Below are 72,089 nucleotides of genomic sequence, written 5' to 3' on the forward strand. Positions count from 1 at the left end.
ATCCACTAGAGGCTTAGCATCTAATTTATCAAGCAAAGAAATATGTTTATTTTTAAGATCCCCATAAAGATCGGATAAAGAACTATGGGATTCTTGAAGTTCTTCATATTTCACATATAAAGCTTTAAGTTCCTTAATTTTCTCAATGAGGAATTCCTCTTGCCTCTCAAGACTTTCTTCTAAGCCTTCCATGGTGGTCATGAGCTTAATCATTTTACACATATTCTTTTTGTTCAAATGATCAAACTCAAGTCCATCAATGGTACTATCACTATTATCATCACTTACCGGTTTCCTTTTACCTTTAGCCATAAGGCTCATGTGGGTGTGCAATGAGAAGATGAACATGTTGGAGAGGTGGATGCTTCTCCACCTAGGCTTTGTCTCTCATAGACTTCTATTTCCTTCAAAAAGTTAGTCTCACAAGTACTAGTAGAAATAGATACATCACTATGAGAACAAAGACCCATATCATTATGATAAATAGAAATTTTTGTACAAGATGATGCAAGAGTTAACAACACAAGATAATATTAAATTTTCACTAGTAGTGTTGTTAAAGTCCAAAGGATGGATTAAACACTTACTAATCATACTCACCCTATCATTACCTTGCTCGGATTTCTCAATTGGTGAGGTGGATGACAAAGTGACATCCTCTTAGACAACGGAGGAAGTCATTTGATGCTCTTCATGATGTGAAGATGAAGTAAAGCAATCCTCAAATGATGTCTCCAGAAGAAGTTCTTCTTCATCACATTTGGGCTTGTCATATCTTTTTTAAGAGTTGCCCAAATGAGATGAGCGTTTTTAAACGGCATGATGGATTCTACTACATCTATACTCATAGCGTCAAATAAGATATTAGTAGCTTGAGCATTGAGATGCATGCATTTCTCTTCCTCTTCGGGTGATAGCAAAATATCACTCGGAGAAGAAATACTTGCATCTACAACTCGCACTATATGAGGACTCATGGTCCTAAAAATATCAAGCATGCGAGTACTCTAATCAAAATAATTAGAACCATCTAATAGGAGTGGCTCTATGTGTACTAATCCACTAGTCGACATCTTTACTCTTTAGATGGTAAAGCCCTAAAAAGAGAGACTTGGCTCTAATACCAATTGAAAAGACAGTGATGTCGCCTAGAGGGGGGTGAATAGGTATTTTTACAAAAATTCATCCCCTTTTACCATTGGCCAAAACTTACAATAAAAAATAAACTAACGGATTTTTCACAAGTAAAAATCCTAAATATGCTACGCTCAACTAGTGCACAATCATCCTAAATAAGTGTAAAAGTTACAATCCTAGGGTGACAGAGATTATTCAAATCAAAAGATATGCAAGAAAACTGTAGTTGAAAATCCTGAAAACAGTGTTCACCGAAGGTTCCGGGTTAACCCGAATACTCCGGGTTCAAATCTGATTATACAGAATCTGGAATATTCGAGTTAAATCTGGAACTTACGAGTTAAGTATAGAATGAACTCGAAATTGAAATTAAACAGCACCTAAAGGGTTCTAGCTAAAACCAAGTGAAGTCGTGTGTTTCAAGTGATGATTTCAAGTAGATCAACGAAGAACCTACAATCAATTTCACACGAGCAAGCAGATTAAGCAATATGCATAAATATTGAGCAAGAACATAAGAACATGAAAACAAGAGAGGAGACACAAAATTTGTTTACCGACGTTTGGACACCTCCTCTAGAGGTTCTTACGTCTCCGTTGTGGGGCTCGGTCACAATTGAGCCGGGTCTCTCTCAATCCTTTTCCTCGTCAAGTTCGATAACACTTGAGCTTGTGTTTTCACTCTTGACTTCTTCCCTTCCGGAGGCGAAATCGAAGTCTTTACAAACTTCCCGCAGCACACCACAACCTTGGATGCTGGCTGGCAACGCCTAGCCACCTAGGAGCTCAAAGCTCCAAGAGTAACAAACGCAACGATGAACTTCTTGTCGATGAACTCAAGTGCTCAAGATGGGAGATACGCTCACTTGCACTCAAACTTGCAATCTCTCAACCCTACTTACTTTTCTTCTCAAATCACACACTAGATTAAAGTGGGAGGGAGTTCTTCTGGCTCTAGAAGGATTTTCTTTCGTGCCCAAGCAGCAGCAAACAACAGTGGGGGTGAGAGGTTATTTATACACTTCCCCCAAAAACTAGCTATTACACAGCTTTTTATACTAACCCAGAGTATCAGGGTTGGCACTAAAACGCATAACAGAGAGCCCTGGCCGGAGTACAACTCGGAGGGTCCGGACAACTACCAGAACCCAGAGTCTCCAGATCAACCCAGAGTACCCGGGTGAAACACTTAGGGCCTAACAGACCACTTGGCTCAAAGCTAAACCCAGAGTCTCCAGCCAACTCGGAGTATCCGAGTTTAACATAGCTGACCCTCTGAAAACGATGATAACTTTTGATCTCAAAGTGCAATTTCGACTATTTTAAACTCTGCGGAAAGCTTATTGAAAGGGATACACATCCCAACTGAATTCATGATCACAAACACATTTGGTCAAACTAGGAACACTTCAAAACCCAATTCGGACACTTCCATACTTTCTGCACCGGATTCCTAAATCACTTTGGGTTGGTTAGAAAACTTTTGCGCACTAAGATATGACAAATAGCTCTACGTTGCATCCCTCTTAATAGTGCGGTATACCTATACTAAATTTCAAAGATAAAACACGTTTGAATCACATTGAGCTTTTGAATACCTTCAAGTACCGCTTCTTTCCTTCAAACTTAGAGGGTTTCCAACTTTTATATCATCACTCTATCTCTTCTTGATTCTTCATGTGATTGATGTGAATCACCGATAGCTTCACATGATCTTACACGATATAGGCGCAAAGCCTTCACTCGCTCTTCACCATCGTCTTAGTCCTTCAGCGCCAAGCCATTTGCTTACCCTTCACTACCGGATGGTCCATCGCAGTCAAGTCTTGCTTGCCCTTCTCCGTTTTGCCATAGAAAAATCACTTTGTATTTGACATCTTCAAAGAATTCACTTTATCATATATAGAGTTCACTCTTGTTCTTCACTCTTGGTATATATGATTTCAATTAAATTTATGCCTTCTTATGGATCCTAACCCTAACTCACTCTCAAGCACAAAGCACATAGATTAGTCTATAAACTTAATTGACAACTTTATACCTTAAGTTAATTGATCTCCACAAGTAACTTATTAGCCTTCACGCATATTGTCAATCTTCATATGGAACATAATCTCACTCATTCTTAAGCACATAGCACACAAGTTAGTCTATAAAACTCTTGATAATATCATACCTTTAGTTACTCGATTTCCACAAGTAACTTACTATTCAGACTTATTGCCAATCTTCTTGAGCTCCTCCTTCATCTCATGAGAATCACTAAGTGTTTAATGACTTTAATGCAATTCTTTGAACTCATGGCAATTCTCAACGAATCCATGCTTCATTATTTATACATCTCATATGAAATATCGTAATAACAATTTTTAAAATAATTGTTAATTCATAGGTATTATCATTAACTTACACGAGCATCACTTAGAGCACATTCATCTTGATGCATATCTCTCTTCCATTGTTAGCTCATAGATATTATTATTAATTAACAAAACCACACTTAGAAGCTAAATACACTTTTAATTTACCATTAGCAATCACTTGGAAATAACATGTATTTGCTGTATCATTGACTTTAGCATGCTGGTGCCAACAATCATTATTTAGATTCATGTATCTCTAAGTTTTTTAAATGCCAATCTTTTGTTGAGCAACATTTGTAAGCAGCCTAATATATGCTATAACAAAAGCTTAACAATGTGTAAAATTTAGAAACCATTGCAACGCATAAGTATTGTACTAGTCTTTGTATATTGAAGAACGTAACCAACATCTGTAACTGCACGTGACAATAGCACACAGGATCCTATACATTTTTTGTACACATTGTACAAAGTTAGGCGCACTGCCCGTGGAGAGTGGGACACCATAAGGCCGCAAGCTTACAACACGAAAAGATCACACGCCAGACTCTGCAATATTTTTACATGCACTAACAACGAGAGTGAGATAAAAAATTATCTAATCACATCAACAATCACAATTAAATACGTTGCTCCCAAAACAGACATTCTTGGGCGTGATCTTCCTGACGCTATCCTGAAGAAACTGGAACGTGCCTGGAGAAATGTGAGCCCTGTCCATTGTATTTACCTTTGGCGCCTCGAGTATCGTCCTCGGAGGGGACAAGGCCCATTGCATTGCCCAGATTGCAAGGGGGCGCATATATATCAGTGATCTATAGTGGCCATCAATTGTCCATGCTTCTGGAGTTTGGAACCAGTACCTGAATTTGTTTTGAGCAAATTGTTTATCAGTGGAATATATCTAATAATGTGGTTTCTTTTCTATTACATCGAAATATGTCTAATAATGTGGTTCATTTTCTATTACATACGAATATGTCTAATAATGTTGCTCCTTTTCCATTACACAACAAACCGGTGACTGCATAAAAGCTATGAAAATGTGGTACCCAAAACAACTATATCCGTTACCAAGAACAATGAATAAAACATTACAATAAATAAGCTCTCCATTATCAGTTTCAGTAGGAACTAGAGGACAGCTACGATTTTGAGCTTTAAGCAGCCATTGAAGAATTAAGAATAAATGCACAGTAGTGTCAAGAGGTAAGTTTTATCTCTAACTAACAGATAGCTACACCGCGTACCTTATAGTCTAAGTTGGCTATCCAAACTACCTAATCTTTCTGTTGTAGCTGAGAGCTCTGTTCTCATGTTCCCGTCAGGCTATTGCCTGCTATATATGCATGATCAGCCAGGCCGGTATGACTATCGTGGCTTTGATCCAATCGACCTCTCTCCACATTTGTTTTTAAGTAGTAATATCTAAACCCTTTAGGACTAAATCCTACGTTACATAACAATTGTCATCTGAAATAAACTAATATATGAGAACTGAATCACATTGAAATGCATGGCATGGTCTGGGAAAAGGATACTAGGACCAAAATTTTAGTATAGTGAAACAAAACAATAGGCATACCCATAGCCCTCTTCAGACCATCCTGCAATATAAATGCCTTCTGCAGTAGTGAAGGCCTGATGCTCCATTCCGTGGAGCAGCATCGTTGCTGCTAAACTGTATGTTACTCCTGTCCAGATTTCCCTTGACTGCATACAAGTTTCATCTACCTTCCCATTTGGATGCATACCATTCACTGCTCCCATACGTCCTCCTTTCACCCTCATCACATTATAGTCAAATATCTTCTGAAGCGTGCATTTTATCCTATCCTCATCAAATAGAGGAGGCAACCCTGATGATGCAGTGTACCATTGTCCAGCAAGCTGGTCTGCCTGGATCGAGCGACTATTATAACTTGTTCCACTGTCATAATTGAAGTACGAGCCATTCCATAACCTGGCTTCAAAAACGGATTTAGCCTTTGCAAATCTTGTCATGTACCTCTCAGCATAGTCATCATGTCCAAGGCTGCGGGCCAGTGCCGCTGCAGCTTTAAGGGCAGCAAGCCACAGGCAACCACAATACGCACTTACTCCTTGAACTGTCCAAGCATCGTAGGTTTGATCGGGAAATCCATCATTCTCAATCATACCATCACCATCATGATCAAACCGTTCCATATATTCCATAGCAGTACAAACTGCAGGCCAGACATCCTTGCCAAATGACATATCACCTGTCGCAGCAAAATCCCTGTAAATCTGGAGCACAAACTTGGGATTAAGATCTTTCCATCTACTTGTGTCATGTATATTGTAAGCATTCAATTCATGCCAAGGATCATGTGCTCCAAGGTCATGGGCGACAGCACCGATTACTTTACGAATCCCCCAGGCACCATCAGCAAGAAATCTGACTCGACTTTTATCTTCCCGTAAAATGGCTCTAGCAAAATCACGTTGAATGCTCAGTTCAATCTTAGGAAACAGATCCAAAAGAGCAAAAGAGGCATAGAAGTGTACATCGTAAGTGCACCACATGAAGTACTCTATTCCTTCCAGGTACAAAAACTTCCCAACATTTTCTTTGTCATCAATCTCATGTGGGTTTAAACCAATAAGTGGAACTGTAGAATTGCATGTGCTATCATTAAGTGGCAAATCACTGTCCTCAGAGAGACTTGAATTCAACTTGTTATCAGCATCAACCACCAAAGATTCACTATCTGCAAGTAACAATACAAATACCAAAACTGTAAAACGATCATGAGATTAGTAATTACACAAATACGTGTGTAAAAGATTGAAATATAATTTTTGGTAGTCACCTTCTACAAGAGTAGATATAATCAGACAAAAAATTTGACAGTCCAAAAGATCAGAATAATGGGATTTGTATGCTCGAGGAACAAACTTAGCATGCTCTTGATCCACTATTATAATGATATTTACTTAGTTCCGTATTCCGTAGCAACTTTATCACCAAAAGAAGACTCTTTCCATATCAAACAATAAACACAAGTTCAACACCAGTTTGCAAGGAATACTTTCTTTGTTACAAAACAACTTCATATTGAGATAAAACTATTTATATATGGATGAAGCAGTGCTTCATAAAGAAATTTGTGTGAATAAGGATCGATGAAGGAGAAAACATAATGTGTATGTTGACTATTTATTTTTATACTGTTGTCCAAAAGGGGCCACTCGAACAGAAGGTAAACAGAGGGTGAGATCAATTTGTTGCTGATACTCCAAGCACGGATCTGGACAAGGGTATTTCATGATAAGACAACTGAAGTCATCACATTGCTTACCATCTCTAAAAAATGTAAAATTTACTATTGTCCAATTCCAGTAATGTGTACATTCAATATACTTCAAGTTCCATGTGTTACTTGCAGAACTAATATGATTGAGAGAAGAGAATTGTAATAAGACAGTAGCAAGCATATGCAGAGATTAGTACCAATCCAAACAGTTCCTCCAGCTACTAGGAAGTACAACTCATTAAAGAGAGTAATCTTGTACCTGCAAGAATTAAAGATGATAAAGCACACATGTTTACTTATCATGCGCATTGAAAGCTAAGAATAACGAACTAAATCCTAAGGTCTCTACAGAAAATTTATGATGTATAAGTATGAACTTCCACCTAATTAATAAGCAGGGAGTAAAACTATCTCAGAAGCAATCAAACCAGTGTAAGTCATGCACAGCACAGGTATGTACCATTCTGGAAGCCTCTCATCACGAAGAATCGGGGTCTGCCACTTATCAATCTCCTCTTCCCAATGCTTATACTCTGAAAGTCAGATTAATAGACAAATATTCTCAAGTAAGAAAGTAACCAGAGAGAAATACATCGCAAATGAAAGGCAGCAGTAAGATTAATGAATGAATCAAACCAGAATATTCAAACATGATACGAAAGCTAACAACTATAGCCATCATATGTTAAAATTATGCCACGACTTGGGAAGAAAGATATATGTTGTGCAATGGATGTTTACAGGAAGCATACTCATCAAAGCATCTTGTACCAAGTTTATAGCTGATCTTGGCGAAGTTCCATAGAACTTTGTATATCTCCTGTCAACAGAGCATGAAATAAAATCTTATTGAATCAGCAGAAAGCTAGCAATCCTGGAGTTTTGTTATCAACAATACAAGTCACATCACTATGGACAGCTTAAATGAAAGACAGAAGTATTATCAATGGTAAGCTTTTGTCAGAAGACAATCTGAGATTAAATATACTTCTCTTCAGTCAAAAAGGTCAGTACTATATGTTAGAATAATCCTTGTGTACTGTAAAAGGTCAGTACTATATGTTAGAATAATCCTAGTGTACTGTAGCAAACAATGAATCACTGTAGTATATGTCACTGTTAGTGATAAGCCTTGATGTGTGCGCATGTGTACAGGTGCTTGCTAGTGTCCAGGTTCACAATCATTAGTGTGCAGATTTCCAGCTAGTAGATTAGGGAAAATACTAGCCAATTGAAGTAGTAATGACGGTAGTTATTAGCTGATTGATCCAGGAATTTTCAGCTAGAGGATTAGGGAGAATAATAGCCAATTAAAGAAGTAATTACTGTAGTTATTAGCTGATTGACCCAAGCTATATTGTAGTGGTCAGCAGTGTATAAATAGAGAAGAAAACAGAAAAGGCAGCAAGCCATTGCAACACAAAAAAATATCACTATTAGTGAACGTGTGTCTCGGGTGAGTTCCTGAGCTACCTGTGAGGCTGTAGACCTTTCAATTGGTATCAGTAGGTTGTTATGGCGGGTGAAGATGACCCTTCTGCAGCTCCTGTGCCTGTGATGCAGTGCGTGGTGAGAGATGTCGGAGGCGCGTATCCGCTGCTCACCAAGCACAACTACACCGAGTGGTCGGTGATAATGGAGGTGATGCTTGAAGCCCACGGCCTCTGGGAGGCCGTGGACAAGGGTGGCGTGGACAGGGTCGACGACAGGTTGGCAATGGAGGCCATCTTTCACGTAGCCCCGCTGGAGATGGTCACCTCCCTTGCGAAGAAGACGGCAAAGGAGGCCTGGAACGCGATCAAGACAATGCGTGTCAGCTCCAAGCGCTCTCACAAGGCGACTACCCAGAAGGTGAGGAAGGACTACGAGGCGATCTCCTTCCGCGACGGCGAGTCAATCGACGACTTCGCCATGCGCCTCACCGGGATCGTCCACCAGCTGGAGGTACTCAGTGATCCGGTCGACGACGCCAAGGTCGTGGCCAAGTACCTACGGGTTGTCCCTCCCAAATTCGCGCACATCGCGCTCTCCATCAAGACGCTCCTCGACAACTCAACGTTGACGATCGAGGAGGTCACGGGATGGCTCAAGGCAGCGGAGGACCGCCTCGATCCGAACCAGGTGCTGCCATCGAATGCCATCGACATTCGATGGCAAGCTGCTGCTCACGAAGGAGCAATGGCTTGCGCGCCAGAAGGGAAGGCGAGCTAGCGAGGGGGGTCGCGGTCTGCCAAAGGCGACAACAAGAATCGCTGCTCCTGTGGCTCGCGCAAGAACGGCGCAACTGATGGCAAGAACGCTGCCCGCAACGACGATCGCGATGCCTGCCGCAATTGCGAGCGTACCAGTCACTGGGCTCGTGATTGCCGCCAGCCCAAATGAGCTCAGGTGCACCTCGTGCAGGAGGACGACTACGAGCCAGCGCTACTAATGGCGCAGGTCTGCGCGCTAAACGACGACACCGCGCCGACGTCGACAACAGTCCACCTCGATGAACCGCGAGCGTAGGCATTCCTCGGCAAGGCGGACACCAGTGAACTCCAGGAGGGCTGGTACCTCGACACCGGCGCCACCAGGCACATGACGGGCCGCAGCGACGTCTTCGCCAAGCTTGATCGCGCGGTACAGGGAACCGTACGGTTCGGCGATGGATCGCTCGTTGAGATCCACGGCTGCAGCATGGTGTTGTTCGCCGAGAAGAACAGCGAGCACAAGGCTCTCTCCGACGTCTACTTCATCCCACGCTTGAAGAATAGCATCATCAGCGTCGGCCAACTCAATGAGTGTGGCTCGAATGTGCTGATCGAGGATGGCGTGCTACGCATCTGGGATCGCCAACGCCATCTCATCACCAAGGTGAACCGCGAGCGAAACCGGCTCTACATCCTGCGCCTCAACGTCGCGCGCCCCATCTATCTCGCGGTGCAGCACAATAACGACTTGTGGCGCTGGCACGCCTGCTACGACCACATCAGCTTCGACGCGCTGCACCAGCTTGGCCGCCAGGACATGGTGCATGGTCTTTCGCGGCTAGAACACGTGGAGCAGCTCTACGACACCTGCGTCATGACGAAGCATCACCGAGCCCCGTTCCTAGCCAAGGTGAAGTACCGTGCAGAGAGCGTCCTAGACCTCGTCCACGGCGACCTCTGCGGCCCCATCACGCCGGCGACGCCAAGCGGGTGCCGCTGTTTTTTGCTGTTGGTAGATGACACCAGCCACTACATGTGGCTAACGCTTCTCACAGCAAAAAGTGATGCTGCAGCGGTCATCACGAAGTTCCATGCTGCTGTGGAGGTGGAGAGCGGGCACAAGCTCCGCGTTCTACGCATGGATAATGGTGGCGAGTTCACCTCCGTTAAATTTGTGCGCCACTGCGAGGACCACGGCGTGCAGCAACACTCCTCCGCGCCGTACACGCCGCAGCAAAATGGCGTGGTGGAGAGGAGGAACCAGACCATCCTCGCCCTCCTTTAACAGCGGAAGATGCCCGCTGAATTTTGGGGGGAGGCTGTAACCACGACTGTCTACCTCCTCGACTGGGCGTAGACGAAAAGTCTTGACGGCGAGACGCCATTTGAGGCGTGGCACGGGCGCAAGCCGACTGTAAGCTACTTGCGTATATTCGAATATCTTGGTTATGTAAAGGATACACAACCAGGCCTACAGAAGCTCGACGACCGCAGCACCCCGATGGTCTTCATCGGCTATGAGGATGGCTTCAAGGCGTACTGCATGCTTGAGCCTCAGTCCCGGCGCGTCCACATCTCCCGCGACGTCGTTTTTGACGAGGATGCCATTTTTGACGAGGATGCCGGCTGAGACTGGGAGGCGGTGCTGCAAGACGGTGGAACAGCCACACCTAACTTCCATGTGGAGGCAGTGGTCAACTACATCCACCCAGGCGCATTGGCTCCATCCGCAGGCAGCGCAGAAGGCGCTTATCCTGCTGCGCCGGCGCCCACAGGGGCGATCTCGTCGCCCACGCCCGTAGGGGCGTCCTCCGCGGCAGACCCACCCGTGGGCTGCACATCGACAGTGCCCGCAGGGGCGTTGGATCCCCTTGCAGGAGGCGCATCCGCGCCCTTCTCGTCCGCAAGGGCAGGGGCCACGCCCACAGGGGCTTCTCCTGCGACAGCCTCGCTCCTAGAGTTCGTCTCTCCTCCGTCAAATGACTCCGCCAGGCTGGATGCGTACCACGACTCCTCCCTTCTCCGTTGCCGTCGCATCGACGACGTGCTTGGAGGGGGAGAGGCACCAGGCCTTGCCAATCGCGTCGTCGATGACGAGGGGTGCTGTTGGTCAGCGAGGAGGGAGAGCCGCGCTCCTTCGCTGAAGCAGAGCACGATCCAGCATGGCAAGCTACCATGCGTGAGGAGATGGACTCCATCGAGCAGAACAGGACATGGTCGCTGGTGGAGCTTCCTCATGGGCATCGACCTATTGGGCTGAAGTGAGTCTTCAAGCTCAAGAAGAACGAGGCAGGAGCAGTGATCAAGCACAAGGCTCACCTCGTCGCCAAGGGCTATGTGCAGCAACCTGGCATTGATATCGGTGAGGTATTCGCACCCGTTGCTTGTCTTGTCTGTTCGGTTGCTGCTAGCTGTTGCTGCGCAAGATGGCTGGCCGATGCATCACATGGATGTGAAGTCGGCTTTCCTCAACAGCGATTTGGGGGAGGTGTACGTCGCGCAGCCGCCGAGCTTCGTCGTTGCCGGAGCAGAACAGAAGGTGTTGCGCCTGCGAAAGGCGCTCTATGGTCTGCGGCAAGCGCCGCAGGCTTGGAACGAGAAGCTGCACACGATATTGCGAGCTCTCGGGTTCGAGAAGAGCCCGCATGAGGCGGCGATGTACAGGCATGGCCATGGCGACTCGCTGTTGCTCCTTGGGGTCTATGTGGATGACTTGATCATCACTGAATCAGCCAAGGCGGAGATCAACCGCTTCAAGGAGGAGATGAAGGCGAAGTTCAGGATGAGCGACCTTGGGTTGCTCTCCTTCTACCTGTCATCAAGGTGCAGCAGAGTAGAAGCGGGATCACACTGTGCCAGGCGCATTACGCCAAGCGCATCCTAGAGATGGCCGGGATGCGGGACTGCAACCCTGCGCACACCCCTATGGAGGAGAGGCTCAAGCTGAGCTGTGAAAGCACGGCGGCGGAGGTGGACGTCACTCAGTACCAGAGGATCATTGGAAACCTCCGTTATCCTGTCCAAACGCGGCCGAACCTCGCTTTCAGCGTGGGGTACGTGAGTCGCTTCATGGAGCAGCCTACGGAGGAACACATGGCGGCAGTGAAGAGGATCCTACGCTATGTGGCTGTGAAGTTAAGTCTCGGTTGCCGCTATGGGAGGACAGCGGAGGCACGACTTGTCGGGTACACCGACAGCGACCTCACCGGCGATTTTTACACAAGGAGGAGTACATCCAGTGATTTGTTCTTCTACGGCAGCAGCTTGGTGAGTTGATACGCTCTCAAGCAAAAGGTGGTGACACTCTCGTCCTGTGAGGTGGAGTATGTTGCTGCCACTACCGCAGCCACACAGGCGGTGTGGTTGGCTCGGCTGCTTGGCGACTTCAAGGGGAGGGACGCCGACACCGTCGAGCTGAAGGTTAACAAGTCAGCCTTAGCGCTGATACAAAACCCTGTCTTCCATGAACGTAGCAAACACATCGATGTGTGCTACCACTTCATCAGGGAGTGCCGAGAAGATGGGAGAATTAGTGTTGATTTCGTCGATACTAAGGACCAGTTCGCTGACATTTAAACGAAGGCACTTGGGCGAGACAGATTCCATGAGCTTCATGTTAGGATTGGAATGTTCAACATCAATTCCAAGTCCACACACAAGGATTAGGGGGAGATTGTTAGCAATAAACCTTGATGTGTGCGCATGTGTACAGGTGCTTGCTAGTGTCCATGTTCAGTCCAGGTGCATACTAGTGTCTAGGTTCACAATCATTAGTGTGCAAATTTTCAGCTAGCAGATTATGGAGAATAATAGCCAATTAAAGCAGTAATGGCTATAGTTATTAGCTGATTGACCTAGGGATTTTCAGCTAGTAGATTAGGAAGAATAATAGCCAATTAAAGCAGTAATGACTGTAGTTATTAGCTGATTGACCTAGGTCATATTGTAGTGGTTAACAATGTATAAATAAAGAAAAAAACAGAAAAGGCAACAAGCCATTGCAGCAAAAAAAATACCACTGCTAGTGTACGTGTCTTGGGTAAGTTCCTAGACTACCTGTGAAGCTGTAGGCCTTTCAGTCACTACTACCAACTCCCTTGCTCCGGTACATCGGTTCCTGTAGCAAACCGACATACTGTAGCACCAATGGCCGACAGCACCCCCTACTCAAGGTGTGCAAGAGTGAGTTGGAGTGTGAAGTAGTGTTGGAGTGTGAAGCTATAAACGAGCTGTAGCGTGAAGCTATAAGTGAATTGTAGCGTGAAGCTATGTGTAAGTAGCGTAAAGCTATATGTAGTAGCGTAAAGTTATGTAAGCAAGTAGTGACTAAGTAGTGTGAATATAATATAAGAAAAAGTTCTTAATTACTACTTGTGTTCTTTCGTGTGCTTGTGTGATTCAAGATATAGAGAGGCAAATAGAGAAATCGAGTGAATCGGTTCCAACAAAGAGGGGGATTGAGTGATTTAATCCCAACACTATATAGTAAAAGCTGAAGTGCGGATGGAGGAAAAGCTTAACATGTGTGCAGAATATGCATGTTCCCACATGCATTGTACAACAACAGCTTCAAGGTTCGCACTAAAGGAATCAAGAAAAAATTCTAACAACTCTCCGAGTTGTGTCAATCCCAATTTGGATCTATCATAATTGTACCCAAATAAAAGTTAGGTATAAAGAATTTACCTGTAGTATGTACTTCCCTTTTTAAATTTAACCTTAGGAGAAGACCAAGCCAACGCAAATACGACAGTACATCTTCCATGTGGTTCAACCCAGGTGGAAGCAGAAACTGCTGCACAAACTGTATCACCCAGTGAAGAAGGCATGCTGGCACCAGCACTGTAATTATCTCGATCAAAGCAACCGTCCTTTAAACAATTAAACAATCAGATGACATGATATGCAGCCTCAGACAATGAAATGGCAATCATTTGTTTATTTCAGGGAAAAACAATATCTCAGACAGAAGATTTCCCTTCTTTGCACTAGCATACAATAATCTCTTGTCTAGAAAAGGGAGTTACAGGCAGGGGCAAATGACTGAAGGAGAAAAGGAAAAATCACCTGGACCATTGTGCCCCACATTTCCCTGGCTGTAACAGAACTTTCTCCAGAAAGCCCAAAAGCAGGCAATACTGTGATATTTACATTTTGGTTTTCGCATGCCGCAATTGCAAATGTTACAGGAGGATTATTATTGGCTGTCCTGCAATGTCATTTAATAGCTATTAGCTAATCGATGGTAGTCTATAAGTAACAAAAAAGTTATTACGATTAGAAAACATATGCCTAAAACATCACGAATTGAGGCATAATTTCTTCCTTCTTTAGGCAGAGAATATGAATAATTCAAGATCAGCTACAAGCTCTTAGTTTCAAGACTGGACTTATCAGAAATGCCTCAGGAAATTGGCCAAAAACAATAGCAAAAGGAGTGATCAGTATATGACTTGCTTGTGATGTAGAAGAACGCCAGATATTCCATTTTCTCCTCTGCGTGTCAAACAGAATACAAATCATTTCACTATATTGATTACAAGCAATAGAGTACATATTAAGCTTTAACTGATATCATACTAACATGAATGGCTCATTTACATGACCTCCAGAATGATGTGAAAGTCCTCCTGTAGAGTTCTGGTATATCATCAAGAAACGTGATTAGACATAATATATCATAAAATCCAAATTAGGTGCAAACATGGGATGAAGTGTAGTAGCTAGTACCGCCCAAGTCATTAATAGGCTAACTTTTGCCCTTTCCTTTCCCGTATTCACTAGCTGAAAAATATCCATATAAATATAAGAATATGAATACCACAAAAGTTACCACATTGTAAACAAAACCATAAGCAACTGCATGTCAAACATATAGTAAATAGCTGCAAGTAATGCAATAACAAGAGAAGCTTATGAATCTTTAAAGCAAGTTTAAGGTTAACAGATATACGAAACATCAAGTCAACATTGTATTTGCATAAACTTCTCTCCAAAAAAGCAATGAAGACTTACAGTATATACAAAAACAGAGGTAGGAAGACTGCTCTCCTGATAGTTGTGGGGAATAAATGGAGATATTTGGCGGCAAGATACTTTCAGTTCAGCATCTGGTTCACCTTTAAACCAAAAGGATAATAACATGTGAGTCTCATTTGGGTATTTGCAATATTTTGGATGATGTGCTAGTTATCCACACAAACAGTTAGCAATTATGCACCATGTAAGAAAACTCAAATGTCATACATAGGCCTTTATCCATGGGAAACTAATAGCACCTTGGACTGTAACTTACAGAGCAATGTTGTTAATTACCAAACTCATCTTGTTGCTTTAAGTGATATTCTGTAAAAAATAAAGAGAAATCTTCTTTTGCAATTGGTTTCAATTCTAATATTTTTTCTAGAATAACAAAATGTCCCTTGTCTCTTTTTCCACTACTCCATCTATGCCCCTTTCCTTTTTGCCGCTTCCTTAGGTCAAACTGTTTGACATTTGAGAAAAAATGAGAACATAGGAAAATCAAGAAAATACTGTAAAAGAGCATAAAAAATGGTATCAACCTAATGGGAATGGCAAAAAGGAAATGAATATGGATAGAGCAGTGGCTAAAGAGATAGTGGGCATTTTGTGATGGTATAAAGAAGAGAGCTCGAATTAATAGCAAAAGAAAACTTTTCTCAAAAAGTGATTAGTAAAATTACCATCATAAACAGTCCATGCTCGAGGGAACAAAGCATGGTAGGTCGAACGATCACCCTTCAATTTCCAATCCCAGGACGATATACCATCATCGCTAGATCTCCTGTACGAAGAAACAGAAAATTCAATAGTGAATAATTTCAGGTTGAGTTGGTACCAGGAAATAAGAACAAAGAAAAAGAAAGCTTCTTCAAGTTTAGGTAAGCATATAGATAATTAAATTGAATATAGATCCTCTTAAAGTTGGGCAATAGTTTGATATCCTTACTACAGATGGTTCATACAACAATCCCCTCACATTCACAGAAATATATCCACACCACAGCTAAAGCTGGAGAAAACCATTCTCCACAAACTCCTGGACAAACCATATCTTCCCACAACAAACTCTACTTATCTGAACCATCTCCATGAAGGAACCTCTAAAAAAAAACACCACTAAACAAAGCTACAGCAGATTCCTAGCAGCCTATTCATCTTCATCTCATTTAAATCTTTTCCAAGGCTTCACAACATCCTCCTCATCCTCTTAGTCTACCAGTCAGCAGTGAACACCACCAAACAAAGCTACAGCAGACTCCAGCATGATCAGGCTTCGTCACTGTTGAGTGAGACCACATCACCCTACCTTGAGTCGGCCCAATTTGGCCATAAGAGGCGTATATGAGAACAGCAAAATAGGCCTGGGGTGCCATACAGGCAAGGCATGGCAGGGCGTAATGGGAGCCAATGGGCATGGATGCATGGTCTAGACCAATTATGTTGTCGGAGGCGCTATGCGGATCAAGGCACAGCTTAGGCAGGTGGCAATGTAAAGCAGATATTGTGGTGCAAGTCGAGCTTGCCGATGGCTGCTTGACATGCTGGGTAATATGATTTTTTTTTAATCCATAAAAAAGAACAAGTATTAAAATACTTCAAGAAAAATAAAAGACAATAGCAGCACATTAGAACAATACCAGAGCCTTTTTAATGATAAAAAACCACAAATATGATAAATAGTCATAGTACTTTGTGTTAATAGATTATGTCACTTGTTCATATACACTTACATGTGAAGACTGAAGAGAACGCTCAAGAGTTATGTCTATTTGGAAAGAACACAAAGCATAAGACATAATAAGCACAGAAACATAGGGATATGGTGCCTGTATTGAGGAAAGAATAAATAAGGCAATCATACTTCAAACCATCAAGTTGACCAGGGGCCAAAACTGAAGCGTATTTCTTTTTTCCTCCTTCTCGAGAGACAAAGATCTGCAATAATTATTAAACATAGTGAATAAGCATTGTAGATGTACTCGTCAGTCAAGATTTATTCTTAGCAAAAACATGCACTGCTTGATTTAATACACAAGCTGGAACTTAAGCGTCTAGATAATGTAGTACATCAGGAAGCTTAGTCAAGACTCCAGGCAATAAATTGAAACTGTTTAGACTAGTTTGGCATTATCAGAAGATCTCAATAAACCATAATTGTGCCATCATTTTTCAACATAATCAATTAATCTGTTAGTATATTTTACTTTACCTAGAAGTGCTATGCCTGCCTACCAAGTGAGCAACACAACAAAAGGGTTGATGGAAATGATGAGTTGTTTGACGAAATATCGAAAGTTTCAAATCAGCTATCTGATTGGATCAAATCGGGAAAATAACTAAACTAACTATTAACAAATGACCTCATTTAAAAGCATTTCCTTTTTTTCTGTTTCCGAATACATCAATAGAACCGGGAGCTATCTTGTGAAAACTAGTTTAGTGTTGAAAACCTAGTCTGAAAGTTAAAAAACAAAAAACTAGAAAATAAATTACCTGATGTAGGTGGGTCCATGTTCTATACCTAGGAAAAGTGCAAGGTCAAACTCTAACTCTATTTAAAAATATGAAAAAGGCAAGTTATGCATGAAAAGTGATCTCACCAAGTATTTGTCTTTATCATATATTGCCTATTAGATATATATATTGCTATGTGTAATATCCCCAGTCTATAAAGAATTTCTTGCATATTATCACATGTACATGTATATATATATACTGGCATAGGGCCTCCGGTGAATACAATTTGCTATTCCTAACATGGTATACATAGCCAAAATTTAGGGTTAGGGTTTCTCTTATCCTCGCGTGTTGCAACTTCGCATGACTGTCCCTTCCAGCTGCTGTTCATCTACAGTAATCATCGGATTCATCTTCCCCCACCATCCCTACCCCTTCCCCGACAAATCTCGTTACCCTCGTTGGGCGGAAGGAGGCGCTCGAGCGGGACTTTGTTTCCTCGCGTCAGGTCATCGCTTCTTGTCGTCTCTTTGCTGAGATCCGGTGCGGGATTCGACCAGTGGTATCCGCGCTCCCGCTATCCGTCGGCGCGCCTCCGTCGGTGGCGCCTGTCAAATACGAATCCAACGCCCGACCGTCGGCCCGTGCGCGCCCTCGACTATCTGCCGGCAAGCCTCCTTAGCCGCCAACTTCCTCCCACCGGCTACCTCTTGGTTGTGTTTGGGCGGCTATGAAACAGAGTCGTCCTTTGTAACATAGGTCGAGCGGAAAAAAAAAGAGTACAAAAATATTTGCAGCAACTTGCCGCTTTCTTTGCGCTCTTGTTGTCGCTTGCCGCCTTTCTTTGCGCTCTCGCCGTCGTTCGTTGCTACTTGTTGTTGCTCACCGTTACCTTTGCGCTCTCGTCTCGACCGTCACTTCTCCTTTGCACTCTCGCCGTCACTTGTCACCTCTTCAGGATGTTGTTGAGCATCGTTTCAGTTCCTCGGTGCTCGATGCTTGGTGCTCTTTGATGGTGCCAACTACCGGGACTTCACGCAGCATATGCACGTCCTCATATGCGGGCTTCGTCTTTGAGGTGTTCTCTGTAGTGACGTTCCTTATCCGCCTTCCCTTGAACTTCCGACAGAACCCGTGCAGTCGACTATAGGCACAGGAGACAAAGCAGCTTTTGATGTCACCATCGCTGCTTATGAGAAGGTTGTCTCCGCCTATCAGGAAGCTTTTGAGCTGTACCGTGATCGGTTGTATAACTGTGTTCAGTGGATGGATGATGATGCTCGTGCATCTTCTATTCTGATTGCTAGTGTGGAGCATAGGTTTTCTTCTGAAATTATTGGGTTCTCTACTGCCTTTCAAATGTAGACTCATCTTCATCAGACCCATGAGCCGTCTGGGGATGCTCTCTATCTGTCTCTTATTCGTCAGGAGCAGTCTCTTCAGCAGGATGATGCTACAGTTGATGCACTCTATGCTCAGATGTCGGATATGTGGCATCAGTTGGACTCTCTTTCTGTTACTAGTTGCCACTCTTGTCAGTGCTGCTTAGATCTGTGTGTTGAGCGTGACTTTCACCGCCTCTACGAGTTCCTGACTCGCCTTCGGCCAGAGTTTGAGCAGCATCGAGCTCAGCTGCTTGCTCGACATCCTCGTGTCACGCTTGTGGAGGCTCTTACGGAGCTACTCTCAGAGAAGACTCGTCTTCGAGAGATTCTGGACTCCTGCCACTTCCTTTAGTGTTGGCTACTCGTCCACCTGTTGCGCCTACGTACTCGACTACACCGCCATCTGCTTCTCGTGCGCCTCCGCCACCTGCGCCCTCACCGCGCCTACTGCAGGAAGAAGGGCCATGTCGAGACGAACTACTCCGGAAGAAGAAGCATCTTCGACGTTCCTCTGGTGCTTCTACCTCGGCTACTTCCTTGACTACCTCTTCGGCTAACACTTAGCGGGAGATTGTGATGTTGCATCGTCGCCTGGTTGCTACCTCTGGCTCTGCACCGATATGTTCTACTGGTTCTGCTACTCTCTTCGGTTACTGAGAGACTACCTTCTACGCAGTCAAGTATTTATCCTTGGATTCTTGACTCTGAAGCATCTTTTCATATGACTTTTGATTCTTCTAGCCTATCTTCACTTCATCCTCTTGTTTCTCATATTCATGTCGTTACCGCTAATGGTACTTCTCTTTTCATTGCTAGTCGGGGCACTCTTAGTACTTCTTCATTTAGCGTTCCTGTTGTTGCTCATGTTCCCCAACTCATCATGCAGCTCATGTCAGCTGGTCAGCTCACTGACCATAATTATCGTGTTATTCTAGATTCTGACTCTTGCTGTGTTCAGGATCGTCACACGGTTGCTCTGGTTGGTACTAACCCCCGGCGCCATGATTCTTAGCGTCTATGGGAGCTTGGCTGGCTTCATCTTCCTTCCAGTGCCGTCGTCGGTCTCTTTGCTTCCTCGACTAATGGCTCCTTCCAGCAGTAGCATCATCGTCTTGATTATGTTTGTGGGTCGCGTCTGTCTTCATTAGTTCTTCGTGGTTTTTTAGGGTCTGTTTCTGAAGATGTGTCCTTAGATTGTCAAGGTTGTAAGCTTGGTAAACAGATTCAACTTCCTTATACTCATAGTGATTCAATGTCTCAACGTTCTTTTGACATCTTTGTTCCTTTCTTACTGAACAGGGTACATTGTCTCAGTTCTCCTACACTGGAGTTCATGCTTAGAATGGTGCTGCTGAGCACAAGCATCATCATATCCTTGAGGATGCTCATGCGCTTATGCTTGCCTCTTCTGTTTCACCTCATTTTTGGGCTGAGACGGTCTTCATTTCCACATACTTGGTCAATATTCAGCCCTCATCTGCTCTCAAGGGTGGGATTCCCTTTGAGCATCTATGTGGACACCTTCCTAACTACTACTCTCTTTGGGGTTCTTTTTTGTGTTTGTTATGTTCTTCTCGACCCTTATGAACATACCAAACTGATTGCTCAATCTGTTGAGTGTTTTTCTTGGCTACAGTGCTAAGCACAAAGGTTATAGGTGTTGGGACACTGTTGCTCGCCAGATGCGTATTTCTCAAGATGTTACTTGTGATGAGTCTCGTCCCTTCTATCCTCGTACCACAACTCCCACAATGGGACCCTGTTGCTCGCCAGATGCGTATTTCTCAAGATGTTACTTCTGATAAGTCTCGTCCCTTCTATCCTCGTACCACAACTCCCACTTCTTCAACATCCTTGATCGAACCTCTGTCATTTCTCACTTTTTCTATAACACCTATTTCTTCTTCACTTCCCCGGGCACCGTTGCCATCCTCTCCTATTGTGCGTGCTTTGGTGCCTTTCAAGCCTTTAGTCACCTCGTCTCATGTTTCTACTACTTCTGGTCTAGTTGAGCCTTTTCGTTTCCACTACACTCATCGTTTTTGTGATGTCTCACATCCCGCTGAGCAGCTTTCTGATAAGCCATCTTTTTCTGGTGATTCAGTTCCTTCCTCTCCTTACTATTCTCTTTGTGATCGCCATTCGATTCGACCTCCTGATCGTTTTGGCTCTGCTGGTACCGTTCCTGCTGAGCCGTCTTCTTACCATGAGGCTGTTATTCATCAGGAATGGCAACATGCGATGGCTGAGGAGCTTGCTGCTCTGGAGCGCACGGGTATGTGGGATCTTGTTCCTCTTCCCCCACATATTCGTTCTATCATGTGCAAGTGGTTCTATAAAGTGAAGACCCGCTCTGATGGTTCTCTTGAGCACTATAAGACTCGTCTTGTTGCCCATGGTTTCTAGCAAGAGCATGGTCACGACTATGATAAGACTTCTACTCCGGTAGGACACATGACTACAATGTGCACTCTTCTTATCGTTGCTTCTGTGCGTCAATGATCTATCTTCCAGCTTGATGTCAAGAATACCTTTCTTAATGCGTGCACCCGTTGTCAGGGTATTATTTTCATGAGGGCATGGTTTTTCGTCTCCGTCGCTCTCTCTATGGCCTTAAGCAAGCCCATCGAGCTTGGTTTGAGCACTTTTCTTCTGTGACCATTGCCGCTAGTTTTTCTACTAGTGCTTATGATCTTGCGCTCTTTATTCACAGTTCCTCTCGTAGTCAGACTCTTCTCTTATATGTTGATAATATGATCATTACAGGAGATGATTCTGAGTATATTGTCTTTGTGAAGGCTCGTCTCAGTGACCAGTTTTTTGTATCCGATATTGGTCTTGTTCGCTGCTTTCTTAAGATTGAGATTTCTTCTACCTCTGGGAGCTTCTTTCTATCCCAAGAGAAGTAGATTCAAGATCCTCTTCATCGTACTTCTCTCACTGATGAGCGCACTATTGAGACTCCTATCGAGCTTAATCTCAAGCTTCGATCACTGATTGTGAGTCTCTTGCGGAGCCTACTCGCTATCGTCATTTAATGGGAGTCTTGTTTACCTTGATGTCACTCGTCCTGACATTTCTCTTAGTGCACATCCTCAGTCAATTTATTTCCGCTCCTACTCAGCTTCACTATAGTCATCTCCTGCGTATTTTGCGCTATCTTCTTGGGAAAATCTCTCGTCGTCTCTTCTTTCCACACTCTAGCTCTTTACAGCTTCGTGCTTATTCTGATGCTACTTGAGCTAGCGATCATTCTAATCGTCGACCTATTTCTGTCTATTGTGTTTTTCTTGGTGGTTCTCAAATTGTATGAAAGACTAAAAAGCAAACCGCAATTTCTCGTTCTAGTGCAGAGGCTGAGTTACGAGAATGGCACTGTTGACAGCGGAGCTAAGTTGGTTACGGCGGTTACTTGAGGATTTTGGTGTTTCTTCTCCTGCACCTACTCCTCTTTACTCAAACAGTACAAGTGCTATTGGTATTGCTCAGGATCTAGTGAAGCATGAGCTCACTAAGCATATTGGTGTTAATGCTTCTTACACACAGACACAGGTACATGATGAGGTGGTTGCTCTTCAGTATGTTCCTTCCGAGTTTCAGTTGGCTGATTTCTTTACAAATGCACAGAATACAGCTCAGCACAGATTTTATCTCTCCAAACTCAGTGTGGTTGATCCCCATGAGTTTGAGGGGGGTATTAGATATATATATTGCTCTGTATAACATCCTCAGCCTATAAGGGGTTTCTTGCATATTGTCACTTGTATATGTGTGTATATACTAGCACAGGACCTCCAGTGAATACAAGTTGCTATTCCTAACATTGCCAACGTGGTTGAGTTTAACTTGAAACTCTGCGTAACTCTAAGAACATGCCCACCGCGACATCTAGTATTTTTCTGAGATTTTTTTGAAACTTGCATATCTGATTTTCACGAGTTTTCATATTAGTGTAGAATCTCTAATTTGACCAAGCTTCTACTATGAACCTCTAGTTCGCAGAATCTCAAGATGCAGCAGCAGAGTGAAAAGGTCCTGTAGTTACCGAAAATTGATTTGCCATCACAGGTGACATTTCACAAGAACCTGGAGTTATCTGCCAATGCTTGAATTCCCCCCTAAAGCCTCTTGAAATGCTACCACTCCTGAAAAGGAAGGGATTGAATGGTACACAGTAAATGTTTCTGGAAACAGAAAGATGGAAATGCCGGCTGCAAACCAATAGTAACACACACCCCATCCCACCAAGAGGTACTCCTTGTGAGGCTGAGGGTTTGTTGCTCTCCCTAGTGAATGGATCAATTGGCGCTTTCTGCCAATTGGTAAGTTGTCAAGCTAAAAGCGAACCATCAGAATAAAAGATCAATTGTAAAAAAAATAAGCATTAGCTTATAAAGTACATATTACCCTTCCATGAGAAGCTTCTTCCCGGATATATGACCAAAGCCGGAGACCAAGTTTCATCTAATAGTCCGGGAAAACATATAATTTGTTATGTTGACTCTCCATGTATCACTTCAAGACTTCAGCAGAATGAAGAAACAGAGAAGACAGGTACAACTTCCAGGAACGAGGAAAGTTGAGAGTTGCATTTTTCCATACCATTCTAATTGCTTCTCTGAATGTAACATTGAACTCCTTCAATCTATTAGCATGACTGCTTAGTTTCCTTCTCCATGCATGCTCTGGTGGTGAGCCATCATCAAAGTCCAGCTGAGCATTGCCAAAAAGAAAATGATAAGAAATATCGCAAAAAATCAAGGCAGTCACAATAGAACTCCAATACGACTATTTGATCTTACAAATTCATGTCATACCCTGGACTAGTCACATCTTTTTTATCTAAAACTAATCAAATAAAATGGAGGAAGTTCTGAGAAGCATATGAAGCTTTGGTCAAATACAGATGGTTAAGAAATTTGCTATTTGATTTAGTAGAGCCAGATGAAATTCTTAGGACAACCACAATGATGGAGAAAATACAACTGTTTGATCTGCAACAGTCAATCAAACAAGTACCCAACATACTACACCCTTAAAAATAGAATATGAGATTTATCAAGCAGGCAAGGCACAATTTAGAACTAAATAACATTTCAGAAGACTCTGAAATATTCACAATTACCATAACTAGTAACTAGATAACAGGGTAAGCAGTCATAGAATAGAGTAGCTTATTACTAGAATTAGCATTTCCCATCAAACCATCTACGCTAGCAAATTTGGTAACAAGGGATGCATTACAACGTTGATATTTCCAGCCCAATGCGCAGGACAGCCAGGAAAAGATTGTAGGACCAATCAAGGGAAGTGAAGGGAGAATGCTCTCACCAATTGCAGGGTGTTCTTGCTCACAAGCTCATCGGCACGCCACGAGCGCTTCCTCCGGTAAAGCAAATTCCCGCTTACCATTTCAACGCACCCGCCAAAACCCCAATATTATCCCCCCAACGAATAGGGAAAAACAAACTTTTAATTGCAAAAAGTTGAAAACATCAAAATTGGGAGAAATCGTGCAAGAACGAAGAACTCCAGTACAAAAGCGTTAAAGAACAAAAAATTGACGAATGGTTCCCCTTTAATTGGACAGGAATTAACCATGATTCCAAACAGATTGAAACTAGGAGGAAAGGAAACGACAGTAGCTGAGCCTGTGCAAGTAAAAAAAAAAACCAAAATCACACCAAAAAGAAGTCCTCACAAATTTACCAGCACCCCCCCCCACCCCAACCCAGGAAAAAAAAAGGGAAAAAGGAGAGACCAGCAAAAAAGAATGAACAGCAGCCGCCACGCCAAACACGAGGGGTCTTCGGCTCGACGGAATCGGGGACCTTGGAGCTGAACCGGCGAAACCCCCCAGAACCGCCTGTCTGTTCAATGGAGGGAAGCTACGAGAAAGCTTTAATCTTTATCTTTTCTCTAAAACAATCGAATAAGACGAAGTCTTGGACCCATTACCAATCCGGCGGTCGCTTTCGCTGCTGCTCCAGTTGGCTCCCGGCTGCATTATGTAGCAAGGGGTATCGCGTAATTGCAGCTAATTAAGTGGACTGCGGCCGCGCTGGTGTCCTTTCCTGTCCTCTCCAAAGCAAATCTTTCATTCTCCTTTGACCCTTTCTGCCGGTTCGGTGAAAAGAATATAGACTTCTAACTTCTTCACCTCGCCGCCGCCGGCAACGTGGCGAAGTCGCGCGGTGTGAGCGGGCAGCGGCCAGCGGGTGCTGTGTTCAACTGCTTCTCACGCGAAAATGGTAGAGGTTTTGGCTTATGGTTTCGGGGCACTGTACTCGGCCGTCGGCTCGTTAGGTATGTTTTGCGTGTTCGTTGGGATACGCTCGCGGCGGACGGCAAATGCTGCTGCTCCGCCTTGCAAGGAAGGCATATTCCTGGAGTAGGCCGTGAGAAATTGGCAGATGGCTTGCTTGTGTTGAAATATATGCCATAAATTGAGCATGTATATTATTCCAAACATATAATTGCAATAACAGAAAAAAGGAGCTATCTATACATATGGTAGAACAACTGAACAACTGTAAAAAGACAGTAGTAACATCTATCATGTGTACCTTAAACAGCCGGATTTCAGAATATAGCATGTGAGCAAGTACTCCAAAAGAATGACAGGACATATGGAAAGGAAAAATTTATTGCTCTCAGATTTATGTCAAACAATTGGCCCCAAGACTTAGAAGTCTTGCTCCCTAATTATTCTATTGATCTCATCAGTGATTGGGCTATTACTAAGATCTCAACTAGCAATTAGAGCTTGGACAAATTATCAATTTCAAGCACTGTAAACCGAGTACTTCTTTGTCACTGCTGTTCTAACATGAGCATACAGAAACTAAAACATGTAGATAGACAATGACCAAATATTCAGTAAAGTAACATAAGCCTTCTCTGTACATATGTGATTAAAGGTTCAGAACAAAAGCAAAAGAGGCCACGGCCACTGAACAGAACAGCACAGTCTGTATTCCTATGGCCAGAGATCAGAACCACATTCAGCACCGAATAGCTCAAATGTCCAGTGCAACACAAGTCTAAAAACTATTGTACTCAGCTAATAGCCCAATCTTAGATCATACAAAATCATCACAGAGCATAGTGCTGTCCAGAGGGAGAAGGGGAGGATACTCACAGCGAAATTCGACCAAAATCGAAAAGAAGGGAGGCTAGGCACGGCTCGCAAGCCGCTGTCCCAGAAAACCTAGCACCCGCCGTTGCCGGCGGCGTGAAGGAGATCGGAGATACAAAGCCAACAGCTCTGCAATCGGCACGAGCTGGCGAGCCTGAGCGACGCAGCTCCGGCTCCCAACACCACGATCACCGTCGGCAATCACCACCGAGCACGTAGCACTCGGTCCAGCAAGCAACAGCCAACCCACGAACAGAGAGAGATGCAAGTCACTTTCTTCCTATTCTTTCTACCTCTTTTCCTTTCCTTTTTGAGAGGAAGTCAGCCCAATCTTATATGAGAGGCTCACCTGGCTCCCATACTCGGATGGACGCTGCCACCCCTCAAAATCCGGCCTCAACCAACTGCCTATCCTCCTCATCTCGCACGCCTCCGATCGAAGCGTCGCCCAGGAGACTCGGGAGCCCCAACAGAAGCCGCCGCCACCCTCTCCAGAGAGAGCACGGGGTGCTCTACTGCCCCTAGGGCAGTGCCCATCTGGAGAGAAAAGGAGCCGGTAGGCCTTGGGCCGAGTTGATTTTTTTTTTTGGACCGGCAGCAAGAAACAAGAAGCAGGAAAATAAAAACCCAAAGGCAATTTCCAACAGGAAAATCCAAAAAGTGACAACAGCTTGATCTGCACATACAAGTGTGCATAACTCAAAAAATAAGAAACACCAAAGGGCCATACGTGACTATGTGTGTGGTCAATTACCAAGTTGTAGATTTTATTATCCTTACATCCAAATGTTACTAACAGAGGGCCCCAAGGTACCCCCCAAATGTTACTAACACTGAGTCTTTCGCGTGCCTCCGCCGCCTCACCTCCGTTAGCACCAAGTCCGTTTGTTGTTGGTGGCGGTGGTGCCACTTTCCACCGAGCTTAATTTGAACCACAGCTGTGGCAAAGACGAACTCCAAATGCCGAATTGGAGCCTGCTGTTGTTGTTGCTTAATCTGAGGAATACATCTTTAGTCTTGCGTTGTTTACCTCCTAGCAAAATCTGGAATGAAAACAGTATGCCCAATATCTCAAAAAGTCCAGCGAAACTCAGCACCGGTGTGGCTTCACATGGAATGTGTACATGATGCTTCGTTCTGTTTTTTACGTTTTGAAACTTGAAAGTTGCTGAAACTGCTTGTATTTTTTGGTTATGATTTTGAAACTTGGTTACAACTTTAGGAACAGTTAGAAATTTCCTTTACACTCTTCCGAGATTTGAATCTTGGGTACGAAATTCAACAAAAAAAAAACATCAAAACATTGAGGTTCTCGTATGGAATTCTTGCAGAACTAAGGGTTTCGCTCTTAAGATCGCCTGGAACTAGGTTAAACTATAGTAACATTGCTTCGAAACTTGACTGAAGGAGTGAAAGCGCTGTAAAACTTGCTACACAGTCGGGAGCTCCCCTCCAACGTTATGCCATGTTTCTATGGTCCGCTCATCATGCCTTAGGAAGGAGACTAGAGAGATTTGTCAGCTAGAGGTGATTTCCAACACCATGATACTACACCACTGCCCAAAAATATAACAAAAAAGGAAATAAAAGTCATCACACACAGAAAATCACCTCTAAATTTAGAGTTCCAAGCTCAGGATCTAATGAAATGTAGAACAGCATCCTTTCCCTCTTGGTCAAATCACAACTGTGTCTATCGCACAGTTGTCAGACGAGTGGATGGGACCATCTAAGCACAATGGCCTCAACTGGTTGGATTTTCCTCTGTATATATCACACCATATATCTCAAACCCCGACCAATTTGTTCCCTAAATACATCCACAATATAGCATAACATCATCAAAAACGAGTTTACAGCTATTACAAGCCACCTTCAATTAAAGAATGAAATAATTATGTTAAATTAAAAGTACAATGCCTTGCCATTGCAGAACTCATTTTTCCTTCATCTTGGAAGCAGGCAATGCTGTAACACCACCCATTTCCTTTTCTGTACAAGAAGATTTTAGAGATATCGTTCGGCGTTCGCAGTTATAGTAAGGTTGCTGAGCTGTCAAGTTGCATGATAGATCGAAGATACTTGGTTCTCCATCTCACATCAACTCATGCCATGCTTCTTCTCTGTGGATGGTCTGCACTGATTGACTTTGGATTCGAAGAATGCTCCACCCCACCAATGCTTTTGGGTTCAGAAAGCCTCTTCAGTCGATCCCTGAATGATTCAGTTGTTACATTTTTCTCTTTCTTCACCCCAGTAAAGGATGGAACTGATTTACTCAGTCCATTCATACTGTTTGCTTTTTGAGGATCGCTCCCTGGACCCTTTCCGTTACCTCTTGAAGCAATCCTCTTTTGCCTCTCTAATTTAAGCCTCTCCAGTCGCTTTATTTGCTCGTCTTCCTGAAAGTTAGAAAAGTTACTAGCAAGTGGAATATACAGATGGTACAGCTACCAAAAATCATCGAGTCACAACAGAACCTAAGTATGAAACAATGTTTGACAAACTCGGCTACAAAGATATAGCACGAGGGAAAAAATCACATGCTATTTTTTTTCCTAAATGAAACTGGCCTTTTAAACAATAATAAATTGATCATCAGTTAGGTTACCAAATTAGAAAGGAAAATGTCATGACAAACAAAGTTCTCGAGCAGAATATATTTTTCAATTTTTTTCCTGAATGTAGATTACATTGTAGATAAAGTTGATAAGACTTCTGAATTATGGGTAACTAATATAGAGCTTAATCATCTGAAATTCTAACTCACAAAAACTTTCAGTAGCCATGTATTATTCCATGAAACTATGCAAAATTGCATTTAACCTTAGTTGGTTGACCCTTTGAAAAGGATGATGATAACAACCAAAAAAGGGTAAAGATATGAACATAAATGTCAGCGAGCCAGCTGTGATGATAATATCCTACAGTTACACCATGTAAGTTTCAAACAGATTAAATGCACATAAGGGAAATGGAATAAAATGTGCAATACCTGCTCTTTCTTCAGTTTCTGAAGGTCTGCTTTATATGCCCGCAGGTTTTGTGCACGTTTTTTAGCATCATTCAGTGGGGTCTTTGGAGCTGATAGTCTCCTCAATAAGGCATCTTTCCGTCTTTTATCTGAACCATCCCTTGCATTCCTTAGCTTCTCTTTCTCTGGCTTCTTCACATCAGCATCAATACCCGGTGAGATATCCTCTGCTGTTGTATCTTCCACCTTCACATTAGTCTGCATCTGCATATGGCTATCATAATCCATTGCCGGATCATATCCAAATGAAACATCTTCAGATCCACGCTCTGGCATCAAGTCATCTGGCTCATAGAAAAGTTGATTTCCAGACTTTCCATCTAATGTTTTCTGAATGCTCATAGGAAGCTCAACATCTATGTCAATAGCAGTTCGATTTTCTGCTCCAAAGTTATCCTGTGAGCCAGATCTAAGAGGAATCATAAAAGACTCATCAGCCACACCATTCACATTTTTGTCCTGCTTAGTGGGACTCCTGTATCGTGCCTCTGCAAGAGGATCCAACAAGCTACTTCTGTCTATCTGCCTTTCCTGATCATAAACCATGAAGTCGTCATTTGTCCCTCTCCTGTACCTTCCTCCACCAGCTTCTATCTCCTTTATTTCACCATCCATATAGCTTCTCCCTTCTCCAGACATCACAAGTTCATCATTGGAGACAATCCGAATAGCTCTCGTCCTCCCGCTAGCAGAATCAAATCCTACTGTCTTCCGTTCATGGACGTCTCCAGAATCCCGCTCAGCAAAAAGAATAGTATCAGCAGTGTTTACATTCTTTTTCCTCCTTGATGGGGGCTCTTTTTCACCAGCAAATAGGTCTGCATCATTAGATCTTGTTTTTTCTTCTGCTCTTAGCAAGAAATTTTGGAATGCATTCCAGTTGCCTTGGTCAGCATCTTGGCCATTTGATGTTTCATCCTTGTTATACTCATCTTCAGAGTCGAAAGTAGTTTTCCTACCCTCCTTTTTCTTTGAACTTGAGCTTTTATGCTTCCCTTCTCTTGATTTTGAGTGTGAATAATCACTATCCTCAGACCCAACATCAGAACTTGATTGTGACTCACTCTCTGATGAGCCATGCTTTTTAGATGTTACATTTGCATTCTTGATAACAACTACACTAGGCTTCTTCTTGCCTGACCTCTTACCCTTTCTATGCGGCTTGCGACCATGAGAACTTCCTCTTTCTGAACTGCTACGGTCACTTTCAACATCTTGGGTTTCTGAGTCCTTACTATCCGAGGAGTGCTTCCTCGATGATTTCCTTCCCGAGTAGTGGTACCTGGGGTCATCCACTGGAGGATATGGATGGTAGTATGGATTCACCCCAGGATAGAATGGCATGCCTTGCATAGGATAAGGTGGGTAAACAGCTGCACCAGATGGAGGATGCATTGCCCATGGGGGATATGCTGTCTGATATCCCATATGGTGGCCAGGCTTCTGATCTGCGAAGCAGAAAACAAATAATTTCTCAAGCTTCAGCAGTTAAGGACAATCGAAGGTGCTTAACAGAGTGACAGGACATGAACTAAATCTACGGTTGCACAATATTTTAACACAAAGATGCTTACTATTTAAATGAACTTTTCTGAGTGCATGAGACAACTTTCAATTAAGAACAAGCTGGATAAATATTGCAAACTAAAGAGAAAATTACAACCCATTCCATTCTTGAAGAGGAAAAATAGGATAGCACCTCCACCTAAAAAAGGTACCATGAATTGCTGATAGTTCATTTTTGTTCCTCCGCACAAACATAAGGAAACTTGAAACATAAAAGAATATTACTTTTCCTATGTACTTTCAGCAAATGCTTGAAATTGAAGTAACATGCTTAGCTTAAAAATTATACTCTTTTTTCGCACGTACATGTTGAATGTTTCAAATTGAAGTGGCATGCTTTCTTTTGGGAAGATACAAAAAAAATATACCAGCTTTAGCTCCATCTTCGCCATTTGCCTCTCCATTAGGAACTGACCCTGATTCCATGTTTTGCTTCATGTTGTCTCCCATAAACACAATGCCAGATGCATTAAATGGTGGAAATTCAGAGCGTGTAGACATTGCTTCAGGTTCAACTTCAATCCATTGTCCAGTTTCATGCTTTTGCTTCCACAGTTCAATGAATTGCGAACATGCCTTCCTGTTCATGGCAACATTAAGGCAGTTAGCATGCAAGATGTCCAGATGAAATTGTTATTAGTTGATGAAATAACTTGTGCAATTGCATAACTTAGTAATGCAGGATATTCAATATTAGGATACTGCAAATATTTAAAGTTCAAGACAGCACAAATAAAGAGAGCATGGAATATCACAGTTTCAGCTCACATTCACATTTTAATAAACCATATAAACATTTGATTAATCCACATTATTCTGAATTTAGGACAGGCCGTAATAAAAGAAATAGATGGTATAATCTTGAAGGCAAAATTAGCAGCCCTAGAGTCATGTTAAAAATACTCAAGAGACTAAGATAACTAGTTTAGTCCAGCATACAAAAATACCAAGTAAAGCTAAGGCTAGACTTACATCAGGCGTGAAGCACCAAATCGCTCAGCAAATGCAATCAGGTAACCCAAGTTGTCAATGTCAAACCCAGCTGCCACGGCACGAGCAAAAGCCATAGCCTGCTCTTTCCGTAAGACAGTTTTGCGGGATTCAAGCACTCTGAGCAGTTGAACTCTGCAAAAGTTGTAATGCATAATAAAAAAGTAATTCTGTTAGCAGCTTCCTAGTGTAGGGCAATACTCACAATAGTAAGAAACTAAATCTGATCACAGAGTATATATGCTGCTTGTTATAGAGATCAAGACAATAAAACACTGAATAAATAGTAATGTTCGCATATCTTTCTCAGATGTCTTAAATGCATTATTTATTTAAAGTACAGCTCTATTTGCAAGAAAATGTAAAGACTAATAACAAACATCTACATATAAAAAAATAAGATGTGTAAGTACTTTGAATTCTCCTCCTGTACTGTTGTTTCATTCTGCACTGGTGGCGTAGGATGTGACCCAGGCTGTCACCAATTAAATATCGCAATCAGATTGTAGTGTTGGACCATAATACATTTACAGAGACAAAACATGGCTTATCCATATGATCATACCTTGTAGACAACAATAGCCGTATCTGCAGCAGGGTCATAATTTACCCAGCCACCTATTAGTGGATAAATAATGTCAGGCATGTTGTAGCAATAAATAAAAAGATAGGATGTGGCAGGTAAGGCAAATAAAAGGATGAAACAGAATACCGTCCAGAATTCTAGTTGAGAGCAAGATTTTACTAAATATTCTAGGATAAAATTATAAGAATTCTATATCTAAATCAATTTAACAAATTACATGGTAAAACTAAAACTACTGGTTTTATAACTTCAATAGATAAGGTTGTCATTAACACAAATTGGCTCTTCCTTCATCCATGACATCTTGGAAATTTAATAATACATACCCAACTCTAACGGTCCCAGATGACACTAAACTTTTTTTTTGAGGAAAATGTCACACCAAACATTTTTTTAGGAAAATGTCACATCAAACTACATAATGACTAGATTCCAATAATCAGAGCGATTGCAGCTTGCATTTTTCTTTTTGATGGTCCAAGGAAACACAATATGCACTGTTCAATACAACATGCTCAAAAAAAGCAATCAAGGTGGTGCCATGTTATACCTTCATTGCTTTCAGTCAACTTTCTTCCATGGTCTTCTACCTTTTAAATGACAAGCAAGGACACGTCATCTCTCATCTTTCTACAAATACACAGTACCAACCCATAACATAAAGTTCTACACTTACAGATCTTAATCCAAGATTATCATTGCCCTGGATAGCAATGGCTTCCTCCAGCTGCAGGATCTCAGACTCTAGTGTCGTCACTCGCTCAAGGACCTCCGGAGTACTCACAAAACGCACAAATCTGCAACCAACTAACAGAAAATTGACCCCAACTGGTAATGCCATGAGTAAGTGTACAAATGTAGACACCAACCTCTCCACAGAGCCTCTCGTAAACCATGGTGCATCAAAGCCAGAGCTTGGTTGGAGCGTGATAGAGTACCCTCCCTTGGCAATCTGATCCTGAGCAGCCTTCAGGTGCGCCAGGAAGGGCTTCAGCAAACCAGATGCAAGCTTCTCCTTCCGGCCATTCAGTATCAGAACCAAATCAAACCTGAAACAGTACAAGGACAACTCCCGTCAGACATCTTGCACAGCGAGTTGACGGGTGCTACTGCCACAAGCATTACCAAACAGTAAGCAAAACCACGAAGTATATCTACATAATCAATCTGTTCTACTAATTTTAGCAATGATCACCAGATCTACTACTAATTTTAGCAATTATAATGAGACAGCCAAGCCCAACATGATAATAACAGAGACCAAAACATATCCTACTCCAAATTGCACCAAGATTACAACTATGTTCAATCCTGACACAAAAAAAGGAACCATCTTAGGACAGTGCAAATAAACAGAATTACTCTTAAGTAACCAAGCTGTCAAACTTAGGGCACATGGACCGTCACAAAAGACTGAACTTTCTAACCCCAAAATACTCTTGAATCAGTTCTTGATACCATTCCACAAACGAAAACCCAATGAACCAACGATTCACCGAAACAGCGCTGCTTCTTGAGCAGATCTAGAATGGTCTCACCTGGTCCGGGTGGGGGTGAGCTGGAAGACCACCGAATCCAGCCGCGCATCCGGCCTCATTGCTGAAGAATTCCAGGTAAGAACAGAACCCCCCCCCCCCCCTCTCTTGCTTTTCTCCCCTTTCTATCAGATCTTGCAGCCAAAAAGGAGCGTAGAAATCACAAGAAGAACCAGCGCTTTGCTTCTGCCGGATGCTAACCTCCGCACTGGGGGAAAGGGACAAGCAGAAAGGAGAGGCTAAAGTGGGAGGCTATAAATCTGCTGCTCCGGTGCGGAACCGGAGATAATATCCCAAGAAATTCAAGAACATGAGGTGGATGGAGCAGAGGGGAATGAGTAATTAAGTCCCAGTACTAATAATCGATGTGGAGCCGTGGAGGCTATAAATAATCCTCGGCACAAGAACAGTGTGTGACTGTGTGTGAATGTTTGGGAGAGTAGTAGCATTTATTACTCTTTAATCAATACTATATTACTATATATTAACGGTGGTGGAATAGACGCTTCGCTAGTGTAGCAGTGAAGTATACGTGTATATTGTATATATGTATAGATATATATGTATATATATACATATGAATATATATGTAATTTTTAAAAAATAGAAAAATGTCTAAATGAATATTAGTTACATTAATAAATAGGCTAAAAAATCTAAAATATATAGAAAAATATCTAAAACTCAAAAAATATGAAACAAATTTTTTTAGGTTAGTATTACTTTCACCTACATGTTAAAACTATGTGCATGCATAAAAGTACTATTGTTTTCTCTATAATTAATTTAATATGTTTAACATTAATAATTTCACAAATAAATATTGAAATGTATAAAATTTGTGAATTTAATTTTTAGTCTTCTTTTATCGTGCTCTACACAGTAAAATAAAAATAGGCACTGCATAGGCACGCTAATTAGACTAGTTAATATAATGCACAGAAGAAAATGGCAGGAAAAAGATGGCCTTTTTAACTTTGAGCCCTCGACTTTCATTGTATTATTACTAATTTAGCACTAATGGCATGCAAAGCTGAGTCCTTTGCCTATGCGTACATGGAAAATAGTACTTTGGGGCATGTTGCGAAGGCGCCATCTCAACCACCGTTGCAGTGTGACAGCCAAAGGAAAGCTTGAGCAGAAAGGGACGTGGCAAAAGAGGTTGTTGCCTTGCTGTATCACATTCACGGCTCGAGAAAATTTACACTGGCCAGCGGACACCAAGCTTTCCGACTTCTTTTTTCGTTCTCCTGCCATGCATATAGCACTGTCATGGTAGGTGCTTGCCGGAAGCGCCAAACTATTCCTGTGATTTTTCGTTTTAAAATTTTGTTCGATCGTGCATTTTGCCGTCATCTTGAGCGGGGGCTGAAAGTCATTCCCCGTGTTGCACTGCCATCCCCTGGATTGCTCAGGAAAGGCAAGCTAGAAAGTTGAGATAATCGGATATGTGTTACAGCAACTTTAAAAATTTTATAAGACCGTTAGCCGAGATGTGATGAATAAGGTTAAATCGAATGTTATATTTGAAACGAAATAGAAGAGTTATGAGAACTAGTTAACAGGCCCTCGCAATCCCGTCGCTAGAAAAGTTAACTAGGAAATTTCAAAAAGGATATTGTTGGGGTTGTTGTTAAGAATCTTTGATGATCCCTGGGCTCAGCTAGCATTCACGTCTCCTGAAAGCCATTTTCGGACCTTCAAACTTTGGAGTAACCATCTCTCAAAATTTTCACTATATAAAAAATAGATAAAAAAAATATGAAATAAGTGACAGATCATAACATAACCTGTCACTGATGATAAAAGTGACAGATCATAGTTGTGACCCGTCGTTTATAACTTATCATAAGTGACAGGTCATCCTAGATTAGTCATAGGTGACAGATCATAGTTATGATCGGTCACCTATTATGACTTATAAGTGGCGGGTCATCATAACCAATCATTGGTGATCATCCATCACTAGCCAATCATTGGTGACGAGTTAAATTGACCTGTCACCAATGACTAACTCATCAATGACGAGTCATTCTAACTAGTCATCAGTGATAGATCATAACTTGACCCGTCACCAATAACTTGATTAATATATAGAGCTATCATTTTATGTATTATGTTATATATATACCCCTAGGTATTCATACATATACTTAAGTTTATGTAGATACATATACACAACATATATATACACAATATTTTTATCTATGCAAAAGTGCATGTACATATACTCATATATATGTATAGTAGGTCAAAAAAATTTATTTTCCTCTTATTTTTTTCTCACCTCAGCAGCACTAGAATAGGAATTATTGTACAATTTTGCTCAAGTTTGATGTAAGGGGTGGCGGCTATGGACACAAACACGCGTTCCGAAATGGTGCAGAAACTTCCGGGGGCGAGAAATCAATCTTCCAAGCTGTTTTTGGCCTCGAAAAATTCTCCGAACACGATAAAACTGGAAGAAATGGATGTAACCTTTTCTATCGATGTCCGTAGAGTAAAAAAAAAAAATCAAAATCAGAGTTTGTATGCAAAAGTTATGCCCTTTTACTAAAAGCATTGTGGTTCAATATTTCAGGAGAAACATCATCAGTGATAGGTCATAATTATGACACGTCACCTATTACCATCGACAACGAAGGTTAAAAGGACAATATTACCTGTTTCTATCACAAGCACGTGATAGCCGAAGGGCTCTCCACCCCGGAGACCCAGTAGCAATAGCAACAGCAAGGCGAGGCCCCCGCTGCAACCCTAGGTGTTACAGTCGGCGCCACTGCCGAGAACACCATTCCACCCGAGCGTCAATCACGTTTGGTGGCACTCCTAACCCATATGGAGGAATTGCAAATGGCCCTACGAGTCGAGCAGAAAGCTACCCGCACGACCATCGCCGCCCACGTGACGACTAGAGCTGTTCCGACCCGAGTTATACGGGTCGATGAACTCGTCGATACCAGGACCCTGCACGTTCGGCCTCTTCGGTCATTGATGCCGCAACTCAGGGCCTGGCAGAAAGCCCCTTATACCATCGGATGAACCGGCGTCTAGTACGCATGGTGGAAGTCCTCATGAGCAAGTTAGAGGAATATGCGCGGGCAGAGGAGGAAAAACTCCATCGAAGGCACTCGCAAGCTACCGAGACTTCCCGTGCCAACCCCAAGAAGTCACTCTCACAGGCGGGATCATCACATACCCCCTCCCCCCCACCAAAGAGGGGCTTGGAGGAGGCTCATACCTCCGGATCCCAAAGGGGGCGGCAGCGACAACACCGAAACATCAACAACATCAGCCCAGTCTGTGGGGCTCCAAACCAACACCACCCCAGGGGACGCGGCCAGGGACGCCCCAGAGGCCTCCCGAAGTGATGCCGTGCTCCGAACCGGTGTTTAAAGGAGGAATCCTGGTGCACTCTACATGGCGCGGGACGAGGATGTAACACCGACAACTGCCGGACCCTCACTACCTTCCGAGAAGAGTACCTCGGGAGGCAGGTAGCCTTTGCCTTGACTAAGGAGGCCACCAAGGTGCAGTCCGAAGATCGCAGGCCACCGCCCAGCCGGCGAGTTAATCATCTGGCCTTGCGGAACCCTCCACAGCTGGCCCTACCTTCTCCACCCCGATCATCCGCAGAGCGGTACAACGACAAAGGGGTGTGAGGAAAATAGATCATCCTCGCTATAACCGGCAAAGGGAGCTCCAGCTGCACTTCAAAATGGCAGCGGTGAGACTAAGCACGTGGGGTACACCACATCGGAGCAACCAGCATCCATCGGCAGGCCCACGAATGGGCCGACGCCCCCGTGACATTCACCATCAATGATTCCAAGGGGGTAAAATTTCCCCACTCCGATGCTCTAGTCATCTGAGCCAACATCGCGTCGAGGTCCAAAAAATACTGGTTGATGGAGGCAGCTCGGCGGACCTCCTATTCATACATGCCTTCGACCAGCTCCGAATCCCGCAGAGCCGGCTCACACCAGGCTATAGATCCCTCCAGGGATTCAATGGGCCCCCTCAATGCCCTATGCCAGATAGAACTCCCGATCATCTTCGGCGAGGACTCCATAGCATGGACTGAAGTAATCACCTTCGACGTTGTGGACGTACCTTATACCTACAACGTCATTCTGGGATGAGCAACTCTGAACATATTCAGAGTTGTACCCCATCACAATTACCTCTGCTTGAAGATGCCCGGACCTCAGGGGCTGATTACTATCCATGGCGACCAAGACCTGGCTAGGCACATCGAGTATGGGTACCTGCTCCGCTCCCCGGTCGCCACATCCACGCCGTGATCCAGGAGGCTCTGAGGACCCTCTGTTGGTGCATCCCGGGCACCGCTGCCCTCCGAGGCCACAGCAAGAGGGGGACATAAAGCATGTCCCCATACATCCAGACCAACCCAACCGGACCTTCCAAATAGGGGTGGACCTCACCTCTGGGCAGGAAGCCCAACTTCTGGCCTCCTACAGGGTAACCTCGACACCTTCGTATGGTCCCCACAGGAACTCCTGGGAGTTGACCACTGCAGTATCGAACACTCTTTTCAAGTCAACCCGAAGGCCAGGCTCGTACGACAGGGGCTTCGCAAGCTCCCAGAGCAGACAGAAGCTGCAAAAGAGGAGGTCCATAAGTTACTAAAGGCTGGTGTTATCCGATAGGTCATCCACTCTGATTGGCTCTCCAACACCATCCTGGTCAAAAAACACAATGGGAAGTGGCATATGTGCAATGATTTCACATTGCTAAACAAAGTATACCCTCGAGATCCGTACCCCCTTCCTCACATCGACCAGCTAGTGGATTACACCACCGGATGTGAGTTGCTAAGCTTCCTGGATGCCAACTCTGGGTACCACCAGGTGTAGATGGCGATGGAAGATGAGAGCAAGACCAACTTCATACCCCCTTCGGGGTATACTGCTACATCTGGATGCTCTTTGGTCTTTGGAATGCTAGGGCCACCTTCTCTCGCCTAGTACACAAGGTACTACAACAGCAACTAGGCCACAATGTCGAAGCCTACGTGGATGATATTGTGATAAAAAGTTGGCTTGAAGCCAAGCACATTGCCGACCTACAAGAAACATTTGATAGCCTCCAGGCTGCAGGCATGCGGCTAAACCAGGAGAAGTGCGTATTCAACGCTAAGGCTGGAAAGATGCTGGGATATCTTGTCCCCCAAAGAGGCATCGAGGCCAACCCGGGCAAGATTCATGCAATCATAAAAATGTCACCTCCCACCAATCCAAAGGAAGTACAATGCTTGGACGGCCGCATCATAGCCCTCAGCCGCTTCCTCGCCAAATCTGCCGAGCATATCCTCCCCTTCTACAAAACACTGAGTAGCTCCGAACCATTTAGCTGGACTCCCAGGTGCTAGGCGGCATTTGAGGCCCTCAAGGCACACCTTTCCCACCTCGAAATACTCGCGATGCCCCTCCCCGACAAAGGGCTACTCCTATAAGTGTTTGCCTCTGCCTCTGCTCTAAGCGTCGCCCTGGTACGGGAGGAGAAAAGTGACAGTCGCTCTTCTCAAATGGTTGTATACTATGTCTCGGAGGCCTTAGCCGGGGCCAAGACACGCTACACCGAGCTCAAAAAGATAGCATATGCCCTGCTGATGGCCTCACGCAAGCTCCGGCACTACTTCCTTGCCTACGACATCACTGTCCCAACCTCTGACCCACTTGGTGATATGTTTCGCAACTGGGAGGTGATGGGACGTATCGGAAAATGAGAAGTAGAACTAGCCCCCTTCATGGTAAGGTTTGTGACCCGCACCGCCATCAAATCCCAAATCTTGGCAGACTTCATCGCCGAATGGACTCCGGCGCCTATCGAACCCGGCACTACCCCTCCCCAAGATATCTGGACTATCTACACCGATGGAGCATACGATATGTTCTTCCTTGCTCACACCTAACACAACGCAGTAACCCTCAGATCTCGCACCCCGCGGCTACTAACAGCCACAGGATGCGAAGGGGCTGGGATAGGGGGCATAGGCAAAACATTGATACGATAACGAAGTGTTGATACAATAAGTTATAAACGTAAAAAACAAAGGTAACATAACGCAAGTTTATTCATACATGACATACAAAGAGTTTGCATTCAGCTAACCGCTGTACATCAAATCTATGCCTAGCAAACTTGTTAGCCTGTTACGCCTCCTTGAAATACTATGGGAGGACCAGGGCGCTTGACTGCCACGCCTCCTAGAAATACTGTGGGACCTGGAGAATTGACCCTGGTAACTGTGCACAGGGGGTCGACGCAAATCCCCTCTACGGAGGGAGCTACTGCCTAAGACGGAGCCCAATTTGCCTCGGGAAGACGAAGGATCCGCTGGGAAGGGATACGAGTCGAAGGCTGAGAAATATAGCTCTTCCTCCTCTTGCTCCTCCGGCGGTGACTCCGCCGCCTATACCTCTTCCACCTTCACCTCGGCTGGAATAGGCTCAAGGATTTTTGAAGGCACCCTTCCATCAGAATCTCGGGGGAGGATGAAGCATTGAAAGAAGAATGAGTCGGTAACCTCCCGGGCTGTTTGGGCTGCACACTAGTCGTCCTTTGCAACAAAATATACATCCAGAAGTAACACAACGGGGTCCTCTAGCTCAACCTTGACAAAGACATCGGTGGCCACCTTTGGGTCCTCTAGCTCAACCTTGACAAAGACATCGGTGGCCACCTTCGGATCCACGCGCCCCTCAGAATCGCGAGGCATAATAAAGAGACTCCACCGTCGAACAGATGGAGTGGCCCCAGATGCTCCGGATGCACTCAATCCCTCCTCGGAGGCACCATCCCAGATACGAGCGAGGCCCCCTCCGGCTTCGGGCCGCCGCACCTATATACTCCAGTTAGCCTCAATGGCACAAACATTCCAGAACAACACAGGTGAACAACAAGAAGACAGACATGTCTCTATTAGATAAGAAAAGGCCAAATACATGAAGCAGAAGGGGGTAGTTAGACTTTTACCCCCTTCAGAAAGAAAAGAAAGCAAAAAACAAACAGCCTGCGACAGAGGTACACCTCCGGAGCATCCACACGCGGAGACTGCTCCTGCGGAGCAACAATGTGAAGCGAAAAGCCTCCAGAGGGTCGTAGTGCGCCTGTAGGCTCCGAATGAAGGGCCGGACCTCCCGACGAAGAACCTGAGTGAAGACGACCTGGGATGCCAAGAGTCACCTACTTTCCATGTAGCGCAGTGTCACGTTCCAGCCATGCCTCGCCCATAAGTTATGGCAGAAGTTCTCCAGAGCCGCGCTAATCTCCACCAGGTGGCAGTGCCTCTGGCCGAAAACCCTCGATCATGGAGTCCGGCACTTGTTGCTCAAGTACTTCGAGGGGACCAACCCCCGCTTGGTGCAGCAGGGTTAGCTGGAGTGCCACGGCCACACGTGTGTTGGACCTCGCGTAGGTCTCCACAGCTCTAACCATGACCTTCGCAATAGACCGAAGCCAGAAGAGCAGCATAACTGACGCCTCTAAGTCAAAGGGTAGTGGCGGACACCTAGCCCCAAGGCCGCTCAAGGCATCGAAGGTGATCCGGGCAACCTCTGATGCAAGTGCAGTAACTGCTAGCACTCCGAGTGCAGTACCCCCTTTGATGTCTGAGCCTCCTTCAGCTCTCGCCGCACCTCGCCCAACATAGCCCGAAGGGTCTCAACATCACCTTCGGTCGACACACGGGCTGCGTTGGCCATGTTAGCGAACTCCCTCACCTTTCGGAGGTCTTTGACAGCCTTTCGCGCCTCAGCCTCTATGCGCTCCTGCTTCAAAACTTCCTCCTGCAGGAGACCCTCCTCACGCTCGTGGAGCACTGTCTCCTCTTGAAGACGATCCTCCGAAGACTCTACCTACTTCCAGGCCTCCTCCAAGGACTGATGAAGGCCTTCAACCTCGTCACGGGTCGTGGCAAAGGCCTAGTGCCCCCTTCTCCCAGTGCCCTCGTGAAAATTACTTACTACGAGGCACAATAGAAGACGAAAAAGGACAAAATGAACTACTCAGAACCAGACACTGGACCCGATAAATCGTGATTAAATTACTGACCTGCAGGGCCGCCACAACAGACGTGCCTCCACTTCCTCCTAAGGATGCTGGGCTAACAATCGCTCGACCTCTCCAATCCAGAGAAGAGAGGAGGCCGTGATGAAGGCCCTTGACGCCTCCGGGTGCAATGTGAAGTCATCCATGGTCAAGACCCCAAGGCTAGGGCCCCCTTCGGTCGTTGCAATGGGAGCCCCGACGGAGGGCACAGTGCCCCCAGCACCGGCCGCGAGGGCCAAGTCACCAGCTGGCTCGAGGCTCCGCAGAGATGAGACCGTGTTCCCCGAGGCGACCTTCAGGGACACCTCCGGAGGAGTCCCCGACCCCTGCCGGGGCTCCAAAGCCTCTGGGGGAGGAGTCAAAGATGCACCCACCTCGATGTTCACAGCAAAATACCAATAAACACAAATCAAGATCCCGTTGTATGACCAAAATAGGATATAGCTAACGAAGCAACAAAGCCTCACCAAGTCCCTCAAAGCCTCTCATAGAAGGGCCCGTGTCATCGATGTTCGAACTGGCGAACCCAAAATCAAATTCCACGGAGCCCACACCTCCTCTCTGGCTCTAGCCATGGCCGGCAATATCTGGAGAGGCCAAACCCTTCCCCCGATCACCACTACCGAGTTGACCCTCACCTCTGAACGGGTTGCCTGCACTCCCGACCCGCCTCTGACGCTTCCTACAGACCAGCGGCACCTTGGACAACTCGGCTGTCGAGCCGGTATGCGAACCTTAGAAGACAGAAGGCCGCTGGGCTCAGAGTGGCTTCGCACGGATCATGAGAGCTGCACGCGCTAGTTTCGCAGCGGACTTAGGCTCCGGTGGATCCCACCACGCTAGAGCCCCCACTCTGAGGTGAAAGCAGACACGGTTCTACCGTTCCTAGCTCTATGTCAGAGTCACCCGCCGCTCCCACTCTGTGTGAGTAGGTGGGCCTAGGATTACCTCTGCAATCTCCGCCGCACACTCCAGCAGAAGGTAGCTCTCTAAAAGACAAAAACCAGATAACAAAGAGGACTCACCAGAGCTGATGGGGGGACCAGAGTACACCTTCGGCCACTCTTTCGCACCTTGCTCGAAGGTGCAGTCCCAACCCATCTGAAGGGACCGAATGTGCAACATGGTGAACTCCTCCACGAGATCACGCATGCTCATCTTTTCAGCCACTCTCCAGATAAGGGCTAGCCACAAAGCAAACTGGTCATTCGTGATCCCCGTCTCTGGGACATACACAATATCCCAGTTTGTGGAGCGAAGGGGGGATGCGAGGCCGACGTTGTAGTAAAACCATCACTGCAACTAGCCAGTATACCATTGACCGTTAATAGCCTTCGTCGGGAAATCTGGAAGTTAACACTACCAAAGCCAAGGGGCCTCTTCGTCCCATCACCCTTGATCATCTTCAGCTGGCAACTGGCAAAGTGGAGGACCGCGAAGAAATCTGCCCTCCCTTCACATCCCTCCATCCACATGGCCCACTCGAAGGTGGACAGGTAGGCGTTGGCGTTGGCATGGAGCTGCGGAAGCTCTACGTAGTAGTGGTGGAGCACCTCCTAAAGAAGCGGCACCAACGGAAAGCCCAGGCCCTCTTCGAAGAAAGCCTCGAACACCACGACGTCGTGGGCTAGAGGCTCTGGAACCTCCTTGTCCAGCGAAGACTGAGCGATGGCTCTAGAGGGAATCTTCCCCTCCCTAACCATGCGGTGAAGCTCCGCATCATCAATGGAAGACACCCCAGAACGGTGATTTGCTGGGGATGACTTCTGCTAGCGCAGCGGAGTTCCACCCCTAGTGGCAGCCCCATCAACAACGGAGGAACCGACACCACCGGAGGGCCCCCTGCCACAGCCGCACCGGTGGCTTCACTCGTCGCCTGAGTTCCAGCTCCACCTGGGGCACTCGAGCTAGCCATACGGATCGCAGGAGGATGGCGGAAGGCGCTGGATGGCAAGAAAGAAAGAAGTGCAGCAATCGATGGACGAACGTGCAAAGCAAGAACAATTGGAGGCAAAGGGCAGACGAGAATGAGGCGCAAGCGAGAAGGCCGCTCAGGGTAATCCCTCTCCTTGTAAAGATAAGGGAGAGATTACCTCCCCTAGAAAAACGGGCACATGCCCTATACCTTCGCCTGCTAGACCACGATCATGGGGGAGCAAAACCGCCCCCCACGACCCCCAAACCACAAGACACCATGCATCCCATGTCCGCCTGACAAGGCGAGATCGTGCCTTTTTCACAGGGTGCATTAAATGCCCTTTGTTACCAACGTCATCGAATGGACAGTTCATATCAAGTGGATCGAATCTTACAAGGCAAGCCAAGCGATACTAGGGACTATGAGCCATCAAACAGCAAAGCTAGGGACCGCCGAAGGCCCTGCTCTGAAAGAACCGCGAGCTCGACTGCTCCGCTGGCCACCCTCGCAAGGGGCTACTGTTGGGGGTCGTTGTTAAGGACCCCAGACAGCCCCTTGGCTCAGCTAGCCCATGCCCATGGACCCACACCTCTCGAAGGTCGCTTTCGAACCTCCAGGCTTCGGAGTAACCATCTTCCGGAGCCATGTCTCCCGAAGCCTCCATCTCCTGGAGCCATACCTCCCAAATCCTCCACCTCCTGGCGCCATTCCCCTTGGAGCCCCCGTCTCCGAGGCTCGGGCAAGCTTCCCAAAGGCTACAGGGTGAGTCATTAAGCCTCAAGAAAGATCTGTCAGAAGGGGAACACCGATCATCCTTTGCCTGCAAGGAAGTGACCGGCATTAAGTATGTAGGCTAGTGGACGCTGTCCTAACACCCCAGTACAATGGAGGTCATCCTGACACCCTGGCAGCGCGACGCCAGGCTGCAATTGGCGACCAGCTCACCCCTCAGGGTGCATGCACCACAATAATTACCATGCTAAATATTTATCTTCTATGTTGGGTAAAAAATAGTTATCCAGAATAAGATCATGTAACTCGGTCGGGTCTTGGATATTTTGCACATAGCGATAACTTGTACGGCTGAGAGGAGAGGGCAACACACAGAACACTTGTGGTACATAAATACAAAGTCAAGCTGTGATACTCCCTCTAGACTGATCTATTTTTTCTACTATTAATACATTTGTGATGTTCCTTCCTGTCAAACGTCGTCTCTAAGCTTGAGTCTCCTCCTTAAAAGAAACTCTCGTCGTACTTTCTAAAGCAAGACGATCTCTTGCTCCAACGTACCTCAATGTTACTGCTATATTATAAATCATAGATTTCAGTTATTTATACGTAACATATAGCGCGTGGAGTGATTGCTAGCCAATGAATATAATTGATCATAGGGTTAGGAAACCTACGCGAGAGGAAATTCAATCGGTTATTATGGTACCAATTGCCGACAAGATATAAAATGAATATTGGGGTTCCAAAAATTAACGGCATAGATTGGTCGTGGTGGCTACTAAAAATAATGCATCCATAAGTATTTTTAGTAGCTAGCTGACCCTTTTTTTTGTTAAGGTGTTCAACACACCAGAAAATATATTTTTTGTACGTTTGCAAGTGAGACACTATAGTATTAGCATGATATTCAGTATTAAGAACTAACCAAAGGTACCTTTTTTCATTTTAAGATGATTGGGTGTGGAATCAGTTTTATATTGTACGGACAAGGGCATCAAGCCCCCTGGTCTCAAGTCACCTCTTTCCACCGTGGCAGGCGGTTAGTCCGACCTGTCGCACGTGCTTTTGTGCGGCTCTTGCCAAGTTGGCATATTGCCAGGTACGGCTGCAAGATATATATAAAAACTAGCGATATAGACAGTTTATAAGAGTGTCTGCATACATGACTGCTAGCTATAAATTGTCTATATCAAATTTTGTATAGGTGAAGGAAAGAAGCGAAGAAGAAGGAGAAAATCTAACTCTTATTTTGTAGGTAGATTATAACATATGAGGCATTAAATACCAGAGAAAAGGTATATGGTGATTGATTGAGAGCCGGGCTCAAAATTTCATCGAAAACCGATCGATATTCGTAAAAACCGGTCAATTCGGTCAGCACCAAATTTTGAATTAAACTGATTTTCAAATTTGAATTTATTTTTTAAAAAAAATACTAGAGACAATTCTAAAACCTTCTGTGAATTGTTTTTCAAAAATAATGTCTTTTGCATCATATTTCATGAGAGAAGGTTTGGAATAGAAAAAGAAAAGGTATGTTTTGAAAAGCATGTAGCTTGTTTAGTAGGGCTCAAGTTAAGAAAAATATTAATATACGAACACTTATTTTTTTTATTTAGGGTGTAACTTAAGAGAATCTATAAAATTATTTTTATTTTATTTAGAGTTTTATTAATTTTTTCATAACTTTTACAAAATTCACAAGCATAAAATGAACATGTTAAGAAACAGTATTGTAATTAACAGTTTCATGTCTACCATTATTTTTCTATATAAATCATAGTATAAGTAAACTAATAAAGTGGTTTCACTAATTTTGGAGGTGGGATGAGTTAAGTATGAATTAATCTATTTGCAATATATTTACACAATCCAGCATGTTACAATAACTATTTTCAAGAGTTCATGTATTTTTAAAAGAAGTAGGATCATGTAAGAAGACAAACAAATTGGTTTCATGATTTTTGCATTAGCAAAGAATTAACTATGTATTTAACTAGATTTAGCAAATACATTTTCTCACAGAAAATATTTAACTTTTTTATGATTATAAATACTTTTATCATGGAGATCATGTTACAAAGAAACCAACAAATTTTTTTTCATTTTATTTGAATCTCGTATGAATTAGTTGTTGATTTTACAATGTTGAAATATTTTTATGGATTTTCTTGAACTTTACTGAAATTCGATAAAACCAAACGGTTTTTGATGAAATTCAAGCAAAGCGAGCCGCCGCCCGCCCCGAGCTGGCTCGCCCTCTTCTACCTCCCGCCGCCCGCCCGTTTCGCCCCAATCGCCATGCCGATTCAAAATCCCGCCTTCTTGAGCCATCACTCGCCAATCGAAGTGCATGGCCGCGATCCCCTCCCTTCCTTTACTCAATTCCGGCCATTTCCCCATTCATTCCTCCCTCACAAATTTAGAAACCATTACAATTATGGAAATAAAGCCGCTGGCCAAATCCTCTAAAATCTGCCCATTCCTCTCTCTCTCTCTGCCTCTCTCTCTCGCATATAAGCCTTCTATCTCCTTTGCGACGTTCCACACTTTTTGCCCCCGTTTTCCCCTTCCTCTTTCTCTCGGATTCGACCTCGGCGTTAGTTCTTATTTACCGACGGTAAGGAGCTCCCCGCCACCACATTTTTCGTTGGCCGAGCCTCCTATAACTTTGGCTCTTGTTTCTTTGGCATCGCAGGGTCTCTGGCGAAGCTTCCCATCGCTCCTTAGTTCTTCTTTCGCCACCGGACGTCGCCACACCGAGCTCGGAGCCCTGTCGTCCATCATTCCCCGTTGCCGGCCACCCTCGGACCTTCTCCGATGTCGTGAAGCCGCGGTAAAGAATCCATGTGTTGCCCTCTCTCTTTTGAGCCGTTTCCTGTCACGATCTGTGGTTGGTAGCGTGATTTTGCGCTACTCTGGTATGGTCCCGACTGCCCGCTGTCGTCGACTGCCGTTCGCCCGTGCTTGCACCGCCTGACCGAGCCATCCGCCACCCCTTTAAAACCCAGCCGCCCGACAATCCGACGGCCGAGATTAGATACACCTTCAAACCTCTTAATCAGCCCATTGTGGACTCGTGGACCAGCCTCCAGGCCGGTGGTCCACGGGCTCGTGAACCTATTCCACACGATTTTTTTTCAATAAAAAAATAAATTTGGTTTTTCTTTATGATGCCATAATCAAGATTTTCAGTATAAAATATATTAGATTTATTTTATGAAATTAATTAAAATTTACAGATTAGCCCTGAAACTTCAAAAGCTTGTAACTTTTTTCCCGTAGCTTTGATTTGGGCGATTTTCGTACCCAAATGTTCGTAGCATAGTTTAGAATCTTTTTATAGGGTTTTTTTTTACCTAGTTTTAATACTGTTCGGTGTACTGTTCTTAGTAGTTTCCCTTGTGTATTTTTTTCCGGTTCGTCGTTAGGAGGTGATCAGTTCGGGAATCTGTAAGATCTAGTTTTTGAAGACTTTGAGCAACCCTCAGCTGAAGGCAAGTGCCCTTCAACATCTTGCTCCTGTTTTAGGATTCGTGTGTAGTTATTTATCCTTGTTAGCATGCTTGTCAAAATTAGAATCCCATGTTAGGGTTTACTAGCTTTTGTATGATTATTCCTTGTCGCCGTTGTTGAGTCATGGTTAATGATGGGTAGATATGCTAGTGCTGTCATAGTTGAGAAAATGTTAATCTTGACTAATAATTATGCAACAAGAATTGGGTATGTTAATTTTGTAGCAACATGGTATAGGGATCCCAACGGAATATTTGTATGATGAGGGTGAGGGAATGCACGTGTGCGGGTAATGCACAGTTAGTTTATGGTTGTTCTTGTGTGGGATACTAAGGAGCGGTTCTTGAAGCATATAACCCGACTAAACCGCATAACCACAAGACTTATATGGGTACGGCCTGGCTAACTAATTAGCCACCCCTCTGGTTCTGTGGGCACCAATGGGTGGTTGAGTGGCACAAGAGGGGGCTTCTGCAGCGATGGAATCGTCTGTTAGCGGTGAAACCTTAGTGGGTGCCTACGGATTGATGGGAGCTTTGTAAAGGCCTTATAGTGAGACCCTGACTCCACACCCCAGAAATGTGAAGCAACACGGGAATCACGACTCGTGGGTAAAGCTGAGCAAACTCTGCAGAGTATCAAACTGATTAGATCAGCCATGCTCACGGTCAAGAGCGGCTTGGACTTCTTCAAGATTAGATGGGATCTGGGCTTTGTATGGTTAGTTGGGTAGCCAGGTAATGGAATTACCTGGTGAGTTTTTGTAGTCGGATGAAATCCGATGAGTCAATCCTTTTGTTATAGTGGTGTCTTCACACTTAGTAAATAGGATGCATGTTGTTGGAGTTATTAGGTTAAAGTTTGCTTAGTGCAGTTAACCATGTCTAACCTTTTCTTGACTTATGCCCCATAGCATATTTTCCCTTCACTTAAGAAGTACATTTTTGTGCTCACACCCGTTGTCCATTCTCTTGCATTCTACCACTGTTCAGAAGCCGTCAATGAAGCTGCTTCCTTCGACGAAGATGACATTGATCTGGAGTTGCTGTTTTAGGCTGGTGCGCCCCCGGTTGACGCTTGTGGAAGATGGAAGACCCGCTGGCGCTGAAGCTCTCTTGTTCCGCTGTGTTTTCTTTTAGACCCTCGGGTCCCTTTGTAATAAGTTAAATACGTTATTGTAATAATGGCACTGTGATGATACAAATTTGATCCTGGCATACATGTGTTGTGTCCCATTTTATTCCTTTAAAACTGGGTGTTACATTTATACAGAGAATTTCGGGTCCTAAACACCTCTGGCGACCAGATCGGTAGACCCACAACGGTCAGACCGCTAGGATTATGTTCTCCCGGTTCGAAAGATTTCTAATTGCAATCCTTTGGAAAGAAACTTTACATTCAACATGGTGATGATTATAGACATGTAAGGTGCTCCAACTATGTAAAATTATAATGGTAGTTACAATTTCTCAAAAAGTTCAGGATATTCGGAGTGAATTTTATCTTCACACTCGCAAGTTGCTTCATCCTCGGTGTGGTTGCTATATTGGACTTTGATGAATTTAATCAACTACCGTTGAGCCTTGCGTTCCGCTTCATCCAAGATTTGAATTGGTCGCTCGCAATATGAGAGGTCCGGTTGCAATATGGAGTGAGATACAACTCGAATCCTTGGCACTGTATCGAGTCTTCACCGGGAGGAAATGTGCTAACTTTGTGAGCCGGTCCATGATGACCCAAATCGAATCATACCTATGAGAAGTCTTTGGCAATCCAGTAACGAAGTCCATACCTATATCTTCCTACTTCCAGGCGAGAATGCGCAAGGGCTGGAGTGTTCCAGTCAGCTTGAGGTGCTCGGCCTTCACTCTCCTGCAGATGTCACATTGGTAACATATCGAGCAATTTCTTACTTCATGCGAGTCCACCAGAATCGTGGCTTAAGGTCTTGGTACATTTTGGTACTCCCTAGGTGAATGGATAGCAAAGAGTCACATGCTTCATCTAGAATCTTCTTCCTCAATGCCTCAACCCTCAGAACCACTAGCTATTTCTCGAACCACAAAATACCCTGATCATCCTCAGAAATGCAAATAGCCTTGTCTTCCTTTATTTTCTCTAAGATTCGGGCCATGCCCTTATCATTCTTCTAAGCTTCTTTGATTTGATTCAAGAGGGTGGATTTGATCTCCAAGTTTGCAAGAAATCCCTATGGGACCATTTCGAGTCCAAGCCTTCAAAATTCCTCACAAAGTGTGGCATTACCAAGCTTGACCATAAGATAATTGCATCGAGCCTTTCGACTCAGTGCTTCAGCGACCACATTCATCTTGCTGGGATGATAATGAACTTCTTGCTCATAGTCTTTGATTAACTCGAGCCATCTTCTCTATCTCATGTTCAGATCAGCTTGCGTGAAGATGTATTTGAGACTTTTGTGGTCCGTATAGATACGACACGAATTTCCTAACAGATTGTGGCACCAAATCTTTAGAGCGTGCACAACTATCTCAAGCTATAAGTCATGGGTTAGGTAGTTCTCCTCATTGCGCTTCAACTGGCATGAGGCATAAGCAACAACCCAGTTTTCTTACATGAGGACACATTCGAGGCCTATATGGGAAGCATTTCAATAAACGTTAAAGCCCTTGTCCACTTCTGATTGAGCAAGAACAGGAGCGGTCGTGAGCAGTTTCTTCAAAGTTTGGAAGGCTGACTTACAATCACTCAACCACTTAATACACTTTCTTGCTTCAATAGCTCAGTCATTGGCTTGGCAACCTTGGAAATGTTATCAATAAACCAATGGTAATAGCCCGCAAGTCCAAGAAAACTCTGGATATCGGTGAAATTCTTGGGTTGAACCCAATTAAGGACTTCTTGCATTTTTCTCAGATCAGCGGCAACACCATTCTCGGATAAAACATGCCCCAGAAAAGCGACTTCTTTGAGCCAAAACTCACACTTGCTGAACTGGCATATAGTTGGTGATCTCGAAGTTTGCCAAGAATGAGACAGAGATGCTCAGAATGTTCTTCTTCAGTATTGGAGTATATGAGAATATCATCGATGAAAACCATGATAAATTTGTCAAGTCCTCCATAAATATTGCGTTTATCAGGTACACGAAGAATACCAGGGCATTGGTTAGGTCGAAGGACATAATGGTAAACTCATAAAGCCCGTAACGCGTAGAGAAAGACGTCTTTGGAATATCCTCCGGTTGGATCTTGATTTGGTGATAGCCAATCTCAAATCGATTTTTAAGAAAACCCGGGCACCAGTCAGTTGGTCAAACAAAATATCAATTCTGGGAAGTGGATATTTGTTCTTTACAGTGACCTTATTCAACGGACGATAATTAATACACATCTGAAGAGTTTGGTCCTTTTTCTTCACAAAGAGTGTCGAACATCCCTAAGGTGAGGAGCTCGGACGAATGAAACCCTTTGAGAGCAACTCCTGAATCTGCTTCTTCAACTCTACTAATTAATTTGGAGGCATCCGATAAGACATCTTCGAAATTGGGTCATACCGGGCATAAGCTCAATAGATAATTCCACTACTCGGTAGGGTGGCATTCCTGTAAATTCTTCTAGAAAGACATAAGGAAACTTACAGACCACAGGAATATTCAAAAGTTCCATGGCTATGACAAACTTTAGGGCATACAAATGGAGATCACCCTCTCCATGGTGAAGAGAAATCCGCACCCCACTTGGATTCTTGAGAGAAACCACTCTCTTGGTGCAACCAATACGGGCACCATATTGGGTTAACCAATTCATTTGTAATATGACATCCACTCCTCTAGTATCAGGGAGGATCAAATTTGCTGAGAACATAATTCCCTCGATGAGTATCTTGGCCTAAGAACAACCCGGTTGGTTTTTAACTTATCATCAGGCCCTTCAATGTGAAAGACAGTAGGTAGGGCCTTGGTGACTATACTGTTACTCAAGACATAACCCTCCTTGATGAATGAATGAGATGCACCTGAATCAAAAAGAACAACTATGGTGTGAGAATTCACAAGTAGCGTACCGACTAGCACGCTATCATTCTCCCGAGCTCCGTCGACAGTGATGTGGTTCACTCATCCACACTTGGGAACGTGCACCACCTTGGAAGCCTGAAGAAGGAGTTGAGCTGACTGTGAAGGTCTTGGAGCAGCCACCATGACTCCCAGCTTTGGGTAAGGGCAATCCCGTGCAAAGTTCCCGACGCATCCACAGTTGCAGCATGGGCCACCGGGGCCACCTGTCACACTCCCTTGAGATGTGGTAGATCTTGGAGGTTGTCCTTTTGGAGTAGAGAAAGATGGATGCCACACTATCCACATCGGCCGTGGAGCAGTTGAGGTCGACGTATGAGATGGAGTAACTTGACTCTCCATCCGTGTACTTTGAGAGCTCCCACCCACGAAAGGTGATGGAACCCTCTTGCTTCTTCTCCTCCTAATGGTTCTTCAGTTTAAACTCGATCGTGAGGGAAATGCTCACCAACTTGTTGAAGTCGGTGAACACATGAGCTGACAAGCGGTCTTACATCTTGAAAGAGAGGCCATTCACAAACAAATATTGCTTCTTCTTATCGATGTTGACCTCATCCAACACATATTGTGCAATGTGGTTGAACACCTACACGTACTCTATGACAGGCTTGCCTCCCTGCTTGAGATCCAGAAACTCCCACCTCTTGATCTCCATCAACCCCTTGGGGATGTGATAATCATCAGAAGGCTTGGCGAAACTCCGGCTAAGACAACCAGTGGTTGGCAGCATGCACGGCGAGGTAGTTGGTCCACCACGCACCAGCAGCACCCTAAAACTGATGGGCGGTGAAGAGAGCCTTCTCGTGGTCCTCACATTGGAACCCTCGGGAAGATCTCTGAGACTTTAGTGGGTTCTTATCCTGCTAGAGATGGCAAAAATGAGAAAAGACAGAAGATTAAATCCGAACCTTAGTTGGAAATGGCAACAGCAGAACCAAGGCAAACGATGCACACTAAAGCATCACATCATAGTAAGGAATGCGCATGATCAAAAGGTTTAGTAGAACACGGCAAAAACACGACCTAGCTCACCCTCGCAACATTTCCTGCGCAATGCCAATAGTCAGACTGCCGCTGACGATCAAATCGTAGGCAATATGGCGGTTAGACTGCTGCCTACTTGGTGGTCAGACTGCTAGAAGTCTGGCACCAGCAGCAATGCCTTTCCACCCCATTCCACAAACGACGAATCTTTATCTACATGTTTCCTTCTCGGGCGTAACACTCCGCAACAAGCATCAAGATCACAGGCACTCATATACACAATGACTACTAATCATCACCCTTCGCGCTACTTTTTATTTCTTGCACAAACAGTACTTGTGCATCTCACCGCAAAAGCGACATTTCATACGTTGTTACCAACATATTCACTTCCTGTACCGTTGCCTTATGGAACACCCCATGTAATTGCCATATGGGTAGACGACCATAACTACCATCATATGGTGGATGTTCATACATTAGTGCTAATGTATTCACTTCTTGTACCATCACCGTACGACACACACCAGACCCTGCCTTGCACTGGTTGAGCCTCCAATATTTATTGCTATCGGGATGCGCTCCTTGCCTCTTTCGTCAATGCAACAAGATCCATAAAGACATCATTATGCAAAAATAAATATTCAATGTAGCAATCAATCGTTCATTACACTTAGGGGCACAATATAGCAAGTTTATACATATTAGCATGAATAGGTAAAAAGAAACTTAAGTGAGTTTCTTAGTGAGGTTGACACCCTTTACTAACCCACGTCTTTTAAGTGTTTTTAGGCTACTTCATTAAACCAAGCTCTGATGCCACGATGTGAGAAACCGACAAAATAATATTCTAATTAATCACCAGGACGATCATTTACTTAATCATATCCACAATGATTGACCAAAATACCATCCTGGTAGTCACAACAGGTGTTTTGTGCCTAAGATCGGAAGGCATGTCTTCCCAACATATAACATCACAACAAAACTTAAGAAAGAACGAGTAATTAGATTATATTACAAGTTCTAAAGCATTTAACAATTATAACAATTACATCAAAAGGGAACTAGCATGATAAAGAACAGATCACCTCCCAACCAACTAGAAACTACGCAGCAAAAGATTAACATCTATGAACCAACAAAATCTAGGTCAAGCCATATGCCCTAAGGCTCCACCCAAAAGCACGCCACATGAATAGTTTGCACTACTCATTCTCGCCACCTACATCAGCGGGCGTGAAGTAGCCAAACATGAGCTCCTCTCTACCAGTAGAACCTGAAATAGCAGCGTGAGTACGAAGATACTCGCAAGATTTAATCCATAATGGGTATATATAGATAACCTGACTCCAAGAATTATGCAATAAGTCATTTGCAAGGTGTAGGCCACCAGGTTAAGTAAACTACTATGCATAAGTAACCTTACCACCTATGTGTGAGAACCTATACTTAACCAAAATATCTTTGGACCCTGTAAGCAACTACTTGCACCTAAATGTAAATGGAACCATCTCATGTGAACCAATGCCATCACCAACCATGCCCAAGAAACCATACCAAACACCCCCAATTCTGGAAACTCTATGACCGATGCAGATGGACAAAAGCATACTCATGACCGAGAGCATAGCAATTTAAATAGTTTTTACACCCTGCAGGAGGTACAACTTTACCAACATGACGTAGGTCCGTCTCTTGGCCACTGAGACAACCTTTCTCATACCCAGAACTACCCACTTGCACATGCCCCTATGACATCGAGGTTATTGTGAGCGTGTCCCGGACACCTCTGGCTCCCCACCACCATGCTTCTCCTTTATTTTTCTTACGCGTCAAAGGGCCCCAAGGCAAACATCAGCACGGTGTATGGTACTCAGCTTATTCATCCATTATCCGAATATATGGTTGTACGGAAAGTGATAAAGCCAATTACAGCAACAAATAGTGCTTAAATGATGCAAGCGGTCTATGGAATCTGAGCTCCTTTCCCAAACTATACCGAAGAACTCCTCCGGTGAAGAAATACCCCTAGCACTGCCCATATCTCGCCTCATCCTCACATCTCATACAACCCATGTCACTGTTGTTGTGTTTGTAAACAATAAGTAAGCCCTAAGCTCATGAACAACGGTTGAACTATTGCTCGTCTTCTACCGAGGACCTAAGTATTGCGAAGCATTTGAAATAACTCTTAAGTTATACACCAACAAAGTTATCAAGACTATAAGAATATGGATAATCAACAACTCAAGGTAGAGGTAATACAAATCAATATGGGTTATACCCATATAAACCCGACATCAACATCACTGAACATGCAAACATACATTAGTGACAATTATCAATTTAGACTTCATTCAATTCAACTAGAGGGGGCAATATGCTTAGATGCTTACCTTGCTGCTCTGGTGATTGCCTGATACTGCCGTAGAGCACTCACATAACTCTGATAGCTCGGCTTTGCCTTAAATCACTTTGACCGTTGGCGTAGCACTCTCTAAACGAATCAAGAATGCATTACATAAATAATCAAATGATGGAAAAGTACGCATATGATGCACACTTGAACATTGATAGAGTGCCATGTTTCGACACTCTTTTTGACCGTCGACGTAGCGCTCTCTAAATGAATCAAGAATGCATTGCATAAATAATCAAATGATGGAAAAGTACGCATATGATGCACACTTGAACATTGATAGAGTGCCATGTTTCAAAAATGTTTGCAAAAGACCGCCAAATGATTCGGGTATCGAAGTTTGAAACCCCGGATAAGACAACCTAATTTCATATAACTTTAAGTGGCTGGCGGTCAGACCGGTGTTAAAGTGGCAGTCAGACCACTGGCGTGTAGAAGGTTTTGGCCTTTGGCAGTTAGACTGACGGTATGTCGATGGTCAGACCGGTGTTCAAGTGGCAGTCAGACCATTAGCATGTAGAAGGTTTTGGCCTTTGGCAATTAGACTGACGGTATGTCGATGGTCAGACCTCTGTCTAGCAGTCAAACTGACCCTAGTGGCAGCCAGGCCGTGAGACTCTGCTGGCAGCACGTTTCAAAGGCCACCGACAAAGTTTTCAGTGATGCCTTCGACCGTGAAGGGTACTGAAACACTCTGTGGGACTAGTTGAGTGTTCCTAAAGTGATTTGGACAACATTTAGTGAGCTAAACTCAAAATACCCCATAGGGAAGCTCTAGGCTAGGGTTGAACTCGGGTTAAATGAAATGGAGACCGATTAGAGCTCAGGAATGATGGGGAAAGGTAGGGGATGCCTCACCTTAAGGTGGAGAAGCTTTCTATTGGAGAGGTTCACACCGGGGAAGCTCCGATTTGGAGATCGAGCTCTGGAGTGATGTAGGGGTTTGAGGTAGATGAATGCTCATAGGAACTCCTCCGACGAAAGGGGATGAGCCCGAGGAAGCCTTCACGAAGCTCGAGAAAGTTCCCTTCGTTGATATCCTGTCGTCATGGACATCGAGGTAGTCTCTCCCTCTCTCTTGGTGTGGATGAAGAAGTGAGTGAGAGTGAGAGTGAGAGTGTGTGAGAGAGTGAGTGTGAGAGAGTTGATCGATTTTCTTAAGTGGAGCCTCTGTGCTATGGCGGTCAGACAGTGAGACAGATCGGTCAGACCGTGGGAAGCCCATGTGACTGACCACGAGGGCAGTCTTGTGCTGAAAACTTAATTTCATTCCCCTTTTCTATTCTTATCTATCCCAAGGCATTTAGGGTTTTCCAAAAGGGTTCTAAACTATCTCCAAGTACTTTTGAGATATGTTTAAACTCAAGTTGTCAAGCAAATACGCATAAACATAATGCCATGATGATTACAGATGCTTAATCACGTTATTAGTATTTTGGGACGTGACAAACCTCCTCCCTAAAAAGAATCTCGACCAGAGATTCGGCAAACTCGGGGAAAAGGTGATGGTGATGAAGTGGAAGGGAATCTCCCACAAATGAAAAATAATTTTGTCGAAATTCATCGACAGGACGTAATGATAGTAATTGGTAAAAACATTTGACAAATATGGTAAAAACTGATTGAGTATGTTTCTTCTGTAGAAGAGTTACTTAAATGATGGCAATTGCTGATATGTGTTTATAAAGAAATCCTTAAAAAGATTTTGTATCATTGAAATTACACAAGAAGCAAGCAATCATCTTAAGACAAAATTTGAGATGAATAATTTGCGTCAAAACCAAATTTTGCTTAGGTATACAACCTGAGCATATTCCCTTATGAGTACTTGTATACTATTCTGCTTATATCCTAAAGATATTGAAGAAATTCAATATGGATATATCATATCCATCAAAATACTTATGGTCATTCAATCCATTGATATGAGTAAAGATCTATTTAAATCTTGGGATAATGATAAAGAGATATTAGGATATAAAGTTCCATATTTGAGTATCTTTGGAGCGCTAATGTATTTTGCAAATTGTAACATACCTGATATTGCATTTGAAGATAACTTGCTAGCTAAACATAGCGTACTCCAACAAAATACCATTGAGCATGAATAAAAGATATTCCTAGATATCTCTAATGTACAAAGAATCTTGGTTTATTCTATCAAAAATCCAAGACGTGACTACGGTTGGATATACAAATACTGACTTTTTATCTGATCCCCATAATGCCATATCTTTGCGGAACAACCTTTTTTATGGAAGCATCAAATAGACTCTTGGGGCTACTTTCATTAATTATTATGAAATAACTATAACTATATGAAGCATCATATGAACGTGTATGACTTAACAAAATAATTAACCACATAGAAGAATTGGGCGGTATTGGTTCCTCAGAATAATCTACCATATTTATAAAGATAATGATGCTTGTATTACTCAAATACATACATATTATATAAAGTGCAATATCACATAACATATTGTAAATAATATCATGTGATAAAGTCTTTACCAACATATTTATTCCATTCATACAATTGGTAAGAGACAATTTCAAGATATACAAAGTTCAGAGGGAGTAAATCCCTAATACATAACCTATTATGATCCTCAGATCATAAATATTACACTTTTTTCCTTTATGAGTTTTTCTTATCAAAGTTTCTCCTATAAGGTTTGATGAGCCCATGGCTCCCTAAGATATGATCAATACTATTAATATTCCTCAAATCATACAAGATCTAATTACAAGAGCATGTGCATGACAATTAGGTCATCAGGTGAACTTGTTTCTCGTTATTCATGCTTCCTTGGATGGATTACTACTAAATTCTTGTGATATTTATTACTTAGGAACATGCGAGAAGCACTACAACCTTATCCAGACGTCACCCCTCGAAAGCCAAGTCTACTCGGACTCAAGGTTGAGCTCTAGTCGTGGTCGTGATCAAAGTCGTGATTGTGGTCAAAGTCGTGGTCGAGTTTTAGGACAGCACGTCAATAAAACGGGCACAACTCTAGCATACTGAGTCCAATTGAAGCATTCTTAGACTTGTTGGAAAGCTTATGACGAACCCTTTCCAATGGATCTATGATTGACCAAATATTTCCTATATTTTAGTTAGAGTCAAAGAAATAAGGTGCTGCATCACCATTTTGGACCCTGTTGGTCTTGTAATCGTGTCGGTGTCGAAGTCTAGGTTGTGCATGCCTCTTTCCACGACTGCACAACCCTAAGTTGACCTCCTCACGTCCCCATGTATATACACAGTAGCCATCATAATTTATGCTTGGATTTAGCTAGATTATTCTATTTTAGACAGTTTCGTTATTTATCGGTTTGTAGAACACCAACTCGAGTACTTCATTGGTAATTAGTAATATTCAGATTGCATCTACCTGTTCTTGCTTGTGTTCTCGATTCGCTTGCAGGAAAAGTCTTCTTGGCGAAATCAACCGCGTCTTGGCACAGTTGTTAACCACGGAGTAGTGGTGTAGTGGTTGTGAGGGTTCTCGATCTGTTCTGGTCAGAGTCTTTGGAACATCAACGTCAAAACTCAACCAATCGACTTATCATATTACCTTTGGAAGACTAGGCAAACACGTATCAAGTGGTATCAAAGCCCTAGTTGCCCGTTAGCTAATTTCAGATATCCTTTTTGTTCCGTTGAGTTCCATTACCTAGAGTCCTGAAAATTGCCTCACCAAAAAAAAAAAACCGATTTAGAACTTAGTTTTTCGCTGTCCAAACCACTTTGTACCCTTCGCAATTTTATTTTCAGTTTTTGCGTTGTTGAGTTTGAGTTCATCGTCGGTGTCTTTATTGCTGGTCGAGTCATCATATTCTACTTTCTAGCATCGAGTCTTTGCTAATTTAGTCGTCAAGTAACTGGCTTGCTCTAGTCTGCTAAAGCCGAGTTTGTGTCCCTGCTTGGGTTCCGACCAGTCACTCTGACCAACCACTCGGGATCTGACCACCCACTCGAGGTTCCGGCCATTCACTCCGACCACCCACTTAGGGTCCTGACCAGCCACTCCGACCACCCAGTTGGGGTCCCGGCCAGTCACTCCGACCACCTACTTGGGGACCAATCAGGTACTCCGACCACCCACTTGGTCCGACCACCTAGTCGTCACGACCACCTAGTCGGATTCGCCCACCTTCTCGGATCCGACCACCATAGCCGAAACAGAGGTAGCCAAATCTCAGAGAGAGAGAGAGTATCTTTTTATTACCTTTATACCCCTGCCCTCCGAAAAAAGTTTCTGACCAATGTACCTTACTGGTCTTAGAAAAGACAGTAAAAGAGTTTTGAGTTTGTGTCACATTTGCAAAAAAAAAAAAAGAAAAGTAAAGAAAGCAAAAAGTGCCAAAAAAAAGAATAAGCAAAGAGTGCAAGAAAAAGAGCGAGAATTAAAAAAAAAATCAGGTTTGCATTGTGCATTTTGTTCCATTGTACTTGTGTTTGTTATAGTTTTTAGCTTGCTTGAGCTAGTTCTAAGAACGTGATCGGGCCAGCAACTGTGATGAGTACTGTGAGCTTTTATTCAGCTTTGCTAATCTAATTTCAATTATTGTTATCCCTTGATACTAAATATTATCTATTCAAGCTACATCTTCTCTCGATTAGAACAGTTTCTCCCCTTGCAACTACCTCACTCGCTCCCGATAAGGTATCACGAACTAGCCACCGGTTGTGCCAACTACTGTGTTTGCTAAGAACACGTGCAAGTGTGTGGTAAGACGTTTGAGAGTGTATGACTCCACTTCACTTTCCACCCCCTAGTAGTTAATAGGGATAATAGCTTTTGTTATCTTTTGTCTGTTACTAACCATGCAGGTGAAACATCGGATGCGAAAGAGTGTATTTTGAGGGAAGAACTCACAATGTTGTTGGATGATCATCAACAAGTTATTAATGACGACATCGATAAGAAGCTTACGGAGACAAACACTACATTGCAACGACTTAATGATAGTATTGCCATGCTCAATACATGCTTTGATCGAGTGGTTAATTAGCCATCAAACCATGGGTGTGTGGATCCTCATGGTGCAGTCCATGAGCAAGAGAAGTGCGTCGCAGATGATGAAATTTTGAGGCAAGAACAAGAAGTCTTTGATGCACGACAACGTAATCGATTGAACTTCAACCGTCAAGGTATGAGAGGTAATAATTTTTAGCAACATAACCCATGTGTTAATGATGATCCATTTGCTAAGGTTAAGTTTACTATACCAGCTTTTGCGAGTGCTTATGATGCTGAAAAGTATTTTGATTGGGAGATGATGGTTAAGCAGAAGTTTAGTGCTCATTTGGTTCCTGAAGTGCATAGAGTTAGGCAAGCCATTAGTGAATTTAAAGATTTTGCAATCATCTTGTGGAATATAGTTTGCATTGATGGGTTAGCGCCTACTACATAGCATGCTTTAAAGGTTACTATACGGTAACAGATTTGTTCCACCCTCTTTTAAACATGATTTGCGTAAGAAATTGCAGCGCTTAAACCAAGGATAGATCCGTAGAAGAATATTATCAAGAGCTACAAATTAGTATGTTACGTTGTGATATTATTGAGGATGAAGAGGCTGCAATGGCACGCTTTTATGGAGGGTTAAGGCATGAAATTCACGACATGGTTGATTACAAAGAATATGATAGTGTTCCTAGAATGTTCCACTTGCGTGTTTGGCAGAAAAAGAATTGCAGGAATAACAACAAATGCCAAGGAGCAATTTTGGAAGCACGACTACATCAAAATCAACACCGGGACAAGCAAAGATAGCCCAATATTCAGCTACACAGTCTACTGCCTCTTTCTCGAGTAGGACGCAATCAGCAGTACCTTCGACACCATCACACGCTCCCGAGGTAAGCAAATCCGTAAATGTACAGGGTCCAGCCAAGATATCTTCTTCGGTTGCTTCTACAGGCCGATCGATTAGGATTTTATGCCACGATACAAGGGAATGGGCTATGTTATGAAGGATTACTCAAGTCAGCGAGCGTATATTGTAACAAGAGATGGTGGATATGTAAGTGCTAATGATGTTGAGGATAAATATGCTCTTGCAGCTAATCATACAGGTGACGAGGATGGATGTGAGACAGATATCGACCATGAGGATGTGTTCGATGCCACTGCCACGGAGGATTATCGGACCCTCATTGTGTAGCGAGTGTTAAGCACTCAAATGGAGCAAGCAGAACAGCTACAATGCTACAATTTGTTTCAGATGTTCCTTATAGTCAAGGATTATCGTGTTCGAGTCAGTATTGGTGGACGAAGCTACAACAACTTGGTAAGTTTAGATATGATCAAGAAGCTTGCCTTGCCGATAAGAAACCATCGTCACCCTTATTATATTCAATGGTTCAACAACAGTGGTAAGATAAAGGAGTTTGTGGATGTATTTCCAGCTTAGGTACCCCCGAGATTACCACCTATTCAAGGGATTGAGCATCAAATTCATTTGATTTTGGGAGCAACTTTGCCAAATTGTGCTGCATATAGGACCAACCAGGAAAAAACTAAGAAAATTCAGTGACAAGTCAAAGATCTATTGGACCGCGGGTATGTACGAGGAAGCCTTAGTCCTTATGTTGTTCCTGTTCTTTTGGTTCCTAAGAAAGACGGTAGTTGGCGTATGCATGTTGTTGATTGTAGAGCCATCAATAATATTACTATAAGATATCGTCATCCTATACCTAGATTAGATGATATGCTTGATGAGTTGAGTTGTTCTATAATTTTCAATAAAATTGACTTACGAAGTGGATACCACCAAATTAGGATGAAACTTGGAGATGAATGGAAAACTGCTTTTAAAACTAAGTTTGGCTTATATGAGCGGTTAGTAATACCTTTGAGGTTAACTAATGCACCTAGTACTTTCATACGATTGACGAACGACGTTTTACGTGCTTTCATTGGAAGATTTGTGGTGGTGTATTTTGATGATATCTTGATTCACAGCAAAACACAAGAACAACACTTTGATCATTTACGTGATGTTTTTAATATTTTGAGAGACACACGTTTGTTTGGTAACATCGAAAAGTGCATCTTTTGCACTAATCGAGTCTCTTTTCTTGACTATGTTGTTACTTCACAGGGAATAGATGTGGATGAAAAAAAAATCGAAGCCATAAAGAGCTAGCCAACTCCAAGGCTGTTACACAAGTGAGAAGCTTTTGTGGTCTTGCGGGTTTCTATCGGCGATTTGTGCGGGATTTTAGCACCATTGCTGCTCCATTAAATGAGTTGACAAAGAAATGAGTAGTTTTCAAATGAGGATCTGCACAAGAACAACCTTTCAAGTTATTGAAAGAGAAGCTCACTCATGCTCCATTGCTCAAACTCCCTTATTTTGGTAAGACCTTTGAACTAGAATGTGTTGCTAGTGGGATTGGAATTGGAGGTGTGCTAATTCAAGAAGGTAAACCTGTTGCTTATTTCAGCGAGAAATTAAGTGGACCAAGTTTGAATTATTCTACCTATGATAAGGAATTGTATGCTTTAGTTGGAGTGCTTGAAACTTGACAACATTATCTTTGGTCCAAAAAATTTGTTATACATTATGATCATGAATCGTTGAAACATATTAGGAGTCAAGCTAACTGAATAAACAACATGCTAAATGGGTAGAATTTATTGAGTCGTTTCCATATGTCATAAAACATAAGAAAGGAAATGACAATGTAATAGCTGATGCGTTTTCTAGGTATTATACCATGTTATCTCATCTGGATCATAAGATTTTTGGTTTAGAGATCATTAAAGAATTATATGCTGCTGATTTGGATTTTAAAGGAGTTCTTGAATATTGTAAAGAAGTGAAAACATGGAATAAACATATGCTGAATGATGGATTACTCTATCGTGCTAACAAGCTATACTTTCCAGCTACTTCCGTTCGACTTTTGTTGTTGCAGGAGGCGCATGGAGGAGGATTGATAGTATATTTTGGAGCAAATAAGACTGTTGATGTGCTAGCTGCTCATTTCTTTTGGCTAAAGATGAGACGTGATGTCGAGCGTTACGTGTCACATTGCACCACTTGCAATAAAGCTAAGTCTCTCTTAAATCCACATGGTCTTTATGTGCCTCTTCCTGTTCCTAGTACATCTTGGGAGGATTTTTTCATGAATTTTGTTTTAGGATTGTCTATGACAAAGAGGGAGAGGGATAGCATATTTATAGTTGTGGATAGATTTTCTAAAATAGCACATTTTATTCCTTGTCATAAGAGCGATAATGCTACAAACATAGCTGATTTGTTTTTCAGTGAAATCGTTCGACTACATGGAGTGCCTAATACTATCATCTCGGATCGTGAAACAAAGTTTTTGAGTCACTTTTAGAGATCACTTTGGAACATACTGGGAACAAAGCTACTGTTTTCTACTACGTGTTATCCCCAGACCGACGGTCAAACAAAGGTTGTCAACTGTACCTTATCAACCATATTACCGGTTGTTCTAAAGAAAAATTTGAGAATGTGGGAAAAGTGTTTACCGCATATTAAGTTTTCTTACAACAGGTCGGTACACCGCACCACCAAGATAAGTCCGTTTTAGGTAGTGTATGGTTTTAATCCCCGTGCTCCTATTGATTTACTATCTTTGCCTACTTCTAAAAGACTTAATTTGGATGCCAATAAACGTACTGAATTTATTCTTAAGCTGCATGAGACAACTAAAAGAATATAGAGAGCATGACTGAAAGTACAGGATTGCCGGAAGTAAAGGTAGGTAAGAAATAAAATTTGAACAGGGTGATTTAGTTTGGTTGCATTTGAGAAAGAATAGGTTTTGAGAATTAAGAAAATCAAAGTTGATGTCTAGAGCTGATGGACCATTTAAGATAATTGAGAAAATCAATGACAATGCATATAAAATTAGACCTACCTGCAAATTTTGGGGTTAGTCCCACGTTTAACATTTCATATTTAAAGCCATACTGGGGAGAAGAAGAAGAGCTTGAGTCGAGGATAACTCTAATTCAAGAGGGGGAGGATGATGAGCCCATAGCTCCTTTAGATATGATCAATACTATTAATATTCCTCAAATCATACAAGGTCCAATTACAAGAGCATGCGCACAACAATTAGACCATCAGGTGAACTCGTTTCTCGCTGTTCATGCTTCTTTGGATGGATTACTACTAAATTCTTGTGATATTTTATTGCTTGAGAACGTGGAAGAAGCACTACAAACTTACCCAGATGTCACCCCTCGAAAGCCAAGTCTACTCGGACTCAAGGCTGAGCTCTAGTCGTGGTTGTGGTCAAAGCTGTAGTTGAGTTTCAGGACAGTACGTTAGTAAAATGAGCATAACTCTCGCATACAGAGTCCAATTGAGACATTTGAACTTGTTGGAAAGCTTATGATGAATCTTTTCTAATGGATCTATGCTCGACCAAATATTCCTTATAGTTTAGTCAGAGTCAAAGAAATAAGGTGCTGTATCATCGTTTTAGACCTTAGTTGGTCTTGTAATCATGCCAGGATCGAAGTCCGAGTTGTGCATGCCTCTTTCCATAGCTGCACAACCTTAGGTCGACCTCCTCACGTCCCCCTATATATACACAGTAGTCGTCATAGTTTAGGCTTGGGTTTAGCTTAGATTATTCTGTTTAGACAGTTTCACCGTTTATCAATTTGTTGAACCCCAACTCGAATACTTCATTGGTAATTAGCAATATTCAGATTGCATCTATCTATTCTTACTTGTGTTCTCGATTCCCTTGCAGAAAAAGTCTTATTGACGAGATTAACTACATCTTGGTACGGTTGATAACCATGAAGAAGTGGTGTAGTAGTTGCGAGGGTTCTCGATCTATTCTGATCCGAGTCTTTGGATCATCAACGTTGAAACTCCACCAATCGACTTATCATATTATCTTCGGAAGATCGAGCAAACGTGCATCAAGATTTTTAATGAGGCAATATTAATATAAACAGATATGTCATATCATTTTTCTCATAATCTTTTTCACTAGGTTTTAAGAGTTTTTGATGGCATATCACGAGTACATATCTCCTTATATTTTTCCAATAGAGTTTTTAAAAGAGATTCTCATTGCGATATATACATATTAATCGAGTAGGAGTGTTACAAATCATATAATCATTGTAACGGCCATCCATTGAAAAATGATGCCTTTGCAATGGACATCCATTCAACTTAGTATATATTCACCACTATCAATGATAGAACAACAGAGATTGGATTCCGGGTTCATTGTTCCTACTGTTTATTAATTGTCTCCATTACACAATATACTACAACAGCAGTAACATGTGGCATCTCCCATTCCACGCGGATCGATCAGATGCTTCGATCCCAGATCTAAACCCCAATCATTAGTTCTAACTGCTGTGCAATCCTAGCGAATCTGAAAGAACGGTGCTGAATTCTACTCCCAGCAGTAGCACCGAGAAAGGGCGATCTGCGAATATCTAGCAAAGAGAGGTACTTTGTGTAAAGAAGGCAATGAAAAATGTGACAGCAGAGTGAGATGCAAACGCCTAGGATTCCCTGAAAATCGATGAGGGGCAGGCAGAAACGGTACAGGCAGGGTAGGGTACAAAGGACAGCTGCTCATTCGATACATGCAATTGGAAATCTAAAAGAATAATACTAATGGATCTGCTGCAGAGTTGAAGTGAACAAACAAACAAACAAAAGAAAAATGGAGGGGGTGGTTCGCTGGGATATCTCGAGCGCTCGTCACGGGTGATTTTTTCTCGCCAACCGATGGGGCCGAGGTTTCCGCTTACTGGATAATAAAATTATGAGCAAATGTTACTTTGTACCATATGACGAGCAGACCGTCCACCTTAATTCCACATATTCAACTATTCGGTGTGTCCACTAAAGGCGCATAGCAGTGCAAAGATAAACGGCGACGAGATGGACATGACTGGAGTGTAGCAGCTTTGAAGGTGACGATTGAGCGGCGGCAAGGCAGACATGGCCAGAGAGGATCGCGTGGTGTGGCTGTGGCTTGAGGTGGCAACGACGGCAATGAGGAATAAGGCCAAAGATGTGCAAGCAATGACCTGGATCGACGAGAAGGGAAGAACATGGCAAAACTCGCGAGTAGTTTTAGGAATAGACCTAGACATCCTCATGTAATTATGTTATCCTAATATATAATCAAAGCAAAAACAATAAATATAATATAGAATTATTATCCTAAGAGAGATCCGAACCTATATAAATCTTGTGTTTATATCTTTAATATGCAGTAGACAACTTAGGTATCCCTACTTTTATATAAGTATTTGCATTTTTGGTTTCCTAATTGTTGACATAAACATTGTAAACTAGTGAAGAAGTCGTGCAATGTGTGAACTTCTAGTTGATTATACTGTGCAAATTGGATGGATCTGCTCGCCACGTGATGATATGCTCAAATTAAGGTCCATTACTTAGACATGGTGTAAATTGAAACATCAGTAATGCAAACTAGGTGGTTTAAAATGACACTTCTTGTTAAAAATAGTTCAACCTGTATTAATACATGGTCAAAAATAGAATTCGCTATAAAATTATTATGACTCGTTTGTAAATTGGAAGAGATGAAGAGATATCACCCTTGGGTCGATATTTCCCGCTCGATCCGGAGCTCCATCTGATCATGAAGCTATTTCGGTGTCTCATCAGCTCCGGATCAAGATGGTTTATCCATCTACTGTATGCAGATCCGGGCCCTGGACTGGGGTTTGGACTGTTGGTATGCTTCAACTAATATGCTTATGTATTTTGAGGCAACAATCATTTTCTGTTTAATATGTTGGAACAATATATATATTTCATTTTGAAATAAATCTTCCTTCATTTAAAAAAATATCCACGCTGATGAAGTGTAGGAAGGACGATATGCTATACGTACGACTCATGCGTCTGACCAGCACAGTGCGCGTCAGTGCATGGGTTCCATGCCATGGACTTGTGCCTTGGTCATACACGGGTCGGACACCCGGGGTCGTACGCAAAGCCTCTCGATGTAGGAATTATCCACCTTCTCTTATTAGCTTAATACTTTTATATCAATTGGTCGGTGCATGCATGCAACCCAATAATCGCATTAAATTTATTCATTAACGAGTTTTAATCTAAATTCTGGCATATTTTGTACGTGCTTGATGATGAGTTATGCAATATAATAGTCAATATATGTGTATGTGTGGCGTTGTTTATGCTTCTGTGTCATTCTTATAATCGCAAATATATGTATGTTTCTAGCTCTGTACCTCGGAAAGGTTAGGATGTGGAAAGAACAATGTCGGACATACTCGACCAGCCGTGAGAGAGAATAATCCTATGTTCAAATGGATAACCCAATGCAGTAGTTATGCAAACGGGACCAACAAATGTTTGCTACATTCTGGGGCTGGTCCTTGGAACTCATGAAACCAATCCTGGTGAAGCAAAAAAGAATGCACCACATCAGCCCTTGCTAAGAAATTATGCCGTTGAACAGTACTAAGTTGGTGTTCCCATTCTGCTTGCCCGCCCCCTACCCTTTTCTGCATTTTCAAATCAGCAAAGAGACAAATTAAGCCCATCGCTTGTATAATGATTGTACTGCACTGTCGGTGCAGGTCTAGGGCTATTTTTTTTACCCTAACAGCCTAAGTTAAAATTTGGTTTGAGGACAAATCAGTATAATGGTAAATTTTAATCATCAAAATAGTATTTGGTTTAAGATAAAACTAAAATTTGGCTGATTAAAAATTTTAGCGGACGATTTGGTAGCCCGAGATTTGCCAAAAACACTATAGAAAAATTTAGCCGATCAATTTTTTCGATATATGATCAATTTTTTTTCAAATCAAATAAAGACCAAATTTTTAAGACACAGCTAAATTTAACTTCGACTCTCTTTGGCCTCTAACCAAGCGGCCACCCAGATCGGCGGCTGCCTCATCTGGGCAACATATACTTTGCCACAACCAATTGGCCATCAAATCGTAGCCTCCCGCGATTGGTGATTGGCGAAGCACACGAAAACGATCGTGCCCATTACCCAACACATCTAAGCTCGTAAACAGGCAGTGAGTGCTTGCCATGTCGTCCCTTGCAGATGAGTCAGAGCATGTTGATAGTTTATTATAGGTTAATTTACTTTGATTATGTAGGGTCAGCTCAAAGAGAATCGGATCAAGTTAATGATGAACAATGATGCTGCTGATCTCCCATTTGCAGAAAGCAAAGTCCCAAAAGTACGAATGTGATTATTTCGACGGAGATTATGAACGGGGTGAGGTGAGTATCATGTTTGCTTAGAAGTTTAGAGGCCCCATATGTCTTTTGAGGCTTATTGATGAAAGAAAATATTTTTTATGAATAAATACGACAGAAGTCTCATCTAAAAAGTAGACTCATATTTGAAGAAGAAATATAGAGACAGAAATACCAATATATTTATCACTAAGAGATTGTCCCTAGTCTGATGGCTATAAGTCTGTATTTATAGTATCATTCGGAGTGTAAATATACAAATATACCCTTATAGAGATAGTGATGCAAGTTACCGCTATGCTACAGGGATTTGGGGTTAGTTGAATTACACAGACTGGGTTCAAATAGAATATATTTACTCATAACTAGAAAATATTATCTACAATGACAAATACAATAGTGTAGGTAACTCAAAGAGTGCGATATTCGATCGATCATCAATTGCGGTGGTGTTGCATTGTCCCAAATATCAGGATAGCCACCACTTGCATCGACATTAAATACTGGTCATTTCCTTGCAGGCGGAGGATGACTCGTGGGAAAATATTATCTACTATGATAAATACAGTGGTGCAGGTAACCCAGAGAGTGCGATATTCGATCGATCTTCAATTGTGGTATAGTGCCGCACTGTCCTGAATGTCAAGATAGCCACCACTTGCATCGGTATTAAATACGGGTCATTTCCTTGTAGGCGAAGGACGACTCGTGGGCCCTCTCTAGCTGACTTTTCCTCAATGCTTGATGACCTACTCTCTGGGCTTTGGAGAGCTTACCTAGGCTCCAGAGGACTAGGGCTCTGGGAGGCTAGGGCTCCGGGAGATTGGGGCTCTGGAGGTCTCTCGAGCTCGAAGACCTAAAAGGCCTTCGGAGACCCGAGATTCACAGGCATAGGCTGACGGGACTAGAGGCGTCGGGGTCCTTATAGATACTACTAAAAAAGCTCCTTCACTGTCGGCCAATAAAGGGGTTTCACTGTCGATTTTGGAGGCGACAGTGGGCAACGGGCAGTGATAGAGCCCAACTATCACTGTCGGTGCGGGGACCTACAATGAAGGAGTTATCACTGCCGGCTGAAGGCTTCAGCCGGCAGTGATAGTCGGGCACCGAATCTATCTTTTTGGGGCTAGAAAAATCGAAAAAACTTTTTCACAAGTCACGCGATTTTTCACGTGAAATAGTGCGCGTGCGGTTCGTGACACTTGAACTGGGAACCTCTCAGCTCGCACGATAAGTCCTTACCATCCCACCACAGAAGTACTAGTGATACCATTAGCATATGCAATCCTTTTGACATCTTCTGTTTAAAACTTCAAACGATTATTTGGATATCTAAATGACATCAAATGAAAAGGTTTTCAACTACAAAGTTATAGATCTCGTCGAAAGCTATAGTTTTGATATAAAATTTGTCCCCATCCAACTTCGTATGAAAAAATTGTGATTTTTTTAAAATAAGTTGTCATCTACTATCACTACTAGCTCGTGGCTAGAGCCGACCGTGATAGTGGATTTTTACTGCTGGTTCTTTTCGAATGGCCTTTTAATGTCAGTCTATGATATGAACCGACAGTGAGATTCCATCACTGTCGGCTCGTAAGAAACCGACAGTGTCGGTGTATCAGGAACCGGGGGTCCCTGAGTCCCGAGGTCCGGCCAGCCATCCGCCACATGGCGCCATTCCATGAGGTCCCTCCTAAAGGATGAGAAAAGCTCAAGTCCCGGGAGAAAGTGCTCGGGGCCATAGTCGGTGGTCCCCGAGTGCCCCAGTTCCCCGATGATCCACAGAGCCTAAAGTACCGGGAAGAAAGTGCTCGGGGAGGTGCCCGAGCACCCTAGTCCCCCGATGATCAGAAGAGCTAAGTTTCGGGAGAGAGTGCTCGGGGCTGCGTGCGGCAGCTCTCAAGCGCTCAGTTCCCCGAAGATCCATACAAGAGTGCTCGGGAGATAGTGCTCGGGGCTGCACGTGGCGGCCCCCGAGCACTCAGTTCCCCGAAGGTTCGTGCACGAGTGCTCGTGGAGGTGAACAGTACCCCCGAGCACCCGGTACCCCGAGAACAAGGATAGGCATTCTCAGGAGAAAGTGCTCGGGGAGGTGAACAGTACCCCCGAGCACTCGGTGCCCCGATGACCCAGAAAGGCCCCCGAGGGGCCCGCTGATGAGGTGTCCACCAGTCAGAGGTCTGAGGCCGTATTTAATGAGCGTGCGTGGCCTGACATCTCCAACTGCTCTCGCCGCGGCGTCAGTTCCTGCCATGTTTTGGCAGAGAGGCGTGGGGCTATTAATTGCACGGGTCCCGTCCCGTATCATCCTGCTTGTCTTGGGATAACATCGTGAGGATCAAGGCGTTCCGTCTGCCGCCCTGCTGTCGCAGAGGAATAAGACAGGGCGGGCACGCTGGGTTGCTCTGCGGCTGCCCGGTGGGCCCTCTCCACGGTGCCCGTTGCCAGGGCGTTTATGGTGACAGGTGACCGGGCGTGCGACGCATTTTCCACCCCTGGTCACTTCACCCAGAAGAAATGATGATGCCTTTCCCAGTCATGGCGTCTTGGAACTTGTGCCCCCCTCCTTCCCGTCCGGGGCATGTCTTGACCGGCAGGTACTTAAAAGAGTCGGTGGCACAGAGGAGAGGGCAAGCATCGAAGAATCAAAGATATAGATCCAGAGCCAGAGGATACGCAGAACAACACAACGCACAAGGCACAACGTCAACAAAGAAGAACGAGAGACACTGTGAGCTAGGTTGAGCACAGTTCCAACCGAAGAACAAGGAGCCTCAAGCTCTTTGTTAGGCCAACATTCTTGTAACCAGCAACATCCTTGAGGGACTTCCTCAGGATAGTTATAGCATCCATACAGGAGTAGGGTATTACGCCCCCGTGCGGCCTGAACCTGTCTAAATTCCGGTGCAGTTACTTCTCTTTGCACTAGGTCGATCACCCACACCACCGGCCGTCGCATTTACTCTCATTTATTTCTCCGACGAACTTATTCAGGATCATCCCCCCGGTCGAATCTCTAAAAAGGGGTCTCTCGGGATCCCTGCGACAGGAGTTAATCCTCCGACAGACAGTAATGGGCCAGCATATAAACCTATTTCTATAGTAGTGAGACAACCCCTAAGAATCCTTTCCAAGAGACCAGCAACTTCCCCTGTCTAAAGAGGCAGTGGTCAGAGGGGTTCACAATCTCCAGAAGCTGGACTTCTGGCTGAGGATCCGAAGCCCAAGGGCTCCAGAGGAGCTCTTGGTGGCAACCCTTTAGTAATATCTACATGCTAGGGTATTTCCCCCCAACAGTACCCCCTCATCCACTGGTCTCGAGGTACGGAGGGACAAGCGGATGCATAAGGAACTAGCTTCAGCCTAGTATCATAGTCAATATATCCTAATATAGCTTCTCACCATTGAGGAGCTTCTCAGTGGTGATCGTGAGTGATGA

At 43.6% G+C, this 72,089-nt stretch overlaps 2 protein-coding genes across 11 annotated transcripts; both read right to left on the reverse strand.

Moving 5' to 3' along the window:
• Positions 1-3,825: 3,825 nt before the first annotated feature.
• On the reverse strand, positions 3,826-24,948 carry LOC133892510 (uncharacterized). 9 transcript variants are annotated; one of them, XM_062333338.1, is made up of 19 exons: positions 24,795-24,948; positions 24,168-24,706; positions 23,439-23,549; positions 23,244-23,300; positions 23,072-23,148; positions 22,882-22,981; positions 16,856-16,929; positions 15,675-15,775; positions 14,986-15,089; positions 14,701-14,754; positions 14,555-14,610; positions 14,428-14,466; positions 14,038-14,179; positions 13,657-13,841; positions 7,531-7,598; positions 7,239-7,311; positions 6,976-7,037; positions 5,086-6,232; positions 3,826-4,363 (listed from the first exon to the last, which is right to left on the reverse strand). In XM_062333338.1, the coding sequence occupies exons 2-19, from the start codon at positions 24,246-24,248 to the stop codon at positions 4,108-4,110; spliced, it is 2,787 nt and encodes a 928-aa protein (XP_062189322.1). In that variant the 5' UTR covers positions 24,249-24,706; positions 24,795-24,948; the 3' UTR covers positions 3,826-4,107. The 9 variants fall into 9 exon arrangements, with proteins under 9 accessions (XP_062189322.1, XP_062189321.1, XP_062189327.1 ...); XM_062333337.1 differs by lacking the exon at positions 24,795-24,948 and having other exon boundaries at positions 24,168-24,777; XM_062333343.1 differs by lacking the exons at positions 23,439-23,549; positions 24,168-24,706; positions 24,795-24,948 and adding exons at positions 16,725-16,759; positions 17,488-17,515 and having other exon boundaries at positions 23,082-23,148.
• A 2,756-nt stretch (positions 24,949-27,704) lies between these two features.
• Positions 27,705-34,131, reverse strand: LOC133892089 (COP1-interacting protein 7-like). 2 transcript variants are annotated; one of them, XM_062332835.1, is made up of 10 exons: positions 33,689-34,131; positions 33,020-33,199; positions 32,827-32,947; positions 32,701-32,740; positions 32,130-32,182; positions 31,978-32,039; positions 31,547-31,699; positions 30,943-31,154; positions 28,970-30,456; positions 27,705-28,376 (listed from the first exon to the last, which is right to left on the reverse strand). In XM_062332835.1, the coding sequence occupies exons 1-10, from the start codon at positions 33,745-33,747 to the stop codon at positions 28,080-28,082; spliced, it is 2,664 nt and encodes an 887-aa protein (XP_062188819.1). In that variant the 5' UTR covers positions 33,748-34,131; the 3' UTR covers positions 27,705-28,079. The 2 variants fall into 2 exon arrangements, with proteins under 2 accessions (XP_062188819.1, XP_062188820.1); XM_062332836.1 differs by lacking the exon at positions 33,689-34,131 and having other exon boundaries at positions 32,827-32,957; positions 33,020-33,193.
• Positions 34,132-72,089: the final 37,958 nt, after the last annotated feature.

This window comes from Phragmites australis, chromosome 15 (assembly GCF_958298935.1).
Source record: "Phragmites australis chromosome 15, lpPhrAust1.1, whole genome shotgun sequence".
In the NCBI taxonomy this organism is placed as follows: Eukaryota; Viridiplantae; Streptophyta; class Magnoliopsida; order Poales; family Poaceae; genus Phragmites; species Phragmites australis.

Bases quoted from the DNA above. Each gene is read 5' to 3' on its own strand.
- LOC133892510 (XM_062333338.1), bottom strand. From the start codon at position 24,248: ATGGTAAGCGGGAATTTGCTTTACCGGAGGAAGCGCTCGTGGCGTGCC. The intron at 23,149-23,243 runs GTAATATGTACT...ACCAATTGGCAG, and splicing joins AAGAAGCTTCTCATGGAAGG to AAAGCGCCAATTGATCCATT. The intron at 7,038-7,238 runs GTACATACCTGT...TAATTCTTGCAG, and splicing joins GATGAGAGGCTTCCAGAATG to GTACAAGATTACTCTCTTTA.
- LOC133892089 (XM_062332835.1), bottom strand. From the start codon at position 33,747: ATGAGGCCGGATGCGCGGCTGGATTCGGTGGTCTTCCAGCTCACCCCC. The intron at 32,741-32,826 runs GTAAGTGTAGAA...GTCATTTAAAAG, and splicing joins ATAATCTTGGATTAAGATCT to GTAGAAGACCATGGAAGAAA. The intron at 31,155-31,546 runs GTAAGTCTAGCC...TGCCATGAACAG, and splicing joins TTTGGTGCTTCACGCCTGAT to GAAGGCATGTTCGCAATTCA.